Genomic DNA, 56,722 nt, shown 5'->3' with positions numbered 1-56,722 from the left:
TTATACAAATATGCAAAACATCAGAGTGATATATTAAAACCCCTTGAAACAGGAAGCCGGCAAAGTGATGTGCAGAGACGCGTCTCATACGTGACGAACTTTAAGGAGCCATATTTTGGCCATTTTTAAAGTTATGCAACCCGGACTTTGTGGAATTGTCATCATTTTTTACCATCTATCGTTGTACAAAAAATTAGCGCTCTAGCTCACAAAAGCATTTTTCACAAAAATCTTTGTCGGTCAAAATATCGGCCATTTTTGAAATTTTCGCAAATGTGACTAGGATTCGTGGTGCAGCTTGCAATTGTCTATCTTTGTACAAAAAATATTAGCGCTCTAGCTCACAACAAGATTTACCGAAAAAATAGCCCTAACACGGAACTTGATAAATCGTGTCAAATTTGGCGGGCAAAATCTCGGCCATTATGGGAGGTTCCCACTTCATAAAAACGCCATATTGTCAGGCATTTTCCAGACTTTTCGCGATTGAAAAATCAAAGCGATATATAAAAACCACTTTGTACCGGAAGTGGCCAAAGTTGAACGCAAAAAATGTTCAAATCTTACCGTGTCAAACTTTTGGCGGGTAAAAACTTAGGTTAATTTACAGTTATGTGCATCTATAAAACCACCATTATGTAGTACATGCACGTGTGTACGGTTGTGCAAAAAATCGTATCAATATTTCAAAACAACATGGATAAATCGTCTGAAATTAGACGGTCAAAGTTGTGTTGTAAATTAAATCGTTTTAAACTTTCGCGGGCATTTACTTTGCCATTTTGAATACTTCGCACCTGAAAATCCGCCATTTTGTAGATCATATTACGGACAATAAATGTACAAAAAATTATAACCATAACTTTAAACCGCTTTGTACCGGAAGTCGGAAACCTTTTTAAGCGGCAAAACCGACTTATTAAGATTCTGTCATTTTTGGCGGGAAAATACTCAGCCATTTTGAAAGATATGCCCCTGAAAATTGGCAGTGTTGTAGACTTTTATACCGACTACAAATATGCAAAACATCAGAGTGATATATTAAAACCCCTTGAAACAGGAAGCCGCCGTAAAAAAAAAAAAAAAAAAACCCCAAATTAAAAAAATTTGCAAAAAAAAAAAAAAAGTTGTGCAAAAAAAAAAATTTTTTTTAAATGTGTTTGCCAAAATACTTAAATTTATCCAAAAAAAAAACCCAAAATCGGACTTGGTGGAAGTTGCATTTTGTATTTTATAACCATTTTTCGATTATCAAAAAATTTAATTTAAAAAAAAAAAACAAAAATTTTAGGTAAACAAAAAAATTTTTTTGAAAAAGTATTCATTTTCAAAAAAAATCGGCCATTTTTGAAATTTTCGCAAATTTTTTATAAAACCCCATTAACAGCTTTAAAAATCTATTAAAAATAAAAAAATTAAAAAACTAACTTCAAAATTAAAAAAAAAAATTTAAAAAAAAAAATTTCATAAATAAAAAAATTAAAAAATAAATCATTCAAATTAATTAAAAAAAAAATTCGGCAAAATTTTAGGCAATTTTTCATGAAAATATTGAAAATCGCCATAGATCGATCATTACTTATTGTGCAGTTTGCAAATGCAAAATTTTGTAAGTGTACACAGTAACAGAACGTGGAGATGCTACTGGATTAAAAATTCAAAGAAAAAGTTAAAAAATGACCCATAGAATTTAAGGTTAATCTTTAAAAACCAGATAAAATAAATACATTACGTACTGTAGTAAGTTTCCGAGGAAAGTAATAAATACATTGGGTATATATGTAGTTAGTTTCCGAGAATACATTAGATACTGTTATACATAAGGTATTGTAGTTAGTTTCCGATAAAACCTTAGGTACTGTAATACATTGGGTATGCAGTTAGTTTCCGAGAAAATATTAGGTACTTTAATAAATAAGGTATGCAGTTAGTTTCCAAGAAAACATTAGGTACTGTTTTACAATAAGTATTGTAGTTAGTTTCCAAGAAAACATTAGGTAATGTTTTACAATAAGTATTGAAGTTAGTTTCCGAGAAAACATTAGGTACTGTTATACATTAGGTATTGTAGTTAGTGTCCGAGAAAACATTAGATACTGTAATACATTAGGTATGTAGTTAGTTTCCGAGAAAACATTAGGTACTGTAATACATTGGGTATGCAGTTAGTTTCCGAGAAAATATTAGGTACTTTAATAAATAAGGTATGCAGTTAGTTTCCAAGAAAACATTAGGTACTGTTTTACAATATGTATTGTAGTTAGTTTCCAAGAAAACATTAGGTACTGTTTTACAATAAGTATTGAAGTAAGTTTCCGAGAAAACATTAGGTACTGTTATACATTAGGTATTGTAGTTAGTTTCCGAGAAAACATTAGGTACTGTTATACATTAGGTATTGTAGTTAGTGTCCGAGAAAACATTAGGTACTGTTATAAATTAGGTATGTAGTTAGTTACCGAGAAAACATTAGGTACTGTAATACATTAGGTATGTAGTTAGTTTCCGAGAAAACATTAGGTACTGTTATAAATAAGGTATGTAGTTAGTTTCCGAGAAAACATTAGGTACTGTAATACATTAGGTATGCAGTTAGTTTCCGAGAAAATATTAGGTACTATAATAAATAAGGTATGCAGTTAGTTTCCAAGAAAACATTAGGTACTGTTTTACAATAAGTATTGTAGTTAGTTTCCAAGAAAACATAAGGTACTGTTTTACAAAAATTATTGTAGTTAGTTTCCGAGAAAACATTAGGTACTGTTATACATTAGGTATGTAGTTAGTTTCCGAGAAAACATTAGGTACTGTAATACATTAGGTATGTAGTTAGTTTCCGAGAAAACATTAGGTACTGTTATACATTCGGTATGCAGTTAGTTTCCGAGAAAATATTAGGTACTATAATAAATAAGGTATGCAGTTAGTTTCCAAGAAAACATTAGGTACTGTTTTACAATAAGTATTGTAGTTAGTTTCCAAGAAAACATTAGGTACTGTTTTACAATAAGTATTGTAGTTAGTTTCCGAGAAAACATGAGGTACTGTTATACATTAGGTATGTAGTTAGTTTCCGAGAAAACATTAGGTACTGTAATACATTAGGTATTGTAGTTAGTTTCCGAGAAAACATTAGGTACTGTTATACATTAGGTATGTAGTTAGTTTCCGAGAAAACATTAGGTATTGTTATACATAAGGTATTGTAGTTAGTTTCCGAGAAAACATTAGGTACTGTAATAAATACGGTATGCAGTTAGTTTCCAAGAAAACATTAGGTACTGTTTTACAATAAGTATTGTAGTTAGTTTCCGAGAAAACATTAGGTACTGTTATACATTAGGTATTGTAGTTAGTGTCCGAGAAAACATTAGGTATTGTTATACATTAGGTATGTAGTTAGTTTCCGAGAAAACATTAGGTACTGTAATACATTAGGTATGCAGTTAGTTTCCGAGAAAACATTAGGTACTGTAATACATTAGGTATGTAGTTAGTTTTCGAGAAAACATTAGGTACTGTTATAAATTAGGTATGTAGTTAGTTTCCGAGAAAACATTAGGTACTGTAATACATTAGGTATGTAGTTAGTGTCCGAGAAAACATTAGGTACTGTTATAAATTAGGTATGTAGTTAGTTTCCGAGAAAACATTAGGTACTGTTATAAATTAGGTATGTAGTTAGTTTCCGAGAAAACACTAGGTACTGTAATACATTAGGTATGCAGTTAGTTTCCGAGAAAATATTAGGTACTATAATAAATAAGGTATGCAGTTAGTTTCCAAGAAAACATTAGGTACTGTTTTACAATAAGTATTGTAGTTAGTTTCCAAGAAAACATTAGGTACTGTTTTACAATAAGTATTGTAGTTAGTTTCCGAGAAAACATTAGGTACTGTTATACATTAGGTATTGTAGTTAGTTTCCGAGAAAACATTAGGTACTGTTATACATTAGGTATGTAGTTAGTTTCCGAGAAAACATTAGGTACTGTAATACATTAGGTATGTAGTTAGTTTCCGAGAAAACATTAGGTACCGTTATACATTAGGTATTGTAGTTAGTTTCCGAGAAAACATTAGGTACTGTTATACATTAGGTTTGTAGTTAGTTTCCGAGAAAACATTAGGTACTGTTATACATAAGGTATTGTAGTTAGTTTCCGAGAAAACATTAGGTACTGTAATACATAAGGTATGTAGTTAGTTTCCGAGAAAACATTAGGTACTGTAATACATTAGGTATGTAGTTAGTTTCCGAGAATACATTAGGTACTGTTATACACTAGGTATGTAGTTAGTTTCCGAGAAAACATTAGGTAGTGTTATACATTTGGTATGTAGTTAGTGTCCGAGAAAACATTAGGTACTGTTATACATTAGGTATGTAGTAAGTTTCCGAGAAAACATTAGGTACTGTTATACATTAGGTATTGTAGTTAGTTTCCGAGAAAACATTAGGTACTGTTATACATTAGGTATGTAGTTAGTTTCCGAGAAAACATTAGGTACTGTTATACATTAGGTATGTAGTTAGTTTCCGAGAAAACATTAGGTACTGTAATACATTAGGTATGCAGTTAGTTTCCGAGAAAATATTAGGTACTATAATAAATAAGGTATGCAGTTAGTTTCCAAGAAAACATTAGGTACTGTTTTACAATAAGTATTGTAGTTAGTTTCCAAGAAAACATTAGGTACTGTTTTACAATAAGTATTGTAGTTAGTTTCCGAGAAACCATTAGGTACTGTTATACATTAGGTATTGTAGTTAGTTTCCGAGAAAACATTAGGTACTGTAATACATAAGGTATGTAGTTAGTTTCCGAAAAAACATTAGGTACTTTAAAACATTAGGTATGTAGTTAGTTTCCGAAAAAAACATTAGGTACTGTAATACATTAGGTATGTAGTTAGTTTCCGAGAAAACATTAGGTACTGTTATACATTAGGTATGTAGTTAGTTTCCGAGAAAACATTAGGTACTGTTATACATTAGGTATGTAGTTAGTTTCCGAGAAAACATTAGGTACTGTTATACATTAGGTATGTAGTTAGTTTCCGAGAAAACATTAGGTACTGTTATACATTAGGTATGTAGTTAGTTTCCGAGAAAACATTAGGTACTGTAATATATTAGGTATGTAGTTAGTTTCCAAGAAAACATTAGGTACTGTTATACATTAGGTATGTAGTTAGTTTCCGAGAAAACATTAGGTACTGTAATACATTAGGTATGTAGTTAGTTTCCGAGAAAACATTAGGTACTGCTATACATTAGGTATGTAGTTAGTTTCCGAGAAAACATTAGGTACTGTTATACATTAGGTATGTAGTTAGTTTCCGAGAAAACATTCGGTACTCTAATACATAAGTTATGTAGTTAGTTTCCAAGAAAACATTAGATACTTTTATACACAGGATATTGTAGTTAGTTTTCAAGAAAACATTAGGTACTGTAATGCATTAGGTATGTAGTTAGATTCCGAGAAAACATTAGGTACGGTAATGCATTAGGTATGTAGTTAGTTTCCGAGAAAACATTAGGTACTGTAATATATAAGTTATGTAGGTAGTTTCCAAGAAAACATTAGATACTGTAATACATAAGTTATGTAGGTAGTTTCCAAGAAAACATTAGATACTTTTATACACAAGGTATTGTAGTTAGTTTCCGAGAAAACATTAGGTACTGTAATGCATTAGGTATGTAGTTAGTTTCCAAGAAAACATTACATAGTGTTATACATCAGGTATTGTGGTTTGTTTTCGAGAAATCATTAGGTAGTGGTATACATTAGGTATTGTAGTTAGTTTCCGAGAAAACATTAGGTACTGTTATACATTAGGTATGTAGTTAGTTTCCGAGAAAACATTAGGTACTGTAATACACTAGGTATGTAGTTAGTTTCCGAGAAAACATTAGGTAGTGTTATACATTTGGTATGTAGTTAGTGTCCGAGAAAACATTAGGTACTGTTATACATTAGGTATGTAGTTAGTTTCCGTTAAAACGTTATATACTGTTATACATTAGGTATTGTAGTTAGTGTCCGAGAAAACATTAGGTACTGTTATAAATTAGGTATGTAGTTAGTTACCGAGAAAACATTAGGTACTGTAATACATTAGGTATGTAGTTAGTTTCCGAGAAAACATTAGGTACTGTAATACATTAGGTATGTAGTTAGTTTTGAAGAAAGCATTAGGTACTGTTATACATAAGGTATTGTAGTTAGTTTCCGAGAAAACATTAACTACTGTTATACATTAGGTATTGTAGTTAGTTTCCGTGAAAACATTATATACGGTTATACATTAGTTATTGTAATTAGTGTCCGAGAAAACATTAGGTACTGTTTTGTTGTAATGCCCACGCTATGAAGCTATGTTTTGTTGTGTTGTGCACGCTATAAACCTATATCTTGTTGTAATATGCACCCTATAAACCTAAATTGTGTTGTAATGTGCACGTTATGAAGCTATATTTTGATGTAATATGTACGCTATGTAGCTATGTCTTGTTGTGACGTGCACGCTATGAAGCTATATTTTGTTGTAATGTGTACGCTATGAAGCTATGATTTGTTGTAATGTGCACGATATGAAGCTATGTTTTGTTGTGACGTGAACGCTATGAACCTATGTTTTGATGTAATGATCACGCTATGAAGCTATGTTTTGTTGTAATGTGCACGCTATGAAGCGAGGTTTTGTTGTAATGTGTACGGTATGAACCTATGCTTGGTTGTCACGTGATGCTATGAACCTATGTTTTGTTGTAATGTGACGCTATGAAGCTATGTTTTGTTGGAATGTGCACGCTATGAAGCGATGTTTTGTTGTGACGTGAACGCTATGAAGCTATGTTTTGTTGTAATGTGCACGCTATGAAGCTATGGTTTATTGGAATGTGCACACTATGAAGCGATGTTTTGTTGTAATGTGTACAGTATGAACCTATGCTTGGTTGTCACGTGATGCTATGAACCTATGTTTTGTTGTAATGTGACGCTATGAAGCTATGTTTTGTTGTAATGTGCACGCTATGAAGCTATGTTTTGTTGTAATGTCCACGCTGCACGCTATGAAGCTATGATTTGTTGTAATGTGCACGCTATGAACCATTTTTTGTTGTAATGTGCACGCTATGTAGCTATGTTTTGTTGTGACGTGCACGATATGAAGCTTTGTTTTGTTGTAATGTGCATGCTATGAAGCTATGATTTGTTGTAATGTGCACGCTATGAAGCTATGGTTTGTTGTAATGTGTACGCTATGAACCTATGTTTTGTTGTGACGTGCAGGATATGAAGCTTTGTTTTGTTGTAATGTGCATGCTATGAAGCTATGTTTTGTTGTAATGTGCACGCTATGAAGCTATGGTTTGTTGTAATGTGTACGCTATGAACCTATGTTTTGTTGTGACGTGCACGCTATGAAGCTTTGTTTTGTTGTAATGTGCATGCTATGAAGCTATGATTTGTTGTAATGTGCACGCTATGAAGCTATGTTTTGTTGTAACGTGCACGCTATGAAGCTATGTTTTGTTGTAATGTGCACGCTATGAAGCTATGTTTTGTTGTAACGTGCACGATATGAAGCTATGTTTTGTTGTAACGTGCAGGCTATGAAGCTATGTTTTGTTGTAACGTGCACGATATGAAGCTATGTTTTTGTTGTAACGTGCAGGCTATGAAGCTTTGTTTTGTTGTGACGTGAACGCTATGAAGCTATGTTTTGTTGTGACGTGAACGCTATGAAGCTATGTTTTGTTGTGACGTGAACGCTATGAAGCTTTGATTTGTTGTAATGTGCACGATATGAAGCTATTTATTGTTGTAATGTGCACGCTATGAAGCGAGGTTTTGTTGTAATGTGTACGGTATGAACCTATGCTTGGTTGTCACGTGATGCTATGAACCTATGTTTTGTTGTAATGTGACGCTATGAACCTATGTTTTGTTGCAATGTGCACGATATGAAGCTATTTTTTGTTGTAATGTGCAGGCTATGAAGCTATTTTTTTGTTGTAATGTGCAGGCTATGTAGCTATGGTTTGTTGTACTGTGCACGCTATGAAGCTATGTTTTGATGTAATGTGCACGATATGAAGCTATGTTTTGATGTAATGTGCACGATATGAAGCTATGTTTTTTGTAATGTGCACACTAAAAGCTCTATTTTGTTGTTATGTGCACGCTATGAAGCTATGTTTTGTTGTAATGTGCACGATATGAAGCTATGTTTTGATGTAATGTGCACGATATGAAGCTATGTTTTGATGCAATGTGCACGCTATGAACCTATTCTTGGTTGTCACGTGATGCTATGAACCTATGTTGTGTTGTGATTTGAGCGCTATGAAGCTATGTTTTGTTGTAATGTGCACGCTATGAAGCTATGTTTTGATGTAATGTGCACGATATGAAGCTATTTTTTGTTGTAACGCGCAGGCTATGAAGCTATTTTTTGTTGTAATGTGACGCTATGAAGCTATGTTTAGTTGTAATGTGCACGATATGAAGCTATGTTTTGATGCAATGTGCACGATATGAAGCTATGTTTTGATGCAATGTGCACGCTATGAACCTATGCTTGGTTGTCACGTGATGCTATGAACCTATGTTTTGTTGTAATGTGACGCTATGAACCTATGTTTTGTTGCAATGTACACGCTATGAACCTATGTTTTGTTGTAATGTGCACGATATTAAGCTATGGTTTGTTGTAATGTGCAGGCTACAAGTTGTATATTTTCCAGTGATCCTTTCAAAAGATTATCTCATGATTATGTTAAGTAGTTGACGTCTCTTTAGTTTGTTCATAATTCCGTGGATGTCGATTGCCAAACAAAGGGTAAATTGGTTACTTGTCGTAAGATATCAAGTTCGTGGTGAATATTTGATTCCATCAGAACATGTTCTTGACTGATGTAGTCCTAGTGAACAAATTGTTGGTAGTATTTACGTCCTTATGAACAGTCAGGGTCATTTCAGGACGACCTCCCGTATATGTGGTATCTTGTTGTATGTCGTTAGAAATTCTATCATTTCATTTCATACTTTACATTGTTGTTCGTAATATTGCAAAGTGATTTCTGCAGACGGTTTCTATCTTAACATATGTATGGAATTAAAAAACAAGATTTTTTGCAGTGCATAAATTCAGCGTTAACTTTGTAAATAATGTTTACAAGGCATTATACATGCTGTCTTTTCATTTGAATGATTTCCACAGCTCAGTTTATCAAATCTTAGGGTAAAAGCACCATTTAAAAAAAATTACACAGTTATGTCACATATAACGTTAAATTACATTTGAATTCAAACTAACAATACTTTTAAATATCTTACACGAGCTGTTACCATCTAACATGTATTGATCATGCTATGGGGAGAGCAGAGAAATATTAATCTGGAATATATGACATTAAACTCATTTTAAAGTATTCAATACAAAGTAATGGGATAAACTTAAAGTATTCAATACAAAGTAATGGGATAAACTTAAAGTATTCAATACAAAGTAATGGGATAAACTTAAAGTATTCAATACAAAGTAATGGGATAAACTTAAAGTATTCAATACAAAGTAATGGGATAAACTTAAAGTATTCAATACAAAGTAATGGGATAAACTTAAAGTATTCAATACAAAGTAATGGGATAAACTTAAAGTTTTCAATACAAAGTAATGGGATAAACTTAAAGTATTCAATACAAAGTAATGGGATAAACTTAAAGTATTCAATACAAAGTAATGGGATAAACTTAAAGTATTCAATACAAAGTAATGGGATAAACTTAAAGTATTCAATACAAAGTAATGGGATAAACTTGAACGCACATTTTATATTTAACACTTTAAACCAGCTATTTCCATGACAGTCGAATGTCACGTACCAAATATGTGAGAAACCGCATAAACCCTTCATATTATGTTTAAACGGAAATCGTCTAAATGACAGGTCGGAAGGATGATAAACCGTCCTTAGACCTCTCACGTCAGTAAGCGTTCCGGATTGACATGGTGTCCGAGTATTACAATTGTTCTGATCATATTTGTTTTCGTTTTCTCTGATTTTATATTTCATCATATATAAATAAAAGTATATGAGAGTGAAAAATCAGCGAGAGTGTTTGAGATGTATCCAGGTTTGTGTACAAATCAGATAACATAATTATTTAAGGCTTCTTACAATTTAAATACTGTTTCAATGCTTAAAACTGAATCCTCGTAACACTGTGATAGCTACACAATAGTCATTGTATTAACACTTTTAATGTAACTTAGCAGCAGTCTCCAGGATCATGAGACAATCTTAGATTTCAGATTTTCGCTTAGCCAATCAACAATGATGTGGTTTTTTGTAACGTCATGTGTGATTGGTCTAAAGTCAAACTATCTTAAAGACTCTTTTCATGATCTCGGGGTCAGTGGTCACCAAACCGACAGCTCTCTATATATACAGTGCATACTATTCGGACATATAAACATCAAGGTTTAATTTAAGCCTTTAACTTTGGGTTAATATGCAAAGACGGAAAGATTAAAGATATATTTCATACATCTTTAAATAAATACAAAATCCGCTTCAAACTTCACAGAAAAAGCTGCTAAATTTATTGAAAGAATTAGTTCTGCTATTGTAGTTGAAAAAGACACGTAATAAGCTTGTAGGAAGCTGTACAAATATGTATAACCCACGCACATACACTGTATGCATGTCTTATGTAACCTCGCCTATCCTAGCTTGACCTCTCTTATCATACTCTTTAGAGAGTGAGAGAAAAGACACTGGTAGTTGTTATTGTTAGCTTCAAACTTTGATATTTTTATATATAACATTTTGCTAAATACCAAATTAAAAATCATAATAGCAGTTAATCATAATGATAAGGCTAAGATGACTCTTTGCCATACATAAAATGTAAGCAGCCGTGAAAGCTAATATGAATGAGGCTCTACGGAAGAATATCCTACACACTTTGCCTGGGGCTTTTTTGAACGCCCATACGCCACGGTAAACGTGAAAAGTAAATGTGAGATAACGACTATCTAGAACACAACATTTTCAGGTGAATGATTGATAGAACAATTGTACTGGAATGTATGCTAATATAGTATAGAGCCTATGATATATATATACAGTAGCCATCCCCGAATGTGTTTATACAAAACAGAAATTACCACACCGTAAGACATAGGTGTAGAACGAACGGCTGAACAAGTATAAGCATACATGTAACATTACAACATAATTATAGGAACAGTAGTTGTGATTTGGGAAAAATAATCGTCTACATCTTATGAAACAGGTAAATAAAACAACACCATCATGAAATATTCGTCAGCTGCTCCATACACTCGAACATCTGAAAATACAGTAGAATATGCACACATTGATGACTACTGTCCAATCACGACTACTGGTTGAATCCTAGTATAGGTGATTAAACATCTAGATTTATTCCTACTTTTACATGTTTTATTTAAACTTTAATAGGATTACGAACGAAATATGTCATTTTCTTCTAAGTCATGACGTAGATGAGTGATAAATCCTTGTTAAACAATTATTAGAATAAAGAATTATACATATAATCATTAATCATACGAATTAATCATACAAATAGTATGAAAACCCCGGATAAACTACATATTTAATTGACGCATCACTCATAGCCTCCTAAGCCTTGTGATGAAACTATAGTGCTATCTTACTGAAATAGACAGTATACGATCACTCTGATGCACAAAAGTGCGTAGCATATTTATCAGATTGTAGATGCATGGCTTGAAAATAAAGATTAATTTGGACTTAATTTACATTAATATATTGAACATGCCTTGCATTCAACTTGAGTCAGGTAAATAAAGTAGTGTATTAATTGAGAATAAATTCATATCTATGATAACCATACTACCGGTCCGTACCTACACTACTTGGATCCGGTGTACGTCTGAAATTATATCGGAATCTCGCTTTACCATACTACCAAGACTAGTCCTGTAGAAAGCATTCGATTACGATGTGAGACCTTATATTACTATAGATGAGTGAACCTTTCGTCTGTCAGGCCTAGAATAGTTTAGTTTTCGTTTCCTTTTCGCATTTGAGTCAAAATATATATGGGCTGGAGGAACAGTCATATCACACGAATAAAAAACCTTATATTGTTCAATTTTCACCCAGAATGTCAGGCTCAAGATAGGCCCCAAGAGGTTGGGCCCTCGATAAATATGGCCAATGCCGCTGGGAAGTCCACAAAACAATTATCACCAACTATGAACATTGTTTGACATTCTTTACGTTAGTTTTCTTATTCATAATAGAAAATACATCATGTTTTTATTTTTTTATGAAAAACTGTTGAGAGCATGTTTTAATTTTGTTTTACTGATAAAGGTCCAGGGAAATTAATCTTAATTCAAAACATTGTTTTTAATACAGTTTCATTGCACATATTAGTGCCAGATACGTATTTAGACACTTTTCTTGTTATGTTTATGCCCATTCATCTCACATTTACTTTAGATATGATTAATGGTCAATAGTTAGATGGAATGCAACACTACAATATCCGTTCTTCCTAATTAAGTTATTTTGTCTACACTTTAAAACATAAACCGACAGAGGTCACGCAGATATTCATTTTTTAAGGATCAACTTGAATATGTTTATAATATGGAGATATAACATAAACGATAAACTGTGAAACGGTTTATGATGAAAGTACGCTCGGATATTTGTGTTATATCTACATAACGCAAAACCTATTCAAGGTAATCCTTATAATCCATTTTTTATCTGTAATTACATTTGATGGACTCTTTTATCTTTGAACTAATTACGCTGTCGTAACAACAAAGATTAAATTATAAACAAAACAATATGAATAACAAAACAGATTTTTGATTTCTTTATTTTTTTCAGACAAGCACCACTATAAGACACTGGAGTTCACAGATTTACATATATAAATGTTTCTATTAGTTTTATACCGTGTACTGTAAACCACTTTATTATTTCGTGTACTGTGACCCACTTTATTATTCGCAAAAAAACTGGAACGCGAATTCAAATGTTTCGCGAATTTATGTATTGGTAAATAATTTTAAAATGTCACACACGCGAAATATTGTATACACTGAAATATAGTGGTTGACAGTACTATGCGGAATTTATCGGGAATTTGTGTTCAATCGCCCATCATACCCGATAGCTCCCGAATGACAAACACTTACGCGTTCTACTCACACTTTCACTCTTTTGTTTAGTAAATTTTCAGTAGTTATAAAATTACAAGGATACATATTGAATTACAGTCTAAGAAAACATGCGGTAGCATAAAGATATCTAAGTTGGCAAGGGCTTTTGGACATAAAAAAAAGTGCAAAGCAAGTTGAAAGCTTGCATTTTATTCAAAATGACTCTTTGTTTTTGCAACAACAAACAAAATTTGTTGTTATAATTTTCCTTGATATATTAGAGGTGTTGGAAATGGATAAACACAAATTTAAGGAAACTACAAAATTTCTAGCTTTTTCTAGTAGAATTTCTTTCTAATTCTAATCATTGTTTTCTATTGGTAATAATATCAAGTACTTAAACATACAGACATTAAAACTGATGGAAAGGCTTTAAAAGTGTCACTTGACCTAATCAATAAAAAACAATTGTTATAGAATTAAGCTGTCGAAAATGATAAAATCGTAAAATTGAATAAAAATAATATTATAAGTTGCTGCTTTTCGATTGCGCATTGAAAACAACAAATGTCATTATAGATCAATAATTACAATCGTCTAGTTATAACTGAAAAAAACATGCCGAACCACAGTGCATTAATTAACAAGAAAAGTATTTTACTAAATTGGCAAGACTAATCGATTCAAACAAACAACAAATAACGGTGTAAAATGTAAAAATCAAAAGTAAAATATTCAACTTTTTAAAAATAATTGAATAATTTTCTAAAGGTTAATGTAGGGTAATTATCTAATCAAGCAGCAGCAATAATATACATAGAAGATATTGACAAGGAATAATTCAATACAGTAGAACCTGTCTTAGACGTCCTCTCTGTTAAACGACCACCTACCTGCTTAATAAAATATTACCGACCATCTCTGTAAAACGACCAAAACATATTTTCTTGGGGTCACAAATGGTCACTTTCAACACAATTTGATCGGTATTTATGCACATTTGACAACAAAGGTCATTTCCCCCGTAATAAGTGATGATTAAAGTTTGATAGGTTTTACTATAATGCATTGCCATGATCATTATAAACAATGTCAGATCTTTATTACTAGATACTGAGAGTATAGTTTATGTATATAGACAGATCAATTAGATTAAAATACAGATCTTTATTCCGACTCTGTTTCATAGAGGACGAAATGGTTTCGTGTATGTAGTTATTTCGTCCAAAAAGCACAGCATAGTTACATGTATATACATACTGTGGCGAAATGTCTTTTAAGTATATATAATGCATTTGAACTGAAGCAAAGCTAAGATCATGAGAAGATGACCCCAAACTGGATGCTGTAAGATCCTCTAGGAAACGAATTAAGAGTATGGGTCTATGTTTAATAAGATTGAGATTACATTTGTGTCTACGATTTATTCTGGAATTTGTTTACACCCATCAAGACTCCGGCTACTCCAAAGAAAATCATGCCGACTATGGACAGTCCGAATGACCAGGACAGACCATTCTCAACCTTGGATCCGTAAATCACAATGGACAGGAAGATACATCCAGCTGTCGGTAATAGAAAAAGAGTGATAAATGAAAATGTATATGACATTCCTGCATATTACAGTGTTATATTCCTTGGGCAGGTATCTTGTTGACGTCATGAGCTTAACTCACGTTATTTTCTTCTTAAAGTATGACGTTACGCTAGCAAACACATAACCTTCCACAAGGGCAAATAACTCTGTAATATACAAATACAGATGTGATTATCAGGTATGCATATCTTTCAGCCAATTGGGAACCTTCGGTAGTTTACGTAAACGAAATAGTATTTTCTCGTTTACGGAAAATGTCGAAGATTTCCCATCGATTATTCAGCGTGACTGATTTCCCCAGAGGCATAACATTGTAATGAAAATGACGCTATAATCAACTGAGAATTTATCTTTGATGCGGCGGACAGATAAACACAAACAAATTATATCACATGAGATCAATGGTTTACAATGACCTTTACATTAGCTATCTCTCTTTAGTGTTACCATGGAAACCAAAGGAAGATAAAGCGCATGTCTATGACTACCGTATCGATTGGCCACCTATATTGTTAATCTGTCACATACATGTGTAAAAGAAATGTTGAAGGGTTGAACATCAACAAGACGCAATGTCCCTGTGTTTCAGTGTTTGGTAAACATCCCATGTAAAGTCACTTATTGTGGTACTGCAGGGATAAATGCTAGACTACACGATGGAAACCCTTAGAAAATCTATGATTATTGGTCTATGGTAGCTATATCGAAACAACTGGTATATTTTTATCAATAAACTACATGTAATACAATATTAGTGTAATACTACATTGCGTTCGATGCAACAGTGTTAGCATGCGTGTCCAAAGTCATGTTATCATTAAATTTCGAAAGGACCTGTGGACTTTCTGGACTGGGAAAATTAAAAACAATATATTTTTAGATAATGCATTTTGGGAGATTGCAGCATGTTTGTCTTGTGTGTCTTTGTAAAGGATTCGTGAAAAAAAACAAGCATTCTGAGAGTGTCATTGAAGCAATGCACTGAATCCTGGGGCCCTACGAGCAATCATATTGACTTTAGGACTGTTTTCAGTAATCTTTGTAGTTGAACCAAAAATCATTCCAAAGCTGTGACACCTCATAAGTTACTATTTTATGAAGTTTCATGAACATGAGAAGTTATCGTCTGGAAACCAACATTTGCCGAAACAATATATTTTTATTAATAGTGACCTTTTCAGTTGACCTTTTGACCCCAATGTCAATCCAAATCTGTGTTGCCTCATAAGCTATATGTACCATTGTATGATAAACAATATTTATCCTATCCGTTCTCAAGTTATCGTCTGGAAACAAACATCCGGACAGACATTCACACATACAGTCGGACGGACGGACGGACAAACAGAATAATACTACCACTATAATTCCCTCTAGTTTCACTGACAGGGGACTAATATCTGTATAGACTGTTTATAATATCATTTACCCTTAACAAATAACTTATTCAAGTGTGATTCATTATTCATTGCTTTCATATCAAATCTGACTTTCAGGTTGACCATCTTTTTACTTTAAGCATTGATTTCATTTTTTAATGTCATCAGGCTAAAACAAAGAAGTGTTTGCAATATTTAGCGAATGATATTCTTTCATATCCCAGTGAAAATGAAAAAAGAATGCAGTGAAAGGCTTAAACATGTGTAAAGAAAGTCAGTGATAACAGACACTGATGATGCATGCTGAATCTAGTTTACTAAAGGGTTACTCAAGCATTTCAGCAGTCAATGTATCATGTTCAATGTGGACCAATATCTAGTCGTTTGTCAGGGTACGGTTGTAAGGACCATTAAAGGATAGTTTTGATAAGATAGCATTTTAAGTTTAAATTGAATATCGAGATTACAACCAAAAACTTGTTTTCAATGCTACGGAAACATACTAGTCTCACACAGGAACATTTGGCGAAAATCTTAAAAAAGCAATATGTTTGTATGTGAGCTAAATAGGTTTTCATAAACTGCAGCCTATCAAACTGAAGTGTTTTAATTTCGTGTTTTTACAGATAAATGGCACAAATCAGCCACAATGTATAAAATAGTTATTGATACCACGCTTACCTGCTGCTAGGTTACCTATAGCTGCCACGATATAAACAACGTCCTTCTTCAACTGTTCCACAAACATGTACAAAAAGGCCAGCACTATCCCAGCAACCCCAGCAAGGAATCCAAGTATAGCGAACGCTTGCACTGCTTCCAACCAACCTTGTAAAAACAAAGAAAAATATTGGACTTAAAACAGATCACCTATTTGATTGCTTGAACATTTCATATAAGCGCGGAAGGTAATTTTGAATTAATATTCAAAATTTAGGTTTAGTATACCTTATTATATTGAAATATATTGTGAAAGGCAAGTAATGCCCTCCCCCATTACAGTTTATGATACCTTAGATATATACACAATAAGACAAAGTAGGTTAAGTAATCTGCAAGAAGTGCATGTAATCGTGTAACATTTGCATTAATTTTGTGTATTTATTTGAAATGCAACACTATACAAGATATGAATATTCAGAATTGTCACATATTCATACACCATATTTAAATAAGAAGTAAATATGTGTCTGAGTGTGTGTGCATATATCAAGTATTGTTATATCTCTCAGGTTCTGTACACATTGCGACTATTAAGTTTAAAATTAAGCATGTCTCAAGCAAACTCAAACGTATTGGGCAACAGTTGCTGTAAATTATACCTACTAACATACAAACACCAGACAGAAGTATTGGGCAACAGTTGCTGTAAATTATACCTACTAACATACAAACACCAGACAGAAGTATTGGGCAACAGTTACTGTAACTTATACCTACTAACATATAAACACAAGACAGAAGTATTGGGCAACAGTTACTGTAACTTATACCTACTAACATACAAACACCAGACAGAAGTATTGGGCAACAGTTACTGTAACTTATACCTACTAACATACAAACACCAGACAGAAGTATTGGGCAACAGTTACTGTAACTTATACCTACTAACATACAAACACCAGACAGAAGTATTGGGCAACAGTTACTGTAACTTATACCTACTAACATACAAACACAAGACAGAAGTATTGGGCAACAGTTACTGTAACTGATACCTACTAACATACAAACACAAGACAGAAGTATTGGGCAACAGTTACTGTAACTAATACCTACTAACATACAAACACCAGACAGAAGTATTGGGCAACAGTTACTGTAACTGATACCTACTAACATACAAACACCAGACAGAAGTATTGGGCAACAGTTACTGTAACTTATACCTACTAACATACAAACACAAGACAGAAGTTTGGGCAACAGTTACTGTAACTTATACCTTACATACTACATATGGCAACATACAACAACAAACACAGACAGAAGTATTGGGCAACAGTTACTGTAACTTATACCTACTAACATACAAACACAAGACAGAAGTATTGGGCAACAGTTACTGTAACTTATACCTACTAACATACAAACACAAGACAGAAGTATTGGGCAACAGTTACTGTAACTTATACCTACTAACATACAAACACAAGACAGAAGTATTGGGCAACAGTTACTGTAACTTATACCTACTAACATACAAACACAAGACAGAAGTATTGGACAGTTACTGTAACTATACCTACTAACATACAAACACCAGACAGAAGTATTGGGCAACAGTTGCTGTAACTAATACCTACTAACATACAAACACAAGACAGAAGTATTGGGCAACAGTTACTGTAACTAATACCTACTAACATACAAACACAAGACAGAAGTATTGGGCAACAGTTACTGTAACTTATACCTACTAACATACAAACACCAGACAGAAGTATTGGGCAACAGTTACTGTAACTTATACCTACTAAACATACAAACACAAGACAGAAGTATTGGGCAACAGTTACTGTAACTTATACCTACTAACATACAAACACAAGACAGAAGTATTGGGCAACAGTTACTGTAACTTATACCTACTAACATACAAACACCAGACAGAAGTATTGGGCAACAGTTACTGTAACTTATACCTACTAACATACAAACACAAGACAGAAGTATTGGGCAACAGTTACTGTAACTAATACCTACTAACATACAAACACAAGACAGAAGTATTGGCAACAGTTACTGTAACATATACAGTTACTGTAACTATACCTACTAACATACAAACACAAGACAGAAGTATTGGGCAACAGTTACTGTAACTAATACCTACTAACATACAAACACAAGACAGAAGTATTGGGCAACAGTTACTGTAACTAATACCTACTAACATACAAACACAAGACAGAAGTATTGGGCAACAGTTACTGTAACTTATACCTACTAACATACAAACACAAGACAGAAGTATTGGGCAACAGTTACTGTAACTAATACCTACTAACATACAAACACAAGACAGAAGTATTGGGCAACAGTTACTGTAACTTATACCTACTAACATACAAACACAAGACAGAAGTATTGGGCAACAGTTACTGTAACTTATACCTACTAACATACAAACACAAGACAGAAGTATTGGGCAACAGTTACTGTAACTTATACCTACTAACATACAAACACAAGACAGAAGTATTGGGTGACAGTTACTGTAACTTATACCTACTAACATACAAACACAAGACAGAAGTATTGGGCAACAGTTACTGTAACTTATACCTACTAACATACAAACACAAGACAGAAGTATTGGGCAACAGTTACTGTAACTTATACCTACTAACATACAAACACAAGACAGAAGTATTGGGCAACAGTTACTGTAACAATACCTACTAACATACAAACACAAGACAGAAGTATTGGGCAACAGTTACTGTAACTTATACCTACTAACATACAAACACAAGACAGAAGTATTGGGCAACAGTTGCTGTAACTTATACCTACTAACATACAAACACAAGACAGAAGTATTGGGCAACAGTTACTGTAACTTATACCTACTAACATACAAACACCAGACAGAAGTATTGGGCAACAGTTACTGTAACTTATACCTACTAACATACAAACACAAGACAGAAGTATTGGGCAACAGTTACTGTAACTTATACCTACTAACATACAAACACAAGACAGAAGTATTGGGCAACAGTTACTGTAACTTATACCTACTAACATACAAACACAAGACAGAAGTATTGGGCAACAGTTACTGTAACTTATACCTACTAACATACAAACACAAGACAGAAGTATTGGGCAACAGTTACTGTAACTTATACCTACTAACATACAAACACAAGACAGAAGTATTGGGCAACAGTTACTGTAACTAATACCTACTAACATACAAACACAAGACAGAAGTATTGGGCAACAGTTACTGTAACTAATACCTACTAACATACAAACACAAGACAGAAGTATTGGGCAACAGTTACTGTAACTAATACCTACTAACATACAAACACAAGACAGAAGTATTGGGCAACAGTTACTGTAACTTATACCTACTAACATACAAACACAAGACAGAAGTATTGGGCAACAGTTACTGTAACTTATACCTACTAACATACAAACACCAGACAGAAGTATTGGGCAACAGTTACTGTAACTTATACCTACTAACATACAAACACAAGACAGAAGTATTGGGCAACAGTTACTGTAACTTATACCTACTAACATACAAACACACAGACAGAAGTATTGGGCAACAGTTACTGTAACTTATACCTACTAACATACAAACACAAGACAGAAGTATTGGGCAACAGTTACTGTAACTTATACCTACTAACATACAAACACAAGACAGAAGTATTGGGCAACAGTTACTGTAACTTATACCTACTAACATACAAACACAAGACAGAAGTATTGGGCAACAGTTACTGTAACTTATACCTACTAACATACAAACACAAGACAGAAGTATTGGGCAACATTTGCTGTAACTTATACCTACTAACATACAAACAAGTGACTTAAGTATTGGGTGACAGTTACTGTAACTTATACCTACTAACATACAAACACAAGACAAAGGTATTGGGCAACAGTTACTGTAACTAATACCTACTAACATACAAACACAAGACAGAAGTATTGGGCAACAGTTACTGTAACTTATACCTACTAACATACAAACACAAGACAGAAGTATTGGGCAACAGTTACTGTAACTTATACCTACTAACATACAAACACAAGACAGAAGTATTGGGCAACAGTTACTGTAACTTATACCTACTAACATACAAACACAAGACAGAAGTATTGGGCAACAGTTACTGTAACTAATACCTACTAACATACAAACACAAGACAGAAGTATTGGGCAACAGTTACTGTAACTTATACCTACTAACATACAAACACAAGACAGAAGTATTGGGCAACAGTTACTGTAACTTATACCTACTAACATACAAACACAAGACAGAAGTATTGGGCAACAGTTACTGTAACTTATACCTACTAACATACAAACACAAGACAGAAGTATTGGGCAACAGTTACTGTAACTTATACCTACTAACATACAAACACAAGACAGAAGTATTGGGCAACAGTTACTGTAACTTATACCTACTAACATACAAACACAAGACAGAAGTATTGGGCAACAGTTACTGTAACTTATACCTACTAACATACAAACACAAGACAGAAGTATTGGGCAATAGTTACTGTAACTTATACCTACTAACATACAAACACAAGACAGAAGTATTGGGCAACAGTTACTGTAATTAATACCTACTAACATACAAACACAAGACAGAAGTATTGGGCAACAGTTACTGTAACTAATACCTACTAACATACAAACACAAGACAGAAGTATTGGGCAACAGTTGCTGTAACTTATACAATGTACCTACTAACATACAAACACAAGACAGAAGTATTGGGCAACAGTTACTGTAACTAATACCTACTAACATACAAACACAAGACAGAAGTATTGGGCAACAGTTACTGTAACTAATACCTACTAACATACAAACACAAGACAGAAGTATTGGGCAACAGTTGCTGTAACTTATACCTACTAACATACAAACACAAGACAGAAGTATTGGGCAACAGTTACTGTAACTAATACCTACTAACATACAAACACAAGACAGAAGTATTGGGCAACAGTTACTGTAACTAATACCTACTAACATACAAACACAAGACAGAAGTATTTGGGCAACAGTTACTGTAACTATACCTACTAACATACAAACACAAGACAGAATATATTGGGCAACAGTTACTGTAACTTAATAACTACTAACATACAAACACAAGACAGAAGTATTGGGCAACAGTTACTGTAACTTATACCTACTAACATACAAACACAAGACAGAAGTATTGGGCAACAGTTACTGTAACTTATACCTACTAACATACAAACACAAGACAGAAGTATTGGGCAACAGTTACTGTAACTAATACCTACTAACATACAAACACAAGACAGAAGTATTGGGCAACAGTTACTGTAACTAATACCTACTAACATACAAACACAAGACAGAAGTATTGGGCAACAGTTACTGTAACTAATACCTACTAACATACAAACACAAGACAGAAGTATTGGGCAACAGTTACTGTAACTTATACCTACTAACATACAAACACAAGACAGAAGTATTGGGCAACAGTTACTGTAACTTATACCTACTAACATACAAACACAAGACAGAAGTATTGGGCAACAGTTACTGTAACTTAATACCTACTAACATACAAACACAAGACAGAAGTATTGGGCAACAGTTACTGTAACTAATACCTACTAACATACAAACACAAGACAGAAGTATTGGGCAACAGTTACTGTAACTTATACCTACTAACATACAAACACAAGACAGAAGTATTGGGCAACAGTTACTGTAACTAATACCTACTAACATACAAACACAAGACAGAAGTATTGGGCAACAGTTACTGTAACTTATACCTACTAACATACAAACACAAGACAGAAGTATTGGGCAACAGTTACTGTAACTTATACCTACTAACATACAAACACAAGACAGAAGTATTGGGCAACAGTTACTGTAACTAATACCTACTAACATACAAACACAAGACAGAAGTATTGGGCAACAGTTACTGTAACTTATACCTACTAACATACAAACACAAGACAGAAGTATTGGGCAACAGTTACTGTAACTTATACCTACTAACATACAAACACAAGACAAAGGTATTGGGCAACAGTTACTGTCACTAATACCTACTAACATACAAACACAGGACAGAAGTATTGGGCAATAGTTGCTGTAACTTATACCTACTAACATACAAACACAAGACAGAAGTATTGGGCAACAGTTACTGTAACTAATACCTACTAACATACAAACACAAGACAGAAGTATTGGGCAACAGTTACTGTAACTAATACCTACTAACATACAAACACAAGACAGAAGTATTGGGCAACAGTTACTGTAACTTATACCTACTAACATACAAACACAAGACAGAAGTATTGGGCAACAGTTGCTGTAACTTATACCTACTAACATACAAACACAAGACAGAAGTATTGGGCAACAGTTACTGTAACTAATACCTACTAACATACAAACACAAGACAGAAGTATTGGGCAACAGTTACTGTAACTATACCTACTAATACACACTAACATACAAACAACAAACACAGACAGAAGTATTGGGCAACAGTTACTGTAACTAATACCTACTAACATACAAACACAAGACAGAAGTATTGGGCAACAGTTACTGTAACTTATACCTACTAACATACAAACACAAGACAGAAGTATTGGGCAACAGTTACTGTAACTTATACCTACTAACATACAAACACAAGACAGAAGTATTGGGCAACAGTTACTGTAACTAATACCTACTAACATACAAACACAAGACAGAAGTATTGGGCAACAGTTACTGTAACTAATACCTACTAACATACAAACACAAGACAGAAGTATTGGGCAACAGTTACTGTAACTTATACCTACTAACATACAAACACAAGACAGAAGTATTGGGCAACAGTTACTGTAACTAATACCTACTAACATACAAACACAAGACAGAAGTATTGGGCAACAGTTACTGTAACTTATACCTACTAACATACAAACACAAGACAGAAGTATTGGGCAACAGTTACTGTAACTAATACCTACTAACATACAAACACAAGACAGAAGTATTGGGCAACATTTACTGTAACTAATACCTACTAACATACAAACACAGGACAGAAGTATTGGGCAACAGTTACTGTAACTTATACCTACTAACATACAAACACAAGACAGAAGTATTGGGCAACAGTTACTGTAACTAATACCTACTAACATACAAACACAAGACAGAAGTATTGGGCAACAGTTACTGTAACATATACCTACTAACATACAAACACAAGACAGAAGTATTGGGCAACAGTTACTGTAACTAATACCTACTAACATACAAACACAAGACAGAAGTATTGGGCAACAGTTACTGTAACTAATACCTACTAACATACAAACACAAGACAGAAGTATTGGGCAACAGTTACTGTAACTTATACCTACTAACATACAAACACAAGACAGAAGTATTGGGCAACAGTTACTGTAACTTATACCTACTAACATACAAACACAAGACAGAAGTATTGGGCAACAGTTACTGTAACTAATACCTACTAACATACAAACACAAGACAGAAGTATTGGGCAACAGTTACTGTAACTTATACCTACTAACATACAAACACAAGACAGAAGTATTGGGCAACAGTTACTGTAACTAATACCTACTAACATACAAACACAAGACAGAAGTATTGGGCAACAGTTACTGTAACTTATACCTACTAACATACAAACACAAGACAGAAGTATTGGGCAACAGTTACTGTAACTATACCTACTAACATACAAACACAAGACAGAAGTATTGGGCAACAGTTACTGTAACTTATACCTACTAACATACAAACACAAGACAGAAGTATTGGGCAACAGTTACTGTAACTATACCTACTAACATACAAACACAAGACAGAAGTATTGGGCAACAGTTACTGTAACTTATACCTACTAACATACAAACACAAGACAGAAGTATTGGGCAACAGTTACTGTAACTTATACCTACTAACATACAAACACAAGACAGAAGTATTGGGCAACAGTTACTGTAACTTAATACCTACTAACATACAAACACAAGACAGAAGTATTGGGCAACAGTTACTGTAACTTATACCTACTAACATACAAACACAAGACAGAAGTATTGGGCAACAGTTACTGTAACTATACCTACTAACATACAAACACAAGACAGAAGTATTGGGCAACAGTTGACTGTAACTATACCTACTAACATACAAACACAAGACAGAAGTATTGGGCAACAGTTACTGTAACTAATACCTACTAACATACAAACACAAGACAGAAGTATTGGGCAACAGTTACTGTAACTAATACCTACTAACATACAAACACAAGACAGAAGTATTGGGCAACAGTTACTGTAACTAATACCTACTAACATACAAACACAAGACAGAAGTATTGGGCAACAGTTACTGTAACTAATACCTACTAACATACAAACACAGGACAGAAGTATTGGGCAATAGTTGCTGTAACTTATACAATGTACCTACTAACATACAAACACAAGACAGAAGTATTGGGCAACAGTTACTGTAACTAATACCTACTAACATACAAACACAAGACAGAAGTATTGGGCAACAGTTACTGTAACTTATACCTACTAACATACAAACACAAGACAGAAGTATTGGGCAACAGTTACTGTAACTAATACCTACTAACATACAAACACAAGACAGAAGTATTGGGCAACAGTTACTGTAACTAATACCTACTAACATACAAACACAAGACAGAAGTATTGGGCAACAGTTACTGTAACTTATACCTACTAACATACAAACACAAGACAGAAGTATTGGGCAACAGTTACTGTAACTTATACCTACTAACATACAAACACAAGACAAAAGTATTGGGCAACAGTTACTGTAACTAATACCTACTAACATACAAACACAAGACAGAAGTATTGGGCAACAGTTACTGTAACTAATACCTACTAACATACAAACACAAGACAGAAGTATTGGGCAACAGTTACTGTAACTTATACCTACTAACATCAAAACACAAGACAGAAGTATTGGGCAACAGTTACTGTAACTTAATACCTACTAACATACAAACACAAGACAGAAGTATTGGGCAACAGTTACTGTAACTAATACCTACTAACATACAAACACAAGACAGAAGTATTGGGCAACAGTTACTGTAACTTATACCTACTAACATACAAACACAAGACAGAAGTATTGGGCAACAGTTACTGTTAACTTATACCTACTAACATACAAACACAAGACAGAAGTATTGGGCAACAGTTACTGTAACTTATACCTACTAACATACAAACACACAAGACAGAAGTATTGGGCAACAGTTACTGTAACTTATACCTACTAACATACAAACACAAGACAGAAGTATTGGGCAACAATTACTGTCACTTATACCTACTAACATATATACAAACACCAGACAGAAGTGTTGGGCAACAGTTGCTGTATCTTATACCTACTAACATACAAACACAAGACAGAAGTATTGGGCAACAGTTGCTGTAACTTATACCTACTAACATACAAACACAAGACAGAAGTATTGGGCAACAGTTACTGTAACTAATACCTACTAACATACAAACACAAGACAGAAGTATTGGGCAACAGTTACTGTAACTTATACCTACTAACATACAAACACAAGACAGAAGTATTGGGCAACAGTTACTGTAACTTATACCTACTAACATACAAACACAAGACAGAAGTATTGGGCAACAGTTACTGTAACTTATACCTACTAACATACAAACACAAGACAGAAGTATTGGGCAACAGTTACTGTAACTTATACCTACTAACATACAAACACAAGACAGAAGTATTGGGCAACAGTTACTGTAACTTATACCTACTAACATACAAACACAAGACAGAAGTATTGGGCAACAGTTACTGTAACTAATACCTACTAACATACAAACACCAGACAGAATATTGGGCAACAGTTACTGTAACTTATACCTACTAACATACAAACACAAGACAGAAGTATTGGGCAACAGTTACTGTAACTTATACCTACTAACATACAAACACAAGACAGAAGTATTGGGCAACAGTTACTGTAACTAATACCTACTAACATACAAACACAAGACAGAAGTATTGGGCAACAGTTACTGTAACTAATACCTACTAACATACAAACACAAGACAGAAGTATTGGGCAACAGTTACTGTAACTAATACCTACTAACATACAAACACAAGACAGAAGTATTGGGCAACAGTTACTGTAACTTATACCTACTAACATACAAACACAAGACAGAAGTATTGGGCAACAGTTACTGTAACTTATACCTACTAACATACAAACACAAGACAGAAGTATTGGGCAACAGTTACTGTAACTATACCTACTAACATACAAACACAAGACAGAAGTATTGGGCAACAGTTACTGTAACTAATACCTACTAACATACAAACACAAGACAGAAGTATTGGGCAACAGTTACTGTAACTAATACCTACTAACATACAAACACAAGACAGAAGTATTGGGCAACAGTTACTGTAACTAATACCTACTAACATACAAACACAAGACAGAAGTATTGGGCAACAGTTACTGTAACTAATACCTACTAAAATACAAACACAGGACAGAAGTATTGGGCAACAGTTGCTGTAACTAATACCTACTAACATACAAACACAGACAGAAGTATTGGGCAACAGTTACTGTAACTAATACCTACTAACATACAAACACAAGACAGAAGTATTGGGCAACAGTTACTGTAACTAATACCTACTAACATACAAACACAAGACAGAAGTATTGGGCAACAGTTACTGTAACTAATACCTACTAACATACAAACACAAGACAGAAGTATTGGGCAACAGTTACTGTAACTTATACCTACTAACATACAAACACAAGACAGAAGTATTGGGCAACAGTTACTGTAACTAATACCTACTAACATACAAACACAAGACAGAAGTATTGGGCAACAGTTACTGTCACTTATACCTACTAACATACAAACACAAGACAGAAGTATTGGGCAACAGTTGCTGTAACTAATACCTACTAACAAACAAACACAGGACAGAAGTATTGGGCAATAGTTACTGTAACTTATACCTACTAACATACAAACACAAGACAGAAGTATTGGGCAACAGTTACTGTAACTTATACCTACTAACATACAAACACAAGACAGAAGTATTGGGCAACAGTTACTGTAACTAATACCTACTAACATACAAACACAGGACAGAAGTATTGGGCAACAGTTACTGTAACTTATACCTACTAACATACAAACACAAGACAGAAGTATTGGGCAACAGTTACTGTAACTAATACCTACTAACATACAAACACAAGACAGAAGTATTGGGCAACAGTTACTGTAACTAATACCTACTAACATACAAACACAAGACAGAAGTATTGGGCAACAGTTACTGTAACTAATACCTACTAACATACAAACACAAGACAGAAGTATTGGGCAACAGTTACTGTAACTTATACCTACTAACATACAAACACAAGACAGAAGTATTGGGCAACAGTTGCTGTAACTAATACCTACTAACATACAAACACAGACAGAAGTATTGGGCAACAGTTACTGTAACTTATACCTACTAACATACAAACACAAGACAGAAGTATTGGGCAACAGTTACTGTAACTAATACCTACTAACATACAAACACAAGACAGAAGTATTGGGCAACAGTTACTGTAACTAATACCTACTAACATACAAACACAAGACAGAAGTATTGGGCAACAGTTACTGTAACTAATACCTACTAACATACAAACACAAGACAGAAGTATTGGGCAACAGTTACTGTAACTAATACCTACTAACATACAAACACAAGACCAGAAGTATTGGGCAACAGTTGCTGTAACTAATACCTACTAACAAACAAACACAGGACAGAAGTATTGGGCAATAGTTACTGTAACTAATACCTACTAACATACAAACACAAGACAGAAGTATTGGGCAACAGTTACTGTAACTAATACCTACTAACATACAAACACAAGACAGAAGTATTGGGCAACAGTTACTGTAACTAATACCTACTAACATACAAACACAAGACAGAAGTATTGGGCAACAGTTGCTGTAACTTATACCTACTAACATACAAACACAAGACAGAAGTATTGGGCAACAGTTACTGTAACTAATACCTACTAACATACAAACACAAGACAGAAGTATTGGGCAACAGTTACTGTAACTAATACCTACTAACATACAAACACAAGACAGAAGTATTGGGCAATAGTTACTGTAACATATACCTACTAACATACAAACACAAGACAGAAGTATTGGGCAACAGTTACTGTAACTAATACCTACTAACATACAAACACAAGACAGAAGTATTGGGCAACAGTTACTGTAACTAATACCTAGTAACATACAAACACAAGACAGAAGTATTGGGCAACAGTTACTGTAACTTATACCTACTAACATACAAACACAAGACAGAAGTATTGGGCAACAGTTACTGTAACTAATACCTACTAACATACAAACACAATACAGAAGTATTGGGCAACAGTTACTGTAACTAATACCTACTAACATACAAACACAAGACAGAAGTATTGGGCAACAGTTACTGTAACTAATACCTACTAACATACAAACACAAGACAGAAGTATTGGGCAACAGTTACTGTAACTAATACCTACTAACATACAAACACAAGACAGAAGTATTGGGCAACAGTTACTGTAACTAATACCTACTAACATACAAACACAAGACAGAAGTATTGGGCAACAGTTACTGTAACTAATACCTACTAACATACAAACACAAGACAGAAGTATTGGGCAACAGTTACTGTAACTAATACCTACTAACATACAAACACAAGACAGAAGTATTGGGCAACAGTTACTGTAACTTAATACCTACTAACATACAAACACAAGACAGAAGTATTGGGCAACAGTTACTGTAACTAATACCTACTAACATACAAACACAAGACAGAAGTATTTGGCAACAGTTACTGTAACAAATACCTACTAACATACAAACACAAGACAGAAGTATTGGGCAACAGTTACTGTAACTAATACCTACTAACATACAAACACAAGACAGAAGTATTGGGCAACAGTTACTGTAACTTATACCTACTAACATACAAACACAAGACAGAAGTATTGGGCAACAGTTACTGTAACTTATACCTACTAACATACAAACACAAGACAGAAGTATTGGGCAACAGTTACTGTAACTTATACCTACTAACATACAAACACAAGACAGAAGTATTGGGCAACAGTTACTGTAACTAATACCTACTAACATACAAACACAAGACAGAAGTATTGGGCAACAGTTACTGTAACTAATACCTACTAACATACAAACACAAGACAGAAGTATTGGGCAACAGTTACTGTAACTAATACCTACTAACATACAAACACATGACAGAAGTATTGGGCAACAGTTGCTGTAACTAATACCTACTAACATACAAACACAAGACAGAAGTATTGGGCAACAGTTACTGTAACTATACCTACTACTAACATACAAACACAAGACAGAAGTATTGGGCAACAGTTACTGTAACTTATACCTACTAACATACAAACACAAGACAGAAGTATTGGGCAACAGTTACTGTAACTTATACCTACTAACATACAAACACAAGACAGAAGTATTGGGCAACAGTTACTGTAACTAATACCTACTAACATACAAACACAAGACAGAAGTATTGGGCAACAGTTACTGTAACTAATACCTACTAACATACAAACACAAGACAGAAGTATTGGGCAACAGTTACTGTAACTAATACCTACTAACATACAAACACAAGACAGAAGTATTGGGCAACAGTTACTGTAACTTATACCTACTAACATACAAACACAAGACAGAAGTATTGGGCAACAGTTACTGTAACTAATACCTACTAACATACAAACACAAGACAGAAGTATTGGGCAACAGTTACTGTAACTAATACCTACTAACATACAAACACAAGACAGAAGTATTGGGCAACAGTTACTGTAACTTATACCTACTAACATACAAACACAAGACAGAAGTATTGGGCAACAGTTACTGTAACTTATACCTACTAACATACAAACACAAGACAGAAGTATTGGGCAACAGTTGCTGTAACTTATACCTACTAACATACAAACACAAGACAGAAGTATTGGGCAACAGTTACTGTAACTAATACCTACTAACATACAAACACAAGACAGAAGTATTTGGCAACAGTTACTGTCACTAATACCTACTAACATACAAACACCAGACAGAAGTATTGGGCAACAGTTACTGTAACTAATACCTACTAACATACAAACACAAGACAGAAGTATTGGGCAACAGTTACTGTAACTTATACCTACTAACATACAAACACAAGACAGAAGTATTGGGCAACAGTTACTGTAACTTATACCTACTAACATACAAACACAAGACAGAAGTATTGGGCAACAGTTACTGTAACTAATACCTACTAACATACAAACACAAGACAGAAGTATTGGGCAACAGTTACTGTAACTAATACCTACTAACATACAAACACAAGACAGAAGTATTGGGCAACAGTTACTGTAACTAATACCTACTAACATACAAACACAAGACAGAAGTATTGGGCAACAGTTGCTGTAACTAATACCTACTAACATACAAACACAAGACAGAAGTATTGGGCAACAGTTACTGTAACTAATACCTACTAACATACAAACACAAGACAGAAGTATTGGGCAACAGTTACTGTAACTAATACCTACTAACATACAAACACAAGACAGAAGTATTGGGCAACAGTTACTGTAACTTATACCTACTAACATACAAACACAAGACAGAAGTATTGGGCAACAGTTACTGTAACTAATACCTACTAACATACAAACACAAGACAGAAGTATTGGGCAACAGTTACTGTAACTAATACCTACTAACATACAAACACAAGACAGAAGTATTGGGCAACAGTTACTGTAACTAATACCTACTAACATACAAACACAAGACAGAAGTATTGGGCAACAGTTGCTGTAACTAATACCTACTAACATACAAACACAAGACAGAAGTATTGGGCAACAGTTACTGTAACTAATACCTACTAACATACAAACACAAGACAGAAGTATTGGGCAACAGTTACTGTAACTTATACCTACTAACATACAAACACAAGACAGAAGTATTGGGCAACAGTTACTGTAACTAATACCTACTAACATACAAACACAAGACAGAAGTATTGGGCAACAGTTGCTGTAACTAATACCTACTAACATACAAACACAAGACAGAAGTATTGGGCAACAGTTACTGTAACTAATACCTACTAACATACAAACACAAGACAGAAGTATTGGGCAACAGTTACTGTAACTAATACCTACTAACATACAAACACAAGACAGAAGTATTGGGCAACAGTTACTGTAACTAATACCTACTAACATACAAACACAAGACAGAAGTATTGGGCAACAGTTACTGTAACTAATTACCTACTAACATACAAACACAAGACAGAAGTATTGGGCAACAGTTACTGTAACTTATACCTACTAACATACAAACACAAGACAGAAGTATTGGGCAACAGTTACTGTAACTAATACCTACTAACATACAAACACAAGACAGAAGTATTGGGCAACAGTTACTGTAACTAATACCTACTAACATACAAACACAAGACAGAAGTATTGGGCAACAGTTACTGTAACTAATACCTACTAACATACAAACACAAGACAGAAGTATTGGGCAACAGTTGCTGTAACTTATACCTACTAACATACAAACACAAGACAGAAGTATTGGGCAACAGTTACTGTAACTAATACCTACTAACATACAAACACAAGACAGAAGTATTGGGCAACAGTTACTGTAACTATACCTACTAACATACAAACACAGACAGAAGTATTGGGCAACAGTTACTGTAACTAATACCTACTAACATACAAACACAAGACAGAAGTATTGGGCAACAGTTACTGTAACTATACCTACAACATACAAACACAAGACAGAAGTATTGGGCAACAGTTGCTAAACTATACCTACTAACAAACAAACACAAGACAGAAGTATTGGGCAACAGTTACTGTAACTAATACCTACTAACATACAAACACAAGACAGAAGTATTGGGCAACAGTTACTGTAACTAATACCTACTAACATACAAACACAAGACAGAAGTATTGGGCAACAGTTACTGTAACTTAATACCTACTAACATACAAACACAGACAGAAGTATTGGCAACAGTTAATGTAACTATACCTCTACATACAAACACAGACAGAAGTATTGGGCAACAGTTACTGTAACTAATACCTACTAACATACAAACACAAGACAGAAGTATTGGGCAACAGTTACTGTAACTAATACCTACTAACATACAAACACAAGACAGAAGTATTGGGCAACAGTTACTGTAACTAATACCTACTAACAACAAACACAGGGAAGTATTGGGCAACAGTTACTGTAACTAATACCTACTAACATACAAACACAAGACAGAAGTATTGGGCAACAGTTACTGTAAACCTACTAACATACAAACAAGAAGAAGTATTGGGCAACAGTTACTGTAACTAATACCTACTAACATACAAACACAAGACAGAAGTATTGGCAACAGTTCTGTAACTAATACCTACTAACATACAAACACAAGACAGAAGTATTGGGCAACAGTTGCTGTAACTTATACCTACTAACATACAAACACAAGACAGAAGTATTGGGCAACAGTTACTGTAACTTATACCTACTAACATACTTTAAAGTGCTTAACTTTACGTGACATTGGCTCGGGTATGAGTACAGCGTACATATTGTACATGCTGAATGGTATTGCTATACGATTTGGGAATTTTCAACGTGTATTCAATTTAAATACTTCACAATGTCATGGAATCTTACACATATTGTTTGTTTATATGTTTGAGGAAATGTAGATAGGTACGTTGTTGTCAATGTTTATGTATGTAACAGAATTAGCCCCACTTAAGTGTCCCTTTAAATTCAGTAACAAGCTGTTGCCGCCCGATCTAGCATTTATTGATCGTGCTATGGAGAGAATAGGAAAATATAAACCTTGATTTTAAACTCATTTGAAAGTATTTAATACAAACTGATGTGATAAACTTGGACGTACATTTTGTATTTTACACTTGAAAACGACTGTTATCTCCATGACAGTCGAATGTCACGTACCAAATATGTGAGAAACCGCATAAACACTTCATATTATGTTTAAACGGAAATAATTGACAGGTCAAAAGGATGTTGGACCATCCTATGACCTCTCTCTTACGTCAGTGAGTGTACAAATCAGATAGCATAATTATTAAGGACTTCTTAAAAGTTAAGTATAGGACAAATCTGGTGTAGAATATTCGGCCCTCGATAGGTGTGTTTCTCTTGCCTATTCTACACGAACGAGTGGTTTACCCACCTTAACAATTCTCATCCCTTTTTGAACCCCAGCAAACATTGCAACAATTCAACTATCAAACTGTTGGATAGTTGAATAAAACTTAATTAGTTAACAGGTAAATCATGTTTAGTATATGGTCTGATGAACACATACTGGAAAGGTTTATATATAGCTACACCTGCATTCAATTTGCCATATCACAGTTATATGGTCATGGAATCAGAATGGATTTAACATACAGTTATAGTGATAATCAATTATTAGTTACACACAACAATCCCAGAAAGTTTCCGTAAAATTAAGATTTTAACATAGAAATACAATATTTTCAGTGATATTTATGATGAGGCAATTATAAATTCCAAAGGAGCAGAAGTGTTCTTGGAATCCAATTCATAATTGAGAGCGAAATACACCTTTAAAGAAGAGTTGCAAAAGGTAACCCTAAACTTGGATATAGATCTTATTCGACACCTTTACAGCCCTCGTGTAGAGACATGATGTGTATGTAGACACAAAGGAAATTGTGTAAGGATTCTAAAACGTAACCCTAAACTTGGATATAGATCTTATTCGACACCTTTACAGCCCTCGTGTAGCCCTCGTGTAGAGACATGATGTGTCATGTAGACACAAAGGAAATTGTGTAAGGATTCTAAAACGTAACCCTAAACTTGGATATAGATCTTATTCGACACCTTTACAGCCCTCGTGTAGAGACATGATGTGTCATGTAGACACAAAGGAAATTGTGTAAGGATTCTAAAACGTAACCCTAAACTTGGATATAGATCTTATTCGACACCTTTACAGCCCTCGTGTAGAGACATGATGTGTTATGTAGACACAAAGGAAATTGTGTAAGGATTCTAAAACGTAACCCTAAACTTGGATATAGATCTTATTCGACACCTTTACAGCCCTCGTGTAGAGACATGATGTGTCATGTAGACACAAAGGAAATTGTGTAAGGATTCTAAAACGTAACCCTAAACTTGGATATAGATCTTATTCGACACCTTTACAGCCCTCGTGTAGAGACATGATGTGTCATGTAGACACAAAGGAAATTGTGTAAGGATTCTAAAACGTAACCCTAAACTTTGATATAGATCTTATTCGACACCTTTACAGCCCTCGTGTAGAGACATGATGTGTAAACACAAAGGAAATTGTGTAAGGATTCTAAAACGTAACCCTAAACTTGGATATAGATCTTATTCGACACCTTTACAGCCCTCGTGTAGAGACATGATGTGTCATGTAGACACAAAGGAAATTGTGTAAGGATTCTAAAACGTAACCCTAAACTTGGATATACAGTGTCGTGCCAAAAGTCTTTCACATTTTATGACGCGTCGTCGGTCAATACCCGGAAGTAATTAGAATTTCTTTCCTCGCGATCCAAAAATTAGTACTAGAATCGGAACTCTTTTGTGTTGTGCAAGATGAAGTGCGGGGGTTATCTCCCATATCTGTCAAATTCGCGTGGGGCTATTTTTAGTTTTGTAGCAGACGTCAACAATCATGAAGGATGGTTCGCCGGGAATTGACGTTGGCTGAAAAGGAACAAGTGGTACGATTGAAAGAAGGTGGTAGAAAAGTTGTAGATATTGCCAAAATTGTAGGATTTTCCCATTCAACCATCAGTAAATTTTTTAAGAATTTCAAAGAAAGAGAAAATATTGAAAATAAGCAGCGAAGCGGGCGGCCCAGATTAACAAGTGAACAGGGGGATCGACAACTTTTTCGCCTAGTAAAACATGATCGTCGGCAAACATTGACAGATTTATCTACACAATTTAATTCATTTACTCCTGTTAAAGTTTCAAAACGTACTGTACAGAGAAGATTACATTTTGAGGGTTATTCCAGGCGGTCTGTATGTAAGACGTTGACGATATCGGCAGTTAACAGGAAAAAACGAGTTGAGTGGTGCCGTGGACATAAAAATTGGACAATTTCTGAAAATTGGAACACTGTAATATTCTCTGATGAGACACAAGTAGTTTTAGGTACTGATCAAAAAGTGTATGTGTGGAGAAAAGCCGACGAGAAATGGCGTCCCGAGTGTTTGGGGATCAGGACTGTACGTCACGGTAGTTCCCGAGTGTCAGTGTCGTTTTGGGGGTGTGTTTGTGCCTCCGGAGTAGGTGTGCTGAGACCAATAGAAGGAAATTTAAATACAGATAAGTACATTGAACTATTAGATCAAAATTTATGGCCTGTTGTCTTGAAACATTTTCCTGATAAGCTTTGGATATTCCAAGATGATAACTGTCCTGCACACATGTCGGGAAGGGCCCAGCAGTGGAAAACAGAAAACAATATTAATTGTTTAACCTTTTAACCTGGCCTTCTCAGTCTCCAGATATAAACATTATTGAAAATGTATGGAGAATGATTAAGATTCGTCTACAGAGAGTGCAGCATACTATTAAAAGTCGCCAAGAACTTATTGATGCTGTAACTCTGATTTGGACTTCATTTACTCCGGGGTATATTGCTGCGCTATATGCAACTTTACCAAGACGAGTCCAAGCAGTAATTAAGGCAAAGGGTCACGCAACAAAATACTAAAATATCAGGTAGGTGTGTTTCATGGTTTCTGAGTTATGGTTTTCTAAAGTTGCAATATTCCAAATCACAAGACGATGCGACGTCATAAAAATGTGAAAGACTTTTGGCACGTCACTGTAGATCTTATTCGACACCTTTACAGCCCTCGTGTAGAGACATGATCTGTCATGTAGACACAAAGGAAATTGTGTAAGGATTCTAAAACGTAGAGACATGATCTGTCATGTAGACACAAAGGAAATTGTGTAAGGATTCTAAAACGTAACCCTAAACTTGGATATAGATCTTATTCGACACCTTTACAGCCCTCGTGTAGAGACATGATGTGTCATGTAGACACAAAGGAAATTGTGTAAGGATTCTAAAACCTGGATTATTCTTAATGGAAACCAACGTGACATTATATTGAAATCATTGATACTCCAAACAAAAATATTTTTGATTTGCACTAAGTGTTCATTGTGCTTGAAGAGTTATTTAAAACACATGTACAAGATGACGGAAATATTTATTAATTGTTAGTTAATTAATTGATTTTGCAATAGTTAATTAATTGATTTTGCAAAAGTTATTTTTGGGTTTTCTTTTTCCTACACAATATCTATACGTCCATGTACAATTATTTTATATTTTGCTTATATGTCTACCACAGTAAACTAAACCTTTGTTTCATAGTCTTTTATTATTCTCAGTGCTTAAAAACCACGCATACTTATCACTAGATCGGAACTGTTGGATATTTGACCATCCAATGGTAATACTGTTAGCTAGTTAACTATCCAACTGACCATCATTGGATAGCTTTACATATGTTGTACACCATGGGTGACGTCACAGGAACTTTAAAAATACTGATCCAATGATTAAACCCGAATCTTCGTAACACTGTGATACCAATAGCTACATAACCTTACACTATTAATGTGACTAAGCAGTATTCTCCAGGATCATGAGACAATCTATTTAAGATTTTCGCTTAGCAAATCAACAATGATGTAGCTTTTTGTAACGGCATGTGTGATTGGCTGCATCTAAATTCAGACTATCTTAGATTTAAAACTTGGTGTCATTGTCTCGGGGTTAGTAGTCGTCATACCGGCCACGTTCTGTATCTAGCGCATACTGTTCTGACATATTACCACGAAAGTTTAATTTAACCCTTTGGGTAGCCAGTCCGAAGCACATTTAAGGACATTTCCCAGATATTGATGGTAGGTCCCATGGATTTTCTTCAGATACTCCAACTGTTTTCTATCGCCTTAACAACGCTCGTTTTTAAATCCTACCTATCCACAAGGGAGGTAACTTTTTAATATGACGGAAAGATAATGACTTATTTCATATACATCGTTAAATAAATACAAAATCCGCTTTAAAATACTCTAAAAAGCTGAGAAATCCATAAATCTAACAAGAAAAATCCAAAACAACTATTTGTTAAACTATCGTTAGTTGAATACGACGAGGAATTGTGGTGCGATTATGTCCAAACAAATAGATCGGGTGCAATACAAAGACAAATGTTTGACAACTGGCGGTGTCGTGATAGATGGGGTGTTTTATCTTCAATAACTGTACAAATATGTATAAGCCGCGCTTTTACTAAGAATGCATGTCTCAGGTAACCTCGCCTATCCTAGTTTTTACCCCTCTTACCACATTATTGAGAGAGTGAGAGAAAAGACATTGGCAGTTCTTGGGTTGCAGTAGTTATTGAAAGTTTCAAACTTTGATACTGTAATATATACACTTGCTTAATACCTAAATAAAGATAATAATGACATTTAATCATAATGGAGGGGCCAAGAAGACTCTTTGTCACAAGCAGCCATGAAAGTTTATTAATCTTTATATTCATTCTTTGCAAAAACAAAATATGTTGAAAATACACCAACAACTGGAATTAGTCTCGATACAGGTTCCTTCAATTCTAGCATTTTTAATTACGTTTCCTCCTGCCTTCATCTCTAAATAATTCTTACTGAGGTATGTTTATTTGTAAAGTTATATAACCTGAAGCACATACTATACAATTATTGGGCCTAAGTTAAAATTCCGATTTTGGGTCAATGATAGTCTGTAAATCAAATAACGGTATAATTAAGCTATAGATATTCTTCTATGCTGATTTCATACACTGGCAGCTGTAAAGATCATTATTATAGATAGAATGTTACACAATCTGCCTCAGGCTCTATGCGAGAATATCTCACACACTTTGCTTGAGGCAATTTTGAACGCCCATACGCCAAGTTAAACGTGAATGATACTGTCTAGTTAAATAACGACTACCTAGAACACAACTTTTTCAGGTGAATGATTGATAGAACAATTGTTCTGGAATGTATGTTAATATAGTACTGTATAGAGCCTATGATATATTTATACTGTAGCCATTCCCGCATGTGTTTATACAAAATAGAAATTACCATACCGTAAGACATATTAGGTGTAGCACGAACGGCTGAACAAGTATAAGCATACATGTAAAATTACATCTCGCATAGCTAATTAAAATCCTCTAGATTTTTTCCTACCTGTACATATTTTATTTGAACTTTAGATTATAATAGGACTGGGAACGAAATTTGACATTTTCTCCTAAGCAAGGATGACTTATAAATCCTTGTTCGAAGTTATATAACTTATTTGAATAAAGAAATATGCATACACACATGCAATGTATATAAACATACTATTGATATGAAAACCACGGATAAACTACATATCTAATAGACGCATCAAGCATGGTCCCCTTACTATGAACAGTCACCTTGTGATGAAATTATAGGGCTGTCTCACTGAAATATAATACTGAGACAACTACGGACAACACCATATACAACCTAGTCCCCGAGATCAATCGAGGTAACTTCAATGTTTACCAATATTGTTTATCTAAATACTACAGATAACCATCTACAGACAATGACTAAACAGTCCCCGAGCATTCGTGGTAACTTCAAGGTTTCCGATAATGTTTTTTTCTAAATACTACTGATGACACTACAGACACCATGGGCAAACCAGTCCCAGAGCATTCGTTGTAACTTCAAGGTTTCCGATAATGTTTTTCTAAATACTACTGATGACACTACAGACACCATGGACAAACCAGTACCCGAGCATTCGTTGTAACTTCAAGTTTTCCGATAATGTTTTTCTTAATACTACTGATGACACTACAGACACCATGGACAAAACAGTCCCCGAGCATTCGTGGTAACTTCAAGGTTTCCGATAATGTTTATCTAAATACTACTGATGACAATACAGACACCATGGGCAAACCAGTCCCCGAGCATTCGTGGTAACTTCAAGGTTTCCAATAATGTTTATCTAAATACTACTGATGACAATACAGACACCATGGACAAACTAGTCCCCGAGCATTCGTTGTAACTTCAAGGTTTCCGATAATGTTTTTCTAAATACTACTGATGACACTACAGACACCATGGACAAACCAGTCCCCGAGCATTCGTGGTAACTTCAAGGTTTCCGATAATGTTTATCTAAATACTACTGATGACACTACAGACACCATGGACAAACCAGTCCCCGAGCATTCGTTGTAACTTCAAGGTTTCCGATAATGTTTTTCTAAATACTACTGATGACACTACAGACACCATGGACAAACCAGTCCCCGAGCATTCGTGGTAACTTCAAGGTTTCCGATAATGTTTATCTAAATACTACTGATGACACTACAGACACCATGGACAAACCAGTCCCCGAGCATTCGTGGTAACTTCAATGTTTCCAATAATGTTTATCTAATTACTACTGATGACACTACAGACACCATGGACAAACTAGTCCCCGAGTATTCGTGGTAACTTCAAGGTTTCCGATAATGTTTATCTAAATACTACTGATGACACTACAGACACCATGGACAAACTAGTCCGAGAGCATTCGTGGTAACTTCAATGTTTCCGATAATGTTTATCTAAATACTACTGATGACACTACAGACACCATGGGCAAACCAGTCCCCGAGCATTCGTGGTAACTTCAAGGTTTCCGATAATGTTTATCTAAATACTACTGATGACACTACAGACACCATGGGCAAACCAGTCCCCGAGCATTCTAGTCCGCTAAACCTGCCTATATTATTAGGCTTTTTTTTTATTTATTTTTTTGCCTAATATATAGTCAGCTCGCGGTACCTCTTAAAAATGTGAAATCGTAGGCCAGATTTGGCCTACGCTACGTCAGCGGTATATTTCTAATATATCGTTCATGCAATGCCGGGAAAACGTACACATACCTATTCATTGGGATCTTATGTACTCCACTGCCCCCATGTTACATCCCATTTATGAAATTTAACAACTCTGCACAATGGAATACTTCCGAGACCCTTCTATTTCACACATTTGTAATGGCCGCCGTATACACATTTAGTAGAGCAAGCAGTAGCCAATCAACTTCGCTTCCGGTTTTATTTTTAAAAAACCACGTGTAGTTCGGTAAGTAACAAGTAGTATATTAAGAACAAAGTCATATCTATTATTACCATATTACCGGTCTGTCCCTACACTATTATTGTAGCACGATCTCACTGAACCATACTACTTAGAATGGCCCTACAGAAAGCATCCGATTACTATGAAAGAGTTAGTCCATACATTAGTGAACATATCTACTGTCATACTGTAGTTTAGTTGTTGTCTTTTGGCATTTGAGACGCGATGCATATGGGCTGGAGGAACAGTCATATCACCCCATTTAAAACCTTATCTTTCCATTTAAATTTTACCCGGAAGGTCAGACTTAAGAACGCCCGATTGTTCAGAATATATGTCGCTTCGTGAAAATTCATTTGATCGAATAATGGACTCGATGCACTAAGGGATTTACCTCGTGTTGCATGTTGTACTGAAGATCAGTAAACAATCGATTATCCTCTAGATTTACTTCAACCAATCCGATCATAGATTCATTAATAATTCATAATAATCGATGAATGGGCGAACCATTAAACTTTTTGTAAATAAAGAAAAGTTAAGGCAATGGTGACTGAATGATTTACACTTATGTTCATACTTCAAATATTCTCTGAATATCTTTTCAGAATATGGTTAAGCTTGTCATGCAAATGGCGGTTGTGGATCATACACATATATACAAAATATCATTATGCATTTAAGGCCCCAAAGGCAGTTTGATATGGAGGTTTATTTACCCGAAGGTATTACATTTGAGGTTAAATAGACCTCCATAACACACTGCCATCGAGGACATAAATTCTTTATAATACCGAAAATTCGGATTTGCTACTGTGGTTAAACAAGGGCATATCCACTCTACTGTTATAAAGATGAGGTATATTAAAAGTTTAAAAAAAAGATATTATAAGAAATATTGTAGTCGATTTTTCCCTATCCTACCCGGTGATAATCTCACATACTGACAGTATTTGGTTGTTCCATTCCCATGTGTGTTATAGTGGTATGGTTATTGTTCCATTCCCGTGTGTGTTATAGTGGTATGGTTATTGTTCCATTCCCGTGTGTGTTATAGTGGTATGGTATGTTCCATTCCCGTGTGTGTTATAGTGGTATGGTATGTTCCATTCCCGTGTGTGTTATAGTGGTATGGTTATTGTTCCATTCCCGTGTGTGTTATAGTGGTATGGTTATTGTTCCATTCCCGTGTGTGTTATAGTGGTATGGTTATTGTTCCATTCCCGTGTGTGTTGTAGTGGTATGGTGTGTTGTTCCATTCCCGTGTGTGTTAAAGTGGTATGGTATGTTCCATTCCCGTGTGTGTTATAGTGGTATGGTTATTGTTCCATTCCCGTGTGTGTTATAGTGGTATGGTTATTGTTCCATTCCCGTGTGTGTTATAGTGGTATGGTTATTGTTCCATTCCCGTGTGTGTTATAGTGGTATGGTTATTGTTCCATTCCCGTGTGTGTTATAGTGGTATGGTTGTTGTTCCATTCCCGTGTGTGTTAAAGTGGTATGGTATGTTCCATTCCCGTGTGTGTTATAGTGGTATGGTTATTGTTCCATTCCCGTGTGTGTTATAGTGGTATGGTTATTGTTCCATTCCCGTGTGTGTTATAGTGGTATGGTTATTGTTCCATTCCCGTGTGTGTTGTAGTGGTATGGTGTGTTGTTCCATTCCCGTGTGTGTTAAAGTGGTATGGTATGTTCCATTCCCGTGTGTGTTTATAGTGGTATGGTTATTTGTTCCATTCCCGTGTGTGTTATAGTGGTATGGTTATTGTTCCATTCCCGTGTGTGTTATAGTGGTATGGTTATTGTTCCATTCCCGTGTGTGTTATAGTGGTATGGTATTGTTCCATTCCCGTGTGTGTTAAAGTGGTATGGTATGTTCCATTCCCGTGTGTGTTATAGTGGTATGGTTATTGTCCCATTCCCGTGTGTGTTATAGTGGTATGGTTATTGTTCCATTCCCGTGTGTGTTATAGTGGTATGGTTATTGTTCCATTCCCGTGTGTGTTGTAGTGGTATGGTGTGTTGTTCCATTCCCGTGTGTGTTAAAGTGGTATGGTATGTTCCATTCCCGTGTGTGTTATAGTGGTATGGTTATTGTTCCATTCCCGTGTGTGTTATAGTGGTATGGTTATTGTTCCATTCCCGTGTGTGTTATAGTGGTATGGTATTGTTCCATTCCCGTGTGTGTTATAGTGGTATGGTTATTGTTTCATTCCCGTGTGTGTTATAGTGGTATGGTATGTTCCATTCCCGTGTGTGTTATAGTGGTATGGTGTGTTCATTCCCGTGTATGTTATAGTGGTATGGTATGTTGTTCGATTTCCGTGTGTGTTATAGTGGTATGGTGTGTTGTTCCATTCCCGTGTGTATAATAGTGGTATGATATGTTGTTCCATTCACGTGTGTGTTATAGTGGTATGGTATGTTCCATTCCTGTAAGTGTTATATTGGTATGGTCTGTTGTTCTATTCCCGTGTGTGTTATAGTGGTATGGTGTATTGTTCCATTTCCGTGTGTGTTAAAGTGGTATGGTATGTTGCATTCCCGTGTGTGTTATAGTGGTGTGGTATGTTCCATTCCCGTGTGTGTTATAGTGGTATGGTGTGTTCCATTCCCGTGTGTGTTATAGTGGTATGGTATTGTTCCATTCCCGTGTGTGTTATAGTGGTATGGTATGTTCCATTCCCGTGTGTGTTATAGTGGTATGGTATGTTCCATTCCCGTGTGTGTTATAGTGGTATGGTGTTTTGTTCCATTTCCCGTGTGTGTTATAGTGGTATGGTGTTTTTTCCATTTCCATGTGTGTTATAGTGGTATTGTATGATCCATTCCCGTGTGTGTTATAGTGGTTTGGTATGTTCCATTCCCGTGTGTGTTATAGTGGTATGGTGTGTTCCATTTCCGTATGTGTTATAGTGGTATGGTGTTGTTCCATTCCCGTGTGTGTTGTAGTGGTATGGTATGTTCCATTCCCGTGTGTGTTATAGTGGTATGGTATGTTCCATTCCCGTGTGTGTTATAGTGGTATTGTATGTTCCATTCCCGTGTGTGTGATAGTGGTATGGAATGTTCCATTCCCGTGTGTGTTATAGTGGTATTGTATGTTCCATTCCCGTGTGTGTGATAGTGGTATTGTATGTTCCATTCCCGTGTGTGTGATAGTGGTATGGAATGTTCCATTCCCGTGTGTGTTATAGTGGTATTGTATGTTCCATTCCCGTGTGTGTAATAGTGGTATGGTATGTTCCATTCCGTGTGTGTTATAGTGGTATGGTATTTAAAACCCCTAGGCTACTATAGAGGCTGTGTTTGCTTACACAGGTATGGGTACATTCATATTGACACATAGTTGAATTGCTTTGTTGACGGTCACATTTTCCTGAAATTAGGTTGTTTCTGTCAACAAGTCTAACATATCAGTTGATAACCTCAGGTGTGATAGTGCGGGCGACACAATTTTGGGATACAGTATAGGTAGGCGATGTCGTCAGAAGGTGTGTCCCTCGTTAAAATATGTAGGGCATATCCACTCTACTGATATCAAAAACTAGTGAACATAATATATAAACTAATTGTGGGTCAAAGTTTGATAAATATTTATGATAATTTTCTGAAGCATATTGTGCCGAATAAAAACAAATAGAAAATATTATCTTTTGTCGCAAATTAAACACCGCCAACATATTTTTGTTGTAGGGTTTTGTTGCCGACAAACTTAAATTCTACTTTTTAAGAAAGCTTCGATCATTAAACAGCCAACTCATTGCTTCACAATCCCCTGAGACACAAAGCTCAGAGAGGGGTTAAAGTTTAAATCCTCTAAGGGCTCTCTTCCTGTTTGTTTGCTATTAGGTAGTAAAATGACTGTTTACCACGACATTAATATATATATCTTCCGTATTATTGTTTTTGAAGATATAACGTCATATGTTGAACAGACCTCAGATAGAGGAACACGTATGGAAACTGTTGGAAAACTCAACTTCCGCCATATTGTTGAAAAAAATGTTTGTTTGCTTTACTTCTAAAAGTCCACGAATATTAATTTTAATTCAACACTTTGTTATCATTACAAGTCCAATACACATGTTGGTCCCAGATACGTGTTGTAAACATTATATATTTTGTTATTTGTTTGTCCTTGTATCTCGCATATACTTAAGATGTGATTGATGACTCTTTGATAAACAATATTTCTGTTATTCTTACTGTTGTTGTATGTACATAAGATAAATCCCCGTGTGAAAGAAGGTAGCATGGATTCAAACATAAGCAAGAGACAGGGTCGGCATGACTGGATTTTAATACTAGGAGAAACGGGATATTTAACTGCCCTTGCGAAGTTGTTTTTATTGCAGACCCGATACACTGTATCATTGATTGTAGGTAGCTAAAGCAGTACTAGACTTAACCTGTCCACCCCTGGAAATTCATTATAAACTCTTCCTGAATTTAAAATAGAAGGGTTAAAATGTCTTTCCGTAGGTAAATTTGGACATTGTCCATAAAATAAGACACTGGCTGGTCTGTTACCTCCTCAGGCAAAAACCCATCGAACGAGCTCATGTTAACGTATACGTATAATAGATCTGATGTGAGTGGTGATGGAATATGAGGTTTATCAAACGAATTAAATTGTTTGATATGACAAAGGTTCGTGGCATATCTAATTATTTAACGAGTTACATAAAATTATCATTTCGTTGCACGAATGTAAGATACTATTTATCATATAACTAGTATTTATAGAAATATAGACAAAAATTTTAATTTCAGTTCTATATACGAGTAGTGGAATCAGTCTTAAAGTTGATGTTTCCGTCCAACGAAGCAACTGATCATGAGTGAAGTCATATTTTGATTATGGCAATGTTATTACAGGTGACATCACAATAGTGTTAGTGAACGGTTGTCTTACTATATTTATGAGATGATCATATGAAAAGGCTGGACAGGCCAGTTATGATTTGTTTCTTTTTCCAAATTACCTTAAAAAGCGCGCAATAAACAACAAGAAGATAGACGATTGGAACAGTGATGACAGGAGCAGCAGCTACGGGCTTTACCAAATAAGGTACCGAGTCACTGATAAACATTTGTTCTGCTTCTGTCTCTTTTTCTAATTCCAATAAAAGATGGGCAACCTTGCTACTTTGACAGGATTTGCTAGACAAGGACAAACACTACCGTATAACGAACTTTATAAATCGTACCCGGCCTACTAATCAATGAACATACATTGCAGCTAGATTGGGATTCGAACCCACGACCTCGGAACTCAAACAAGAACACTTGAAGTATACCTAAACAACACGAGCAACATGAACACGAATATTTACAACGTCATCAACACCTGTCATAGCAAATTTATCGATCACCACACGAATATTAAGATATATATAGGTGTCATAAACAACAGCATATATATCAACATGATATTTGTTAAAGTCTATTAAAGCTGTCATACCGTAGATTTATTGTTAAGGGGATATTTTCGATAATTTAATATTATCCTCGATATATTGAGAAATGTTTGAATCATACCCCGAAAACAAGATTGCGAACGACAACAACAGCTAACATCCCCATTAGGTACACATTCACAGCGATTCCCTTTATGTTAAGCTTACGTTTGTCCCAAGGCATAGCTTTAAACTTGGCCAAATGGTAGCGCACTTCACTAGATAAATAACAGCATCTAAGGTATATGTATACAAATTTAACAGAAGGAAAAACAATGTGTCAACTCACTGGCAGCGTTGGAAACTTTGCCGCATATAGATCCAGAACAGCCCCTCCACAAACCCGCGTGATAGGAGCTCTCAAATATAGTGTTTTCAAACAGTGTCAGCGATGTCCAATAAGGCGTCGCAAGTCCAATCAGGTGAAATAAAAGTCCGGCTAGTCCACATCCTAAGGCTATCTTAAACAACAGCGGAGCATCACCTAATCCCATTTTGAATTATTAAGAGTTCAACAAAGGGCGTTGTTGTATATTCCGAGGATAACTCTTACTACCTTCACTGTCCGTATACACTTTTAGCTAGATTTCACGTGTCCACTCAGCCGTGTCCACTAACATCCTTCTGCACGTAGTTGTTGTTGTGTGTTGGAGGCCGTGGGCGGGGACAGCACGTATGACCTGGCAGACTTGTCGCTTTATGATATATCTCACTGAAATTTCTATTTTATCTCAATCCTTTGGTCAACAAACGCGGTCGTTTCCTTATTTGGCGGGATCTGAAATTAGTTTGCGAATAGCTGGCCGTATTGATCTAAGTTACCTGGATAGACAGGCGTTTATTTATCTAGGTTATGATGAACGAATGGCCCGGGGGCTCTCAATGATCTATTGTATTATATAAATGTGTGAATATTAGTTTGGAATGTAAATGCAGACAATTGTAACAAGGGATGATACAAAGGTATCACTTTGGACCGTTTTAGGGTCAGCTGCATATTGTATACTATTCAGAATATCCGATTTTTTTTTTTTTTTTTTTTTGCTCATGTTTATATCAGAGGTCAAAGGTCCAAGGGTGAAAAATCATATTTTCATTGTTTAAGGCCTAATTTATTGCATATAAGAATATAAATGTTATTTTTAGCAGTTTTTGTTGTCAGCAATCATGGATTTGTGAAATTCAGTTCAGGAAACTGTTGAAAAAATGAATAAGTAGGTCCGAGTGACATAGTTAAGCAATTGTTCTATTTTAGCATTTAACTTTAATAATATTGCTGAAAAAAATAGATTTTCAACTATTTGAAAGCTTGACATTGATATTTAATATTGCATGTAACAAATTTGTTTTTAAAGAGGCATCATTTCATAAAACAATGCAATTATTGACTTTTTGTAGGTTAATACGAGGAATTGTTAAAGATTCCATTTAAAAGATAACTTTTGAAAGGTGATATTTCCCTCGGCCTTCGGCCTCGGGTAGTATCACCGTTCTCAGGTGAAACAATTCCTTGTATTAACCTACACAAAGTCAATGTTTGTATAATGTCACTAGTGTAATATAACCTGAAGCGCTTTTCATTGAAATTTCATTGTGACGCCATGGCTTGATTTCAGTAACCAATGACTTGACGTCAGTATCCGAGGACGTTGGTGACAAAATGGCGGCCTCCGCTGTATTTCTTGCGATACATTTTGAGGTTGGTGACAAAATGGCGGCCTCCGCTGTATTTCTTGCGATACATTTGGCGTTGGTGACAAAATGGCGGCCTCCGCTGTATTTCTTGCGATACATTTTGACGTTGGTGACAAAATGGTGGCCTCCGCTGTATTTCTTGCGATACATTTTGACGTTGGTGACAAAATGGCGGCCTCCGCTGTATTTCTTGCGATACATTTTGACGTTGAAATTCTTTAAAATGCAGGTTGAGTGAGTTATGTATTGGTTAACTATAGGCAGTTTTAATTTGTGAACCTTTTTAGACTAGTTTCATAAAATCGCATGCATTTACATTCACTTTTACTATGTAAACTAACCAACGCAAAGTGAAGTCTATGATGGTACATGTATAAAAAAACACAACTAACCATTATGACGTCGCTAATGTCGCTACTGATCACCGTCAAAGTGGCTTTTCCATCTCGTGGATTAAATCGTCGTTAATAAACGGTGTTTTTCAACCGATCGAGGTACAAAGAAGTTATCTCTAACCGATCGATATATTGCGGCTATTATTGACAAGGATTACATCTGGTCTAACTTAAGAAATGTTAATGCAGAGACCCCCAAAATGAGTTAATAATGTATATTATACATAAAGTATTAAACTATGTTTTATGATTTGGCATCATGTTTTGTTTTTATATTATTATCAAATTTAAAATATGTGTAAATATTATCACTTTATCCACCTAAGAAAAGCATATCTATAGACTTCGCCTGTTATTCAATCCCTTTGACGTCAATAAGACGTGCTGGTGTCATAATGGATTTTATAGATCCATGTTCTATTTACACTCCTAATATACGGCAAAATGCTTTATCATTGAATATCAGCGGAGTATGTGATAAGAAGTTTATCACTAAACTAAAGTGTGAACTATATACATACCTGATATTCTGCAAAAATACAAAAAATAATACATGTGATACTTACTCTGTTTAGCAACAATTTTGTTGTTTAGAAACAATAAAGACAGACTTGACGTCAACTGTTATAGGGATATAACCTTAATGTCGGAAATTCAAAAGCTTTTCGAGAAAATAATTTACAGACGTTTACTTATATTTTCGGAGAATAACAATTTTCCCTCTAAATTCCAACAAGGATTTCGCCGGGGATGTGGTAGTATTACGGCAGGATTCATTCTAAATGAAAGTATATCTAGCTATATGGAAACGTCATCTCCTGTATGTGTAGCATTTTTAGACAATCAAAAAGCCTTTAACAGTGTTTGGATAGCAGGCATCTTCTACAAACTCTTCCAGCTCGGAGTCAACTCAAAAAGATGGAGACTTTTGTATAATTTCTTTCAAAATATAAAAGCTATGGTACTATATGGCGGTAAAATGTCGGAAACCTACTACGTCAAACAAGGCGTCGGTCATGGCCGCATCATATCTGTCATGCTTGACAGCTTAGCACATGAATTGGACGTCTCTCGAAATGGAATATTATATGTAAAATATACATATTCTATGTATACTTCTAGCGGACGATACTTGTGTCATATCTGGAAGCAATACCACACTGCAACGACTCCTCGATATCGTATACAATTACTCACGGAAATGGAGGCTCAACTACAATTCTACTAAAAGTGCAGCAGTCTTATTTCGTACAGAGAGAAGAAGAGTCGATTTAGGAAAATGTAAAGTATCACTTGGTGAACAACTTCCTATGGAAAGATCAAAAATAAACGCTGGCATTACTTTCAACGAAAACCTCAAAAGCAACCTCGGTTTGCAGGAGTCGACTGCCAAGAATAGGAGGAAATTGAACAGCTTCATTTCGATAGGAGTTCACAAACATGGAATGAACCCTATCTCAAGTGTTTCAATATGGAAAAAAGTTATATTACCATCTCTCTTATTCGGATGTGAACTGTGGAGTAATTTTTCTAACACCACATTAAACGATATGGAAATATTTCAGCGTCAAGACGCGCGCAGAATACACGGATTCGACACCTGCTCCCCGAAAGCTATAACTATGTCATCATTAGGCCCTAGCGAGATAAATGCAGAAATTCAGAAGAAAAAGCTCTTTTTCTGGAATAAGCTTTATACAGGGGATGACGTCTTTCTTTGGAAACAATTATTTGATGTCAGACTGAAAACATATACCACAAACAGCATCAATTCCTTGGGATTTATACCGGACGTGCATAATGTCATGAAAAATTACAATATCGAGATTTTCTTTGGATTGAATAACCCTGACGACGATTTTCCTTCAAAGGGACGATGGAAACAGTTCATACAACGGATAGTACAAAATCGCAAGGAGGAGAAATGGAGAGAATCATTGGCTGCTAAAGAAAGTCTACACATTTTTGCTAGCATACATACATCCACTATGGAAGATCTCTAAATTAAGTGTGAAGGATACATGGCAGATGAATGATCTATCCACCTATTTTTTGTCTGGGAAGCTATTTTCTGATAAAATGCCATATGCTGTTTCCTGAGAGGGATCTAATCCTGAAATTTTCTTTATGTTAATGATTATGTTACATATACGAACATGAGTGAAACTGATCAAACAATATTTATCCTTGACAGATTTGTCAGACGAAAACTGGACAGAAATGATGAAATATATCTCAAAATTGATACCAAAAATTGATGATCATTTATAAATGACAGTGACGAATCTAAGAAACAACTAGAATATGAACAATTAGTAAACCAGACATAACTAGCAACATTGCTCGAACATGTAAATATTAACGTTCAAGTATTTCACATGAACTGATTCTACACTGCATTTTTTTCTATGTTTCTTGCTGTTGGAATCTCATCAAAAATGAGGAAATAAAAAATATCTATCTATCTATCTATCTATCTATCTATCTATCTATCTATCTATCCACGGGAAGTTTTTTTGTTTGATGAAATCAAGTTATTTACAATTTGCAGACCTTAAATGATAGTAATAGCGGTCCATTATTTGACAATACTCGACAAAGATAAGATAACGTTTAACCCTTTGGTACAGACTGGTCAACTTGAGGGCAAATTACAAAGGGACTACTTAATTAAATTAGACTCTGTACATAAAACGAAAGGACATCATCAAAGGGAACAACCAACTAAATAAAAAAGACCTTCGAAATGGCCCCTGTGTATACAAGATTGAGCCCAGGATAAAATTTTAACCCGGCCGCTGATTGGCTGGCTAATTATGAATTTCAAAAGTAAAAATGTTTTCTGACAGGTAATTATTCCTAGATAACCATGATATGAATTTGGAAATTCATATTGAGATTTAGGTGCAAAATATCAACTTTGATAATGAATAGGTAAAAGCATTAGAATTTCAGGATTTTTTAGTGCAAAATGCGCCTGATTTCAGTAAAGCTACCCTGGTTGGAGTTTGAGCAGAAGGACCCAAACTTTTTTTCTATTTAGTGTTATATGAGACCCTAGACTTTAATTATAGAACACAATAGCTAACTAATATTCCTTTGTTTTAATAATACAGTACAAAACTTTAACAAAGTTTAACACTGTGGTCTATGTAAAATTATTTAGTTGGTTGCTCTCTCAAAGGTGTTGAATACCTTTGACATTAGATACCAAAAATTATGTTTACAGAAATAATGAGGTAAATCGAAAAGAAATTCTTGCATTAATGCAACTATTTGATCTTTTGGATATCTGGAAAAAAACAAATACTGATAAACATTTATTCACTTGGCATGGTCCTCATAGAAAACAAGCCAGGTTAGATTATTTTTTAATACCTTCAGATTTATCTCCCTGTGTTTGTAGTTCTAAAATTGGTTCAAGCTATCGTTCTGACCATTCACCCATATTTTTGAATTTAAAATTTGTAAATCAACCAAAAGGGCGAGGAACATGGAAGTTTAATAAAAGTCTGCTGGGTGACCTAAAATATGTAAATATTGTTAAAAATTGTATTAGAGATACTATAAACATTTATGCTATTAATCCAGAAGAAGATGACTAAAATTTAATTAATCATACAATAAGCCATCAATTATTGTGTGAAACTATGAAATTAATGATTAGAGGAAAAATAATTGCTTATTCTTTATTTAAAAAAAGAAAAGAGAGAAAGAGAGAAAATAGAAAAAAAGCCTTGAGCAAAAACTTGAAAGTTTAAATCAAGAAAAGGAAAGAAATGCTAAAGTCATTGAGGAGGTTGAAAATTAATTGATACTTATTAGAGAAAGTAAAATAAAAGGTATCACAATGAGAACCAAATCCCAATGGAAAGTTGAAGGTGAGCGAAGTTCAAAGTTTTTTTGTAATCTAGAAAAGGCACTACCAAGAAAAAAATATACCAAAGCTTTTAAAAGATACTGGTGATGAAGTAACAGATCTAAAAGATATTTTAAATGAACAAAAACATTATTATGAATGTCTCTATTCTTGTACCACTGATGACAATAAAAAAGCAAATATGGATTATTTATTTTTTAACAATGATAATCATTTTATAACCAAACTCTCTGTTGAGCAGAAAAATATTCTAGAAGGTGAAATTAATTATGACGAATGTCTTAAATCATTAAAAAATATGAATAATAATAAGTCATCAGGTTTGGATGGGTTTACTGTGGAATTTTATATTTTTTTCTGGGATGATACTTATAATTTTTTGATAAATTCTTTTAATCAAGCACATGAACTTGGTATGGTCTCAATTACTCAACGTCAGGGAATGATAACTTGTATCCCGAAAGAAGGTAAGTCAAATTATATCTAAAAAATTGGAGACCTATTACTCTATTAAATGTGGACTATAAGATTGTATCATAAATTATTTCTAATAGATTAATAGTGTTAAATAGTATCATTATTGAAACTCAAAAGGGGTTTTTAAAAGGTAGATATATTGGTGAGTAGAGTAGAATAATTAATGATTTGATATTTAAAACAGAAAAAGAGAATATCCAAGGTTTGCATTTGCTCATTGATTTTGAAAAAGCTTTCGATTCTTTAGAATTCTATTTTATTTTGAAAACTTTCTCTTTTTATGGTTTTGGTCCCTCTTTTTTAAATTGGATAAAAACTTTTTATAATGATAGTTCATGTTGTGTGACAAATAATGGTCATTGTTCTGATTTTTTTTTAATTTCTCGTGGAGTTAAGCAGGGTGACCCCATCAGTCCATATATTTTCATTCTTTGTGTTGAAATTTTAAGCGCAACAATGAAGTTCCATCCTGATATACAAGGTATCACAATAAATCTCTCTGAATATCTAATTAATCAATTTGCTGATGACACTTCTTTCACATTATCAGATGATCCACACTCTATGAATATTGTTCTTGATATTTTACAGGATTTTGGCCATATATCAGGTCTTAAGATAAATATTGAAAAAACCCTGGCAATATGGATTGGGGCAAAAAGGGGTTGTAGTGAAGAAATACTTCCAGAAAGAAATTTAAGCTGGAATCATCAAGGGAAATTTAAATTAATTGGCATTTCATACCATCTCCAATCAGAAAATATATTTTATGATAATTTTATTCAAAAATTAACTTCTGTTAAAAGACTTCTAAATGACTGGTCCTTTGGTAATCTTACATACATTGGTAAAGTAACTGTAATAAAAAATCCAGCTCTACCTACTTTTATCCAATCAATGACAGTTTTACCTGATCCACCTCCTCAAATTGTGCAAGAACTCCAGAAGTGGTTTTTTTTTTTAATTTATTTGGAACGATAAAATAGATAAAGGAAAACGAAAAGTAATGTATGGGGATTATGAAGAAAGTGGACTACGGGTTCCGCATATTTTAACTTTTTGTCATGCTTTGAAAATGTGTTGGATAAAAAAACTAATAGACCCATCAAATTGTTCTCCATGGAAGTCACTTCTTTTAAATGATATTGAAGCATATGGAGGGGACAAGGTCTTAAGGCTAAGAAAAGAAAGGATCTTGGAAATAAGTAGATCTTTAAATACTTTTTGGAAAGAAATTTTTAAGATATGGGCTGAGCTAAGTAGAGAGGAGCTCCCCACAACCCCAGTTTTAGTTGCCTCACAACCATTATGGTTGAATAATTTCATTAAGATTAATAACAAAACTTTTATCTACAAACATTGGTGTGAAACAAATATTTTTTTATTAATGATTTGATAGAAAACAATGTACTTTTAACTTATGAAAGGTTTTGTGATAAATATAACCCGACAATTAATTTTCTTTAATTTTATAGTGTAATGAATTCAATTCTGAGGCAATGGAAGAGTATATAGCTTCAACAGGAAAATGACTTAATTAATTTGAATCAAAACAAATTTATTCAATATCTTCAGAAATATGATAAGATTAAAAAATACTTTTACCATCTTATGTTAAAACCTATTATTGGATATCCATTTAAAAGTCAAAATTCATGTCAACATCCCAAGAGAGGTTTGGAATAAGATTTTTATCATACCTTATAATGTTACAGATGATATAAAACTGCAAAACTTTCTATTTAAATTTCTCCATAAAACAGTATATACCAATTGCAAATTAATGCAATGTAAAATGAGTGAAACAGAAAGATGTTCTTTTTGCAAAGATGGTCGAGAAACACTAATGCACCTCTTTTGGGAATGTTGACATGTTCAATCTTTTTGGACATCCTTTTTGAATTTATTAAAATCAAACTATGAAATTGAGCTGGGCAGAGACCAAAAGATAATGGTTTTTGGTATTGTAGACAATGTTTTTAGCTATGAATTGAATTTTTTGATATAATTGCTGAAATATTATATACACTATTGTAAATTAAAATAAAAAAAAACTCCTTCTGTTGGAGAGTGGAAAGCTTATACTTTATTTTACAAAGAAATTGAAAATTTGGATTTAATTTCATATTCAGAGAGAGAAAAAAACAAAATAAAGCAAAGGTGGATTTTTGTTGCCGATTTTTTTGGAGATTAGCGGAAGAAAAGATACTAATTAAATTTACATAGTTTATGTATGTATTTGTAATTGAACCTTCTTGAACTTTCAGTACATGTATGCTATTTGTTTTTCTTAATGTGTTATATGGATGTAATATGGAAAATGAATGTAACAAAAAAAAAAGCTAAATAAAAAAAAATACAATATCGAGATTTTCTTTGGATTGAACAACCCTGACGACGATATTCCTTAAAGGGACGATGAAAACAGTTCATAAAACGGATAGTACAAAATCGCGAGAAGGAAAAATGGAGAGAATCTTTGGCTGTTAAAGAAAGTCTACACATTTTTGTTAGCATACATACTAAGCTGGTTACACATCCACTGTGGAAGATATTTGAATTAATTGTGAAGGATACATGGCAGATGAGTGACCTTATACACCTAATCTTTGTCTGGAAAGCTGTTCCTGTTATTTGCAAATTATGTGGTAAAACGGTAACTGATATAGTAGTACATTTTCTGATCGAATGCCATATTCTGTTTGCTGAGAGGGATCTAATCATGGAAATCATTGTTAATTTTCTTCGTGTTAATGACTATGTTACATTTACGAACATGGGTGAAACTGATCAAACAATATTTATCCTTGACAGACGATCACAAGATATCGATTTGTAAGACGACAACTGGACAGAAATGATGAAATATATCTCAAAATTGATACAAAACTGTATGCAAAAATTGATGAATATTTAAAAATGACAGTGATGAATCTAGGAAACAACTAGAATATGAACAATCAGTAAACTAGACATAACGTATCAACGTTGCTCGAACTTGTAAATATCAACGTCCAAGTATTTCACATGAACTGATTCTACACTGCATTTTTTTCTATGTTTCTTGCTGTTGTAATCTCATAAAAATGAGGAAATGAAAAATTATCTATCTATCTATCTATCCACGGGAAGTTTTTTTGTTTGATGAAATCAAGTTATTTACAATTTGCAGACCTTACATGATAGTAATAGCGGTTCATTATTTGTTAATACTCGACAAAGATAAGATAACGTTTAACCCTTTGGTACAGACTTGTCAACTTGAGGGCACATTACAAAG

The 56,722-nt window shown here is 34.5% G+C and overlaps 1 protein-coding gene across 1 annotated transcript; it reads right to left on the bottom strand.

The window, feature by feature from the left end:
* Positions 1 to 12,911: 12,911 nt before the first annotated feature.
* LOC138309766 (protein NKG7-like) lies at positions 12,912 to 47,750 on the bottom strand. The gene is made up of 3 exons (XM_069250978.1): positions 47,285 to 47,750; positions 16,873 to 17,019; positions 12,912 to 14,780 (listed from the first exon to the last, which is right to left on the bottom strand). Exons 1-3 carry the CDS (start codon positions 47,487 to 47,489, stop codon positions 14,632 to 14,634), a joined length of 501 nt encoding a protein of 166 aa, XP_069107079.1. The 5' UTR covers positions 47,490 to 47,750; the 3' UTR covers positions 12,912 to 14,631.
* Positions 47,751 to 56,722: the final 8,972 nt, after the last annotated feature.

This window comes from Argopecten irradians, chromosome 15 (genome assembly GCF_041381155.1).
Source record: "Argopecten irradians isolate NY chromosome 15, Ai_NY, whole genome shotgun sequence".
Classification (NCBI taxonomy): domain Eukaryota; kingdom Metazoa; phylum Mollusca; class Bivalvia; order Pectinida; family Pectinidae; genus Argopecten; species Argopecten irradians.
The sequence above is the reverse complement of the archived record's forward strand: the minus strand, read 5'-3'. Positions and strand labels throughout refer to the sequence as shown.

What these genes read in the sequence shown, in the direction of transcription:
- LOC138309766 (XM_069250978.1), bottom strand. Translation starts at nt 47,489, where the DNA reads ATGGGATTAGGTGATGCTCCGCTGTTGTTTAAGATAGCCTTAGGATGT. An exon ending in CAAAGTTTCCAACGCTGCCA is followed by an intron (nt 17,020 to 47,284) that starts GTGAGTTGACAC and finishes TGTTTTTACAAG; the next exon opens with GTTGGTTGGAAGCAGTGCAA. An exon ending in TATAGGTAACCTAGCAGCAG is followed by an intron (nt 14,781 to 16,872) that starts GTAAGCGTGGTA and finishes TATTACCGACAG; the next exon opens with CTGGATGTATCTTCCTGTCC.